The 70090-nt window shown below is 33.6% G+C and overlaps 9 protein-coding genes and 1 pseudogene across 10 annotated transcripts; 5 read left to right on the forward strand and 5 right to left on the reverse strand.

Moving 5' to 3' along the window:
• The first annotated feature begins 6472 nt into the window (after positions 1–6472).
• On the forward strand, positions 6473–10709 carry LOC129314828 (ornithine carbamoyltransferase, chloroplastic). Its single transcript, XM_054958262.1, has 6 exons — positions 6473–6654; positions 6859–7145; positions 8168–8502; positions 9061–9192; positions 9301–9576; positions 10230–10709. The coding sequence occupies exons 2-6, from the start codon at positions 6923–6925 to the stop codon at positions 10410–10412; spliced, it is 1149 nt and encodes a 382-aa protein (XP_054814237.1). The 5' UTR covers positions 6473–6654; positions 6859–6922; the 3' UTR covers positions 10413–10709.
• Positions 10710–13604: 2895 nt separating this feature from the next.
• On the forward strand, positions 13605–19499 carry LOC129316066 (protein gar2-like). The gene is made up of 9 exons (XM_054960316.1): positions 13605–14100; positions 15979–16079; positions 16191–16542; positions 16952–17785; positions 17911–17968; positions 18166–18227; positions 18329–18435; positions 18515–18602; positions 18747–19499. The coding sequence occupies exons 1-9, from the start codon at positions 13966–13968 to the stop codon at positions 19047–19049; spliced, it is 2040 nt and encodes a 679-aa protein (XP_054816291.1). The 5' UTR covers positions 13605–13965; the 3' UTR covers positions 19050–19499.
• Positions 19500–21209: 1710 nt separating this feature from the next.
• LOC129315069 (non-specific lipid transfer protein GPI-anchored 9-like) lies at positions 21210–22002 on the forward strand. Its single transcript, XM_054958585.1, has 2 exons — positions 21210–21551; positions 21742–22002. The coding sequence occupies exons 1-2, from the start codon at positions 21242–21244 to the stop codon at positions 21756–21758; spliced, it is 327 nt and encodes a 108-aa protein (XP_054814560.1). The 5' UTR covers positions 21210–21241; the 3' UTR covers positions 21759–22002.
• Positions 22003–23243: 1241 nt separating this feature from the next.
• On the reverse strand, positions 23244–29901 carry LOC129316361 (chaperone protein dnaJ GFA2, mitochondrial). Its single transcript, XM_054960744.1, is given in 19 exon segments — positions 23244–23750; positions 23909–23975; positions 24110–24158; positions 24233–24289; positions 24419–24490; positions 24605–24621; positions 24624–24695; positions 25105–25177; positions 25557–25631; positions 25726–25790; positions 25946–26033; positions 26120–26170; positions 26683–26772; positions 27543–27581; positions 27687–27770; positions 28290–28372; positions 28955–29041; positions 29344–29434; positions 29550–29901. Coding segments are annotated over 19 exon segments (1344 nt in total). The 5' UTR covers positions 29637–29901; the 3' UTR covers positions 23244–23653.
• A 1925-nt stretch (positions 29902–31826) lies between these two features.
• On the forward strand, positions 31827–35560 carry LOC129315933 (FT-interacting protein 1-like). Its single transcript, XM_054960107.1, is given in 2 exon segments — positions 31827–33129; positions 33132–35560. Coding segments are annotated over 2 exon segments (3159 nt in total). The 5' UTR covers positions 31827–32229; the 3' UTR covers positions 35391–35560.
• Positions 35561–35759: 199 nt separating this feature from the next.
• On the reverse strand, positions 35760–37915 carry LOC129315934 (60S ribosomal protein L6). Its single transcript, XM_054960108.1, has 4 exons — positions 37582–37915; positions 36856–36962; positions 36230–36411; positions 35760–36111 (listed from the first exon to the last, which is right to left on the reverse strand). The coding sequence occupies exons 1-4, from the start codon at positions 37836–37838 to the stop codon at positions 35956–35958; spliced, it is 702 nt and encodes a 233-aa protein (XP_054816083.1). The 5' UTR covers positions 37839–37915; the 3' UTR covers positions 35760–35955.
• Positions 37916–39080: 1165 nt separating this feature from the next.
• LOC129316710 (FT-interacting protein 3-like) lies at positions 39081–41544 on the reverse strand (annotated as a pseudogene).
• Positions 41545–46073: 4529 nt separating this feature from the next.
• On the reverse strand, positions 46074–47724 carry LOC129315332 (thioredoxin-like protein Clot). The gene is made up of 2 exons (XM_054958964.1): positions 47483–47724; positions 46074–46553 (listed from the first exon to the last, which is right to left on the reverse strand). The coding sequence occupies exons 1-2, from the start codon at positions 47703–47705 to the stop codon at positions 46306–46308; spliced, it is 471 nt and encodes a 156-aa protein (XP_054814939.1). The 5' UTR covers positions 47706–47724; the 3' UTR covers positions 46074–46305.
• Positions 47725–58963: 11239 nt separating this feature from the next.
• LOC129315606 (S-adenosyl-L-methionine-dependent uroporphyrinogen III methyltransferase, chloroplastic) lies at positions 58964–62003 on the forward strand. The gene is made up of 5 exons (XM_054959443.1): positions 58964–59649; positions 59936–60013; positions 60142–60211; positions 60885–61162; positions 61377–62003. Exons 1-5 carry the CDS (start codon positions 59110–59112, stop codon positions 61521–61523), a joined length of 1113 nt encoding a protein of 370 aa, XP_054815418.1. The 5' UTR covers positions 58964–59109; the 3' UTR covers positions 61524–62003.
• Positions 62004–62340: 337 nt separating this feature from the next.
• On the reverse strand, positions 62341–66332 carry LOC129315605 (O-fucosyltransferase 20-like). 2 transcript variants are annotated; one of them, XM_054959442.1, is made up of 6 exons: positions 65540–66332; positions 65087–65252; positions 63836–63925; positions 63335–63618; positions 62977–63235; positions 62341–62898 (listed from the first exon to the last, which is right to left on the reverse strand). In XM_054959442.1, exons 1-6 carry the CDS (start codon positions 66181–66183, stop codon positions 62662–62664), a joined length of 1680 nt encoding a protein of 559 aa, XP_054815417.1. In that variant the 5' UTR covers positions 66184–66332; the 3' UTR covers positions 62341–62661. The 2 variants fall into 2 exon arrangements, with proteins under 2 accessions (XP_054815417.1, XP_054815416.1); XM_054959441.1 differs by having other exon boundaries at positions 62341–62901.
• Between the last annotated feature and the right edge of the window lie 3758 nt (positions 66333–70090).

Raw genomic sequence — 70090 nt, forward strand, 5'->3', positions numbered from 1 at the left:
TTAACTTATTAAAAAACTTTCATTAGTTAAGTAATAAAGTAATAGTATAATTGAAAAAAAAGTTTATAATGCCCATTTAATGTCTCATATTTTGCACTAAGCAAAATTTTTTAAAAATGACTTATATTGTAATCATAAAAAAATAGTTAGAAATGACTTACATGCAAGACAAGGATTGTAGGGTTTTATCATTGTAAGATATTTTTTAACTAACTCCTGTTAAGTTACGAGCTAATGTAATTAGTTCATATCTTTAAAGTATTTTAATTGACAAGGGAACCTATATCTTTCATTTTCTCCTTTTCTTTTATAAAAAGATTGATATACAAATAAGTAATTAAAATTTATGAGGATAAACTCAAAAAAAAAAAATAGTATTAAGAAAGACTTATTTTGAGACCTCCTATTTTGAAATTCATAAAATAACACTTCGAAGACAAATTGAAGGGTCAATTGAAGACCGGTAACAATAAGTTACTATTGAGTAAGATAATTTCTTAGTAACATATGAAATTCTTTTTTTTTAATCCAAATAACTCATTTTTGAAGAGAAGAAACAAGAAAGTGATAAATAAAAGGGATAATCACATTCAACCTTCCTTAAAAAAATTAATCACAGGTAAGGATCAATGCAAAATGCATTGTTATTAAAATAAGAACATGACTTTTTTTTTCGAATGAAATTTATTGTTAGTTTTTATTTGTAATTAATTTTTTTAAAAAGTTAGATGTAATTCTTCCTAATACCACTCACTTAATCTAGTTACATATTTGTTTAATGAGAAGAAGTGGTTTTGAAATTATTTAACAACTTGCATTAAAAAAAGTTATTTTAACTACATAGTACCAATTTGGCCAAAAAAAAAAAAACTACATAGCACAACAAGATCGATTCATATAAAGGAGGGAGTATTAAATTCTGTGCAATTTTTTAACAAAATAAAGATGGCAACCCCATGAACACTTCTTTACAGCTCGACAATATTGCAAGAGGTTAATATGGCTGTACTCTGCTTCTATGATCGACTTTCAAGGAGGAAAATAAAAAATAAAAAGAGTCGAATTAATAATCTGAAACATGGGAACCCAACTAATTTTTTCATAGTGAATATTTTAAATTATCTGTTTTCGTGCTCAAACACACAAGGATTTTTCTGGCGGAAAAAAACAAAAACAAGGATCTGTAATATTCTAAACTCTGGACATATTGAAGATAGAAACTCTTAATAAACTATGTGATGGAATGAATAGAAATTAACGATGGAATTTGGAGTCTACCATAAACTAGGAACATCATACACTAGAAAAATCCTGCATTAATTTTTATCAGGGTCTTAATTATAATTTAAATAATGTTTTAAAATAAATAGTTTGGATTAGATTTAGACTTATTAAATTATTTCACACTTTTATAAGTTATTTTGCTCTGAAACTTAGCGTAGGTTTAGGTTATTTAGAACATTATAAATGAATTAAGTAAAGTTGGTATAAGTGTTAAAGGCTCTCAAACTCTAATCATTGTATATGTAATAATTTAATTATGATGGACCTACCAATTGCTCATCTCGGGAAGATATTTTTTGTTGACAGAGCCTACTCTTTATACTTAAAAAAAAAAGAACAGTGTTAATAGAATTAAGAATTCTTTTCATCATACTTGATAAATTGAATAAGATCAATTGAAGAAAAAGGGAAAGAAAAATAGAAATATAAGTTTTAATCAAATATTTCTAACAGTGCTAACAACTGAAATAAAGTGTTAGTTTTGAAACTAAAAATTTTATCAAAACAAAAGAGAGGCCAGTATTATTTTTTTTTTTTGGGTACAGGAAGTCATTGTATTTTACCTTGTAAACAAATCTTTGTCACTGTATTTTACCTTGTAAACAAATCTTTGTCTTCAGTCAGTCCAAGTGATTTGGATCCATACGCTCTTGTTTTCATCGAGTCAATATGTTTGTTCCCCAACTCTAGGTCTTATTGAGAACAAACTTTGTTACAAAGCGAAAGAAGGTATTATGTTATGTAGACATGGGATTTTACAACCCAGGTTACAACCTGTTTCAAGGTTGTCAAATCCCATGTCTAAAAAGCTGGTAGAAAAACGTGCCAACAAATACAAGTTTGTGCCATGGGTCTGGTTTGCAATGGAGGTCCTCAAGGCTATGAATTAATGTTCTCATCCAAGCCGTTTCTATCCTCCTTAAGTCCTCTCCTGTTATGGCTTGCAAGTAAGTTTGATTATATTAGTGGAGGACATAACTTCGTTGTTTTACCTATGATTCTATGGTGTGATATTAGAATGCCCTAATGTCACCAGGCCATCACTATCCTGTTATTATCAAGTTAGCATAATGGCCTATTTTGATGAGTCGCCAATTGACCTGTTTCACTTAAAATGCTAATAAATCATAGTAATTTTTCATGCACGTGATCCTGGTTTGTTGTTAGTTAATATGGGCAAACATTAATTTGATTAAATAGAACAAGTCAGGTAATTTAGTAATATAATGTACATTTGGGATTACTCTCTTCCATTTCTTAAGCTCAAGTTCCTCAAAAGACAATTCTTATCTTCCCATATTATACATTTTCAGATTCTGTCCAGAGTTATTTATCGGTGAGAAGGGACATTTAATTCAGACTTGCCATGGCTACAAGCATCATGGGGTTGCTGGTGGTTCACCTAAATAATATGTTCTAAGGTGTTATTAAGCACAACAAAATGTTTGACTTTGATCGCATTCTTGCTGCTGTTGAACTTTGTATGGTGATATTGTCAGCGGCAGTTTCCAGGGAAGCTAGTTGTTGTCACCAATGATCTCACCTTTGTAGCAAATAGAACATTTACAGCTTCGGAGACTTTTAGGTCTGGGGTCCAGAAGTTGCTGTTGGTTTATCCAGCAGAAGCGTGTAAATATTGCTCGGAGATTCATGTTGAATGAAATATGGTCCTGCGTTTTCTTGATTAGAATGAAATATGGCATGAAAATTGCATGCTTAAGCAAAAGCCTGAGATAAAAGTACTAGGACTTACAACCTAGATGGGCAATGCAAAATACCCCAAACAAAGATTAGGAAGCATATTGCTTATCTTTTAAGAAGTGGAATGGTGGATGACAGAACAGTCTCAATATGTTTCCCATGTCCTTCCTTCCTTGGCCTTGTAGTCGGCACAATATAATGGATGTTTTCCTGCCTTGTATAATGCAGTTCCAAGTCCCGGTCATGGTACAATATCTCTTGGGTTGCAGATGAAATACTCCTTGACGAATGATCAATCATACAGTCTTGCATTAACATGTTAATAGCATCAAGGGATTCAGCGTACACCCTTGTCTTGTGCAGGCCAAGTTGAGTGGCAACAATTGAACCTGTCCTGATCACAACAATTTCAGCATCTGTTATAGAACCATAATAATGGCCCAGGTCCATCTCTGCTCTTGCTAGCAATTGCCTTGGAATATTGTGTGTTTAAGCTTGTTGTTGATAGGGCATTCCATAAGCAAATAAGGGCACTTGTGCAGAATCTTCTTAGCGTTCATGGAGTTTTCTTTGAACACAAACTTGCATCTTGATGTCCACAATGTCCAGTAAATTAGAGAAGAGATTCTCGACTATGGCCATTGGGAGAAACTCTCTTGGGTAGGACTATACTTCAGATTCCAATTTAGCCAATCCTGCAAATTGCCGACGAAGAAAGTAGAAATAGTGTTAGTTTTCCACACATGGTTCCACACCTATTTTGCTCTCTGGCAGTCTCTCAATATACCTGATATGGTCTCTTCGTTGTCACATTCAAACAAGCAAAGATATGTGTTTGAAAAAAAAAACCCTTTTGACTTTGAGCAAGTTAGTAACTAGTCTCTCATGAGACATCTATCACATGAAATTACTTGACCTTTTTCAGTACTTTCCATTTCCAAAATTTGTTCCAAAATGGAGTCCCTTACTGTCGCCAGCTTTAGTTATGAAGTTATATGCACTCTTAATAGAAAATTTACTATTTGAACTAAATTTTCATATTTCATAGCGTCCTCCAAATTATTTTGAGGTTGCATGCTTAAAAATCTTTGAAGCCAATATATAGTAGGATGAATTGTAAGTATGATTTGGTTTTGGGCAGTCGAAATATCTTTAAAATTATGATATTTAAAATGATATATTTAGTTATTTTATTATTTTTGGGAAATAAGTTATAAGTTGCATCACAGTAAATTTGTGCACACTTGTTAAAATTTTAAATTATGTATTTCATATGCTCATATAGATCTTGTGATTTACGCTCTATTTTAAAAATGTGAGGCATTTTTTAAAAAGTTAAATATTAAAAAATGTAAAGTATTTTTAGTCTTTCGAGGTGTAATCATTGACTTTTTTTTTTTCAAAAGTGCCCTTATTGATAATGACTTTATATTTATTATAGGGTATTTAATAAGAATAAATATAAAAAGATAGGATTATGAAAAGTAGGTAATTACTTTATTGAGAGGTGAGATTCGGTTAAAAATGCCTTGCATTTTTAAACAGAGGGAGTATGTAATAATATCATCTGCCTTGATATGCTTGTTTGAATTTAATTAGATATACTTATCTAAATAATATTAAACAATAAAATACTAATGAGTTCAATGGAATTTATAATATTGTAAACATATGATATTTTTCGGAACATTTTTATTTATTAAAAGAGTAAGCTATACTCATCTTTCACATATTTATTTGAATTATTATAATTATTTCAAGTGAATAGTTTGTTTTTTTGACAAGTAGAAGTAGATGATCTCACACTCCTTCAAATACTAAAGTTTCATAGACGTAGTGTGTGAGCTTTGCTATTATACTTATTAGTTGAGTAGATGGGTTCAACTTGACAAGCCAATCTATCAGATCCTCAATTTTGTTGCCTCATTTTAAAAAATGAGTTGTGTTAACTTGAACCATGAAGATGTACATGTTAGACGAGTAGGTCCATATTTTTAAAATTTTGATTGCTAGTTATCTCGTAATGAGTTTTTTTTTTTAAGAAGAATTACACTTAAAGTCCTTTTTTTTTGAACAAAACACTTAAAAGTCCTTAGAAGCAAAATAATTGTCTCGGCCAAAGAGTCCTCTTTCCAATAAAATTTTTGTTAAAAAGATGAAAATATTCCTTGCACAAGTTCATGTTTGCATATATACTATTAAAAGTTCATTGATATACAAGCATGTGTTTACATATTTATGATAATAATTTTACATATTTATTAATTATGTATTTTGATTTGTGTGTAAATACGTAAAGTTATAATTATAAATTATAAATATATAAATGGATTGTTGTGAATATATAAACTTATATTTATAATTGTAAATATGTAAGCCTATTGTCACGGATGATATTTTCGTGACCGTGTAGAGACCAAGATAATGAACGATCCGCTGGTTAACCTCGCACAATATGGGTAAAGGGGGCGACATTAGTATTGGGGGTGTTCTGCCTCAGTCTTCGGGTTGAGTGCACAACTGATCGGGGGCTAGTGTTGCCTCTCTGATGAGCCCATGGCAGGGCGAAACCAGTGTGATACGTATGTGGTAAGGCTTGTCCTGAGGATTATGGGGTCCTTCAGGACGCCGCACGGGCGCCGTGTGCTACGCCAGACTCTCAGCCCGTGACAGAGTGGTATTAGAGCAGGACGTACTTTACTGCCGTGTGCCTGTAGGGTCCCACGTTGGACTGGTCGACCTCGACACCGCTCTAAAAAGGCCTCCGAGCAGGTGGGTCCAAAAGTGGGGACTCGGGTGGGAAGATTGGCCGTTGTCGACTCCACTCCTATTGGCTCGCGGGTGCGAGTGTGTCCGAAGAGTGCAGGACTCGGGTGGCCATTCAGCAGTAAGCTGATGTGTTTGTGGCAGTACTGTACGTACAATCATTGGGCAGAGTCGTTCTCCCTTAGCACGAGAGCGTGCTAGATTGGGTGTGGGAGAATGTCACGGATGATATTTCCGTGACCGTGTAGAGACCAAGATAATGAACGATCCGCTGGTTAACCTCGCACAATATGGGTAAAGGGGGAGACATTAGCATTGGGGGTGTTCTGCCTCAGTTTTCGGGCTGAGTGCACAACTGGTCGAGGGCTAGTGCCGTCTCCTGATGAGCCCATGGCAGGGCGAAACCAGTGTGATCTGTATGTGGTAAGGCTTGTCCTGAGGATTATGGGGTCCTCCAGGATGCCGCACGGGCGCCGTGTGCTGCGCTAGACTCTCAACCCGTGACACTATGCTCGCCAATTTGTCAACCGCTAATTGTAAATAAATGAACTCTACTAGTAAATAATGAATATGCGAATATATATTTAAAAATTAGAGGTATTTCTGTTTTTTTTAATAAAATTCTTATTTCCAAAGAGAGTCGCGTGGACAATTATTTTAAAATTGAAAGAAGTGGAGTGTAATCATCGTGCTTTTGTGCGATTCTCTCAGTTTTTTCCTTCCTGCCAAGTCACTCAAAGTTGAACCTAAACCCTACCGGGCTATACGCTATACTGCTCTGCCCCTCTGCTGTCGTTAGGTCCTATCGTTCTCCTAACCACACCCATAGCCACAGTCCGCAACGCGCTTGATCGAAGTCCTCTGTACAGTCCACTGCCACAGGAAGAGTGCAGCTTCTTACAGGTTTCTGATCAACTTCAAATTGTTACTGCTTGCCTGATATGCGTGTAATATTGTAATGTATCTTTAGCGCATCTTTAACATGTTTTAGTTTCTTCCTATTGCTTGTGAGGCCCGATTTCCAGTCTACAAGCATTTTCTTTTATTAAGTTTTGTCATAAAACTCATTTATGAAAATATCTTCTTTGATATTGATTTCCTACGCAGCCATATATATCGAACCCCAATCAGCAAAAATACGCAGTGTGTCCTGCTCAGTGTTCACCGCAAAATGGCTGCTAGTGCTACTTCATGTCACTGTGCATTACGATCTGATAAAAACGCGCTATCCTCGGCATTTCCCTCCCTCTCCGGTCAGAATCTCCGTCAATGCACTCGTTTCTCTGGCACCATGATTTTTTCTCCGGCGAGTTGTCCGGCATTTCGCCTCAAAATATCATGCCAGAGTCAGACCTCTTCCGCTGTTTCTGCTGAGTCATCGGTCAGGGGTAAAGGTACTCTTCTTCCTCAATTCCTCAATTGCTTTATGCCCATCTCAATTTCATGGGATGCATTGCTTCTTCTTTATCATTTATTTTATGATCTGAGTAAATATCGTTGTCCTAGGGTTTCAGGAACTACTTTAATTTATTTTGTTGGAACTTGTGCAATACTATCTGCAATAGCTAAAACAACTTTGCTAGATGTTCTGGACTTTCATTTATGTGCATGGATTTTCGATTGCTGCAATATGAGCGGAAATGCGTGTGATAATTGTCTAAAAGTTCTCCACTGCCGCAGGAAGGGTTCTGGTTGCGGTTTGAAGTTACCGTCCTTAACCAAATTCTCTGTCTGAGCTACAAGCTTGATACGAAGATATAGTACTAAATTCATTATTCATTATCAAGTGTGTCTCCTGGCGTGAGTATTTATGGACTCTTATGTCTATTACACTGGTTTGTGTTAGGTTAAAATTGCTAACCAGTAGGTCAAAACCTTATCAGATATAGTATAGCTCATAATAGCAGTAATCTTTTATGATCGTTTGGAATGTGGAAGTGCTAACATGATAAGTTGAGTTCGGTGGTAATCAGATGGCTTTATGTTTTGGAAATTATGTGTGACGCAAAAGTTTTGTCACCTACATCAGTACATGAATTAACAATTTTGTAAGAGGAAAAACTAATTTTTTGGCCGATAAAACTGTTTATTGCATGCAACTTTCATCATATCACACAATTTAAAGTAGTACACTATTACCATTCTAATGTTTCTAGTGAACTTTATTTCTATGTCTGCTATATGATTCACAATGTTCATAATTTCACTGAGTTGATGCTTGTTTGTCATGTTCAGAGAAGGGCACTTCTCTAAAAGTAGTTTTTTCTATACGATTTTGTTGCACTCTAGCAACAGATTTTCAACTCTTTCTGGAAATGAATAGCCATTGTGATATTTGAACAAAAATTGGCCACCAGCGCCATCTCCAGAGGTTCTTCTTCTTCTTATTTTTTTAAATGTTGTCTTGCTCTTGCAGAAAAAGCTGGCTTGAAGGATTTTCTCCATATAGATGATTTTGATAAGGATACTATTTTGAAGATCTTAGATCGAGCTATTGAGGTGAAGGCTCTGTTAAAATCAGGTGACAGGAGCTTCTTACCATTTAAGGGGAAGACAATGTCAATGATCTTCACTAAGCCATCCATGAGAACGCGGGTTTCGTTTGAGACTGGATTTACATTGTTAGGTGGGCATGCTTTATATTTAGGACCTGATGATATCCAAATGGGTAAGCGGGAGGAAACTTGTGACATTGCGCGTGTTTTGTCTTGCTATAATGACATAATTATGGCCCGAGTTTTTGCTCATCAGGTATGCTGGTGAGTTACTTATGTTGTTAATTTTGTGTGGCTTTTGGTCCAAGAGACTAGTGTTTTTTGTTCATTTAAATTTATTTGTTACATTTTCAGTTAAAAATCACGATACTTGGTTAGTTATTTTTTACATGCTGCATTGAATCAGGCTGCAATGGAGGTGTCCCTTTTTCTCTAATTTTGTTTCTTAGAGTGGGTCTGTTGCAGTTGGACAAATTTAAGTACTTAAATCAAGAAAGCAAATTATATAAATTCCTTGGTCTTTTGGTTGGCCAGGTCAGGTAGTTTTAATTGAAGTAAATTCGTATGTATTTTGCAGCAGTGATAAAGTTACCCTTGTCAGGTTTTAACTGTTGTGCTGTGTATGAAAAAAATAGCCATATGGAGTGTCAAAATATTAGGCAATTGGTCCTTTTTATTGTACTTCTAAATACTAGAAAAACCAGAGTTATGTTCTTAGAGCTCGTTAGTTCTAAAAAGGTGGAAAGAATAAACTATAATAGAGATTGAAGCTGATATTAATTACTTTTGCTTTACCTCTTCTTTTTCAACCCAGGATATACTTGATCTAGCTAAGTATGCAACTGTGCCAGTCATCAATGGCTTGACAGACTACAACCACCCTTGCCAGATAATGGCTGATGCCCTTACTATAATTGAACATGTTGGTCGGTTGGAAGGAACCAAGGTTAGGTTATATAGTTTGTCTTTGAGAGTTTTCTTTTTACGAATGTTTTGGAGCAATTCTAAACAAGTTATTCTCTGATTATGTTCTGCAATGCTCAATGAATGTCAGGTTGTCTATGTTGGAGATGGAAATAATATTGTTCATTCATGGTTGTTGCTGGCATCTGTCGTGCCTTTTCACTTCGTTTGTGCATGCCCCAAAGATTTTGAACCTGATGAGAAAACAGTCGAGAAAGCAAGGAAGGCTGGAATCAGCAAAATTGAGATAACTAATAATCCTAAAGAAGCAGTTAGAGGAGCTGATGTTGTTTATTCTGATGTCTGGGCCAGTATGGGCCAAAAGGAAGAAGCTGCCTACCGTCGCCAAGTGTTTCAAGGATTTCAGGTAGCTAACATATTATTTTTCACGAGTATGTTACTTTTGAATTATGATAGGCAATTATTTAAATTCTACATGCCCATTTCAGATGAATAATATGTAGCTTTTCATGAACAAGATGACAATCGTATGATAGAAATATAGTTCTATTTAGATTAGATTATAAAATTACTCTAGGATTCCGACCCTTTTCACTTAAATTAGGTGCCTAAAACTTCTCTGACATTGCCCAGCCAGAATTAAATGAAAGGGAGAAAATAATGGTTTGTAGAGCTGAGCTGGCAAGTGGGGAAGAAAAAGACAGAATAGCGTAACAAACTATGATGCAGAAGAGGAATATATATCGGCTTGGGATGGAGGAGAGAGAGGATTAAGCCGATGGTTGGGAGTGACCAAGTCTAGCTCTCTGGTAAAGCTAGAGGACCTGAGTGTTTTCCTTCCCTTATTTTTCATCTTTCACTTTAATTATTCAGCTGGGTGTCCTCAAATTCTTACACTGAATTACTGAAGAATCTCAGTGCATGTTTAGCACATGAAAAAGTGCTTCTTAGAAAAGCCCTGGTTGCAGTAAAGCGGTTTTGAGCTTGGCTTGTTAATAGTGTCACGTGCTTGAACAGTTAAATTGACAAGAAGATCTTATCTGCAATTTCATTTTACAGGTGGACCGAGGTCTGATGAACTTGGCAGGCCCGAAAGCATTTTTCATGCATTGCTTACCAGCGGAAAGAGGGGTGGAGGTTACGGATGAAGTCATTGAAGCTCCATATTCAATTGTCTTCCCTCAAGCAGAGAACCGTTTACACGCACAAAATGCAATAATGCTTCATGCGCTTGGAAAGTGAACTAGTGATCATATTGATTGATCTCCTTGGAAATAGGAGTTCAATACTCAATTTCAGTTCTTCTGAGTCTCTTTGTTTAAATTACAAATTGCATTGAGTTGCATCCCCAGCTTCAGTGGAAAAATACGAGTGTTTTAGCCCTTGGAGAGCCAAGTAACTGAGTACGTTATCTTATGCAGTGCTGAAGCTTTGAGCCTAGTTGTGTCATGAACTCTTTCCCTATCATATATGCCTTCTTGCTGTGTTTTGGGGTAAAAAGGTGGTTGATCAATGCATAATAAAAGTTCCATTAGATCATTAGAATTGTTTACTTTTATTCCGTGTTGAACTTGTTCCAGCCTTCCTGGAGATGAAATTAAGCAACAAAATTAATTACGTCCACTACTATATTGGTGTTTCACATGTTTTAATTATGTGCCACAAGCTAAATAAATGAAATCACTTGATTCACTGGATTTCATGCAACCAATGCCATACAAATCGATAATTTCTCATCTTTTATTGACCAGAGAGATCTGAATCATAGAACTAATAAAGTAATGAAAAGCTTCTAGGGATTATTTAAAAAATTATGGTTCAAATATTTATCAAGAGATTACTCAAAAATAAATAAAAAGTTACTGTCCACTTAATTACATTTCAAACAACGATTATGAGTGATTTGTTCTACTCCTTACGTAGCAGCACTAAACTTGTATTAATTACAATGGGAAACTGGATTATTGAAATGATAATGTCAATGTATGTATGTATGACTTGAACAAAGCTTGGAAAATAGAGGTTATTATAAAGATCTATAATGGTGAAATTTAGTCAACCTTGGTTAGTTTAAGCTTTTTAAGAAGATCCAACAGCCAACTGTGGAATTATGATCATTATGTTAATAAGCATCATTATTACTTGGTCTAGTTCGATTTTGAAATCATTGCATCTAACTTTATGAAATTTACTACTCATTTACATGAAGCGAAGAAAAATCAACTTTTATTTTTATCAATCTAACACCTTTAATAGTAGCTATCATATTATCATTCACAAAATTATAGACTTCACTTGAGCATGTTTTTACTTTTTAATGAAACGAATAAATGTATTGATTGGCTTGTTTGTTACGTAGCTAACTACATTTTAGATATTACAATATTTGTAAATCCACCCTTAATATGCAAAAGCATTTTCTCGTCTAACATGAAGTGAATATTTTCTTGCATAGTTTTTCAGTGATTTTGTATTAGAAAAAAACTTATAAGAATTCTTATGTTTATACTTAAATTATAACCCACCTATTGAAATTCCAAATTTACAGCTATGATTAAGTTTTAGATGGTTTAAAAATAAGTTCTTTATATGTAATATATTTTGTAAATTTAGAACAAAATATATTACCTTGTTCCAATAGGAGAACACAGTCACATCTCCAATGGAACGGTTTGGGCTCAGAGTTGATGATAAACCGCTTTCAATGATAGAAAGAAGATATAAATTGGACTTCATAATTTTTTATTTCATGTACTGCAATTTTTAATTTTTATCATGAAAATTTCAAAATTCGACTTTCTGGTTTATCCAAACTTTAATATGTATGTTATGGAAAGATTGGCACGGCTAAATAGCCTATGAATGTGTAACTTCTCTTTCCTTGCTAGAATGAATACTTTCGAACACCACGAACGAGGCAGTCGACGGGGAGAAAAGTAAATTGGCAAAGATTATTCACTATTGCTTGCTGAAATATACGAAAATTCTTATGCTCGAACGTTATAGTTTGACAAAGACACTCGAAAAAGCGACATGGCCTTCATTGGCACCCATCACATTATCGATGATATCAAGCTGCAAACAAGGTTGAACATTTTAGCCCTGAAATAAAGGGATTTGCTCTACAAATGGCATCTTCCTAAACCTACTTGGTTTAGACTAAATAAATGTATCTAATTTGAGTAACATGTGGCAGTTATAAATGGTAAATGGATAGGACATTTCATCAAATATTTTAGATACTATCTTAACATAGTAGTTGAATTTTTGACCATTCTTCATGATCTCAAGCTTTGTTGAGAAGAGAAGTTATTTAAGTTAATAGTTTATTGTGACTCAATTAGATTCTCATTATTGTCTTAGGCAAATATGACTAGAGTCATATTCTCTACTATATTAAGCAAATTGAGAATCTCATCATGTAAGATTGAGTTGTTATGTTGAATTATGTCTTTAAAAAAAGAAATTATTGGGTGAGGAGACTTGTTCATCAAGTATTTTATAGCTTAAATATGTATATTTTCAACAAGTCACCCTTAGAATGTAGTAATCTTTTATAATCCAACATGATATATGTTTGTTTTCTCCTACATTGTTGTAACCATGACCATGCTATTTTAAAAAAGAATGTGCAGGTTATTATAAATTTTGTGTTTAATATTTATTTTAATTATTAGAAGACCATTAATATAAAAATTGCATGAACTAAAAGAAGCCTTTTTGTTTTATAAAAGCCATATCTTGTGGTTGAAGATAACATGCTTGTCTGTTTTTGGTCGAATTACTCTCTTAAACAACGTCAAAGATGTCCATGAAAATAGTGAATAAAAAAAGTTACATTATGTAAAATTAAAAGTTTTATGATGAACATTTAAAGTCAAGAGTTTTGTAAAATTTTTTGATAAAAATTATATAAATTTTAAATGATAAATTCAACATTATAAAATTTATAATTTAATTTGAATTGCGAAAATTTCTAAATTAAAAATCACTTGAACATTGAAAGTCGTGTTCCGTCATAATCAGTGATATATGTTAATTTATTTCGGTACACTAATCGTTTTGTCTATATGAATAAGAAGTGTTAAAGTTGAGACTTTGAGAAGATAAATTGTGTAAACTTTTTCATTTACAATTACGATATTTGTTTTTTGTTTCCCTAATTAACACCCTCGTATCCCAATTTCGCACATTCTTTTTTTTTATTATTCAACTTGGATTGGATTCAATTTGCCTTTTCTTTTGGCCAACGTGATACCCTAATTTGATAATTCATAAGGGAAACCTTGCATGATTTTCGAGTTTTCCATATCAAGAACCTCATTTTCACAAACGGGCAAATCAAATGCGCTCTTATGTCTGCATATTAATACCCCCAGCAAGTCCCTCGTCACGAACACCATCTTGATGTCCCCCCCCCCCCCCCCCAAAAAAAAAAAAAAAATCTTGATGGTATTGATAGGGTACACAAACTGGCTCTATTAGCTTCAAATTTCCTTTTTAATTGACGATTCTCTTTAGTCCTCTCCCCATCTTACGGAGAACGCTGGGAGGGGTTTTCTCCCATGAATGCCCACCGTCTTCCTGACTTCGCAGCAAATTCCTATCACCCCATCAATCCTCTTATCTGCGGAGTGTTCGAAAGTTTTAGTCTTTTCGGGGAAGATTTTGATCAACCTTCGCGGGTGCATTAGGGTTCGGAGACCATCGCGATTTTGGTCGAGTTCTTTTTTGTTTTCTTTGGGTTTTTGGTTATTGTAGGTATAGGGGTTGGTTAGGGTTTTGTTAGGTGGAGATGGGGAGCGTGGATCGGGTCGACGATCGGACATTCAAGGCTAACTTCACGCTTGATGGCGTGTTGAAGCTGAGGGAAAAAGTGAACGAGAAGCTGAAGGAGTTCATGGGGGATTACACTGATGACACTCTTGTGGTACGAGCTTATTGTCACGATAGTCGTTTTTGTGCACTTGTTCACTTTATCAATCTGGGAGCAAAAGACTTGGATGTTTACCTGGGTTGGCTCTTTGTTCTTCTATAATGTATTGTATATAGTGTGATTAAAGGAAGTCTGGCTTGGTCATGCCTCCTGTGCCGTGAGGGGAGTGCCACTCTTTGTCTAAGTAGGACCTCTTAAAGGTCTCAAATCATCACATTAACTTCTTGTTACCCTTTTTTTACTCTAATGGAATTTGTCGAAATTGAACTTGGGAAACATCATTGCCAGATCGTCCCTACAATGATTTTTGGATTCACGTGTAATAGAATGTCTTGTGAATTATTATTGCTGTTGTGTTTACCGCACAAATTGCATCAGATGAAAAAGTCATTTTCGTAACAAATAAAGAGAGACATTTTCTGAATATTCTTGATGATAATGATGTAAGCTTACCTAGGAATTATGACTGAATGATTGAGAAGGACTTATGTGGAATAATTCCTAGAAGTGTAACGGGAATGTTTAGGAGTTCGACATGTTAAGGAATCCTATATGGTTCAAATAAGTACGAAGTGGAGATTATTTGGTTGTTGTAAAAGTGAAACTGAGGTTCAATTGGCTCAGATTTTTGTTCATAAGTAGCTTCTTCACAATGGTTTATGCCTCTTATGATAACCCATATGTGTCACTTTTCCGTCTAAGTTGTAGACGAAGGCTATTTATCACATAAAGAGGGAATGTTGAATGGATTAAAAATTATATGATGTTATCATATAGTTCGACATCAGGTTAGATGGGAACTATATGATGTTATTGTATGGAATTAGCAGGGGGAGCTTCTTGCAGTCATGCTGTAAATTATGTATATGACTTGAAACACAAGCACTTACACTCCCCTTATGAAATTCGTAACTTTTGTATGGATGATTTGTCCTGGATGTAGACTAATGTGAAAATACAGATTGATGAGTATATAATTTATTCTACAACATATTTATGTGGTAAATAGAGATTTGGTGCACGTACAAATATTGCAGTTCTGAGCAGATAAATCAGAAAATTTCTGTTGATGGTTCAAATTTCTGAGAGACAGTTAAAAGTACTAGTTTGTGCTTTGCTTTCAGTAGATGTTAATATTGTTTTCAGAAAATGAGTGGCTTTGGCCTTTGCTCGTAGCAGCACAGTGCTGATACTTTTTTTTTCTTTTCTTTTCTTTTCTGTTTTTAACTTTCAGATAATAGGAAGAGAGCAGCAAAATGATGCTTAATTCTTGACCCTCCCCCTCCAAAAAAAAAAAAACTTAATTCTTGACCCTCCCCCTCCAAAAAAAAAAGGATGCTTAATTGTAGCCTAGTTGAGAACTGTAATGATGTCATACTTGGAGTGAGCAAGTTGGATTCAACTTGTTTTGGACCACGATAAGGATTTGAATACATATGTTTGGCTTTGCAGTGTTGCTTCATCTAATGGGGTTTGGTTTTAAGTCTATGTATGATTTTGATTGAAGAAACTGATTGGAGGACACTGATTAAGTGTCTTGGTGGTTAGATGTTATAAGTACATGGGGATTTGGGTTCCTGATTCAAGTGAGGCCTCAAGTAGTCTGGTAGTGATATTGGATGCGGGAATGAGGGTTATAAGTGCATGGCTTAAATACCTTTAATTTAGTTTGTCTTTAAGTGGAAAAGCACGTATGATCAATGATGTGTATCTGGAGGAGGGTATCTGCCTTTTCCAATTGTCATATTGAGACTGTTTTTCAGCTACATATGTTAATGTTATAACATTGGCTTCATATGTTGGATTTGGGTTTTGGAGATTTTAAATTACCCACTGCAAATTTAATTTGAAATTCACTCTATGCTGTGGCAGGATTATGTTATTGTGCTATTGAGGAATGGCAGGCGCAAAGAACAAGCAAGGAATGAATTGAATGTTTTCCTGGGGGATGATAGTGATTCTTTTGTATCCTGGTAATTTTCATATTATATCTTATTGATGGAATTGATGTCATTGTCATTGCAATCAATGTAGTAGATGGATGCATAATGATATGTACTAATTCATGTATATATTGTTAACAGGCTGTGGGATCATCTGAATCTGAATATAGATTTGTATGTACAACCCAAAGAGGTGCAGGATGGGACTCCGAAAAGAATTTCATCAGAGGTCCAGGCTAGTGGTGATGATGCTCAACATTTAAATTCAGAGTCCAATAGAGGAAAGACTCATAAGTTATCTCAAAGACGGCATAATAAAGATTGGAAAGGATTAGTGAGGGAGGAAATTGAGCCACCTACACTGCGCAGCTCTGTGGTCGACAATTTTCATTCAGAGGAAAAAACCCAAACCAAAGTTGACCATCATCCAAAGTCACCACCTTCACCTCCAGTTCGGAGGAAGAGAGGCCATCCAGATGAACAAAAGACAAAGGTTTGAATTGTTCAAATATTTATATTGATGATTATGTGATGTTTATGATGAATTTCTGTAAACTGAATTTTGTTTAGAATATTTCAACGCTAATAAGTAGATTAGTGCCAAGGGGAATACAAATGACTTCAGTCATACAGCAGAGAAGGTATAATAGTTGCTTTAACGGTTTTGTAGTTGACGGCAACTGTGTAGGGAGGATTTTGGGATATTGCTTTTATTGGTTAAAAAAGTTAAGATGATGTTTTCATAACAGTTTCCAACTATTTCTATTTGTATTACTTATGAAACCTGTAGACGCCCTTCTGTGTCTTTTTCCCTGTCCATTTTATGTCTAATTTTATAGTAAACAAGACAATGACTTTTTATTTTTGAGCTTTGACTTCTAACCTTCAAGTAATTTTGACAGAGGGATGCAATTTCACAAGCAACTCTCAATGCACCTCGACGGCTACTTCAGTTTGCTGTACGAGATGCAGTGGCTACTTCAAGGCCATCTATTTCAGGCGCATCTGTGGAGCCCTCCTTGAAGCGTCTTCGTTCTGTAGTTTCTACATCTTCTGGTGATTCATCGTTGGCTGAACGGCATCAGAGGTTACAGCCTGTTTCTAGGTTGTCAAATCCCATGTCTACAGTGATTAAAGCTGTGGCAGAAGCTGCTGAAGATGTGATGAAATTTAAATCGTCAGGCAGTGTATTTGATCGACTTGGTCGTGGTATGAATCCATTGGTGGATGGTGGCAGCCAACTTGAAGATGATTATCAAAATCAGGAGCAAAACCAATCAATGCATCTTCAAGGAACTGATTACAGTGGTCAGTATGCCACTTGTAATACTATGTTAGAAGATGAAGCTGATTTTCCCTCTGATTATACTTCAGACAATGAAGGGTATAATGATGTGAATGTCATGGGTCATAGGGGGATCAGAGCTTTGGAGATTGCCTCCTCTGGTGGAAACAGGGGTGATAATTCATCGATGGTGCAGTATAGTGTAGCTAAAAATACTGATCATGTTATGCATCTTAAGCGGAATAGAGATCATGAGCAACCTGCTGCACCTAGCACGTCCCATAAGATAGTGAATATTTCTGTAAATGTGAATACTTGGAAGCCATCACAATATCAGGAACCAAGAGAATTTGCAGAAATAGATGGTCTTAAAACTGAGGCAGGGGCTCCCAGGTCTGGCCATCAACTGACGAAGGACAATATCAGCACTCCAAAAGTTAGTAATGGGAATGTGAGTTATTCATTCAATGCAAATATTCTGATTAAATTTGGAATTTCATTAAATAGTAAAGAAAATAATGTGCTTGAGGTTTTGGTTATTGCTCATTTTTTATACGGAATTATGACATTTAACAGGCCAACCCTGCTTTTAATGTTCAAAAAGAACCTCAGAAGACACCAGCATCCACTTCTGGTGAGTGCTAGATATCATTCGATGAAATTCTTCTTGCTTCCAAGAAAATATTGTGAATTTTATATTTCTGGTAGAATACTTGCTTAGTGAGTTATGCTTTTGTGGTTTGCATTTTTTTACTGTTTGGTTTCTGTTTCAGGCTTTGTCAACCTCGCTTCTATATTTTTAGTTTGACTTTTTACCTTTTGGGTTCTCAGGTTCAGGTGCTGCTGGTCGTCCTTTGGAGGATGCTGATTCCAGAACCATTTTTGTTAGCAATGTAATGATTTGTTCTCCTTTGATTTGTGTGGGGGTGCTTAGGCCCCTTGAATATGTTAAATCGGCCCATTTTCTAAAGTTTCCAAATATTAATTTTCTCAGGTTCATTTTGGTGCCACCAAAGACAGTTTATCTCGCCATTTTAATAAATTTGGGGACGTGCTAAAAGTGGTTATACTTGTTGACGCAGCAACAGGGCAACCCAAAGGGTAAGGTGTTTCACGTGCTGTTCGTTCATTATATGTCCAATGCATTCTTTTGCATTGTTGATCCACATTTCTTAAACAGGTCAGCTTATGTGGAGTTCATGCGAAAAGAATCAGCAGAGAACGCATTATCTCTGGATGGCACATCTTTCATGTCACGGATTCTTAAGGTACAACCTCAGATTTAATGGGATTTTCGGGGAGTGCATGATGTGGGAAGTGTGGGGGTTAAATCTCCTTAAGCATTGATCATCATTCTGAAATTCTCCTTTGCCCATTACCATAGTTTCTGATTTTTGATTTTTCCAATGCAGGTCGTGAAGAAAAGTGCTGCACCGCAAGAATCCACTCCAACAATGGCATGGCCACGTGTAGTTCGGGGATCTCACTTTCCTGCTGCTAGGTTTTCAAGAGCTCCCTTTCCGAGAGGCATTCCTGGTGCATTCTGGCCTCGGCCTCCGACTAGAATTGGGGCTAGGAGCATGCAATGGAAGCGGGATGCCCAAGGCACTGCTCAGCCTGACGGTGGTGCTTTTGTAAATACCAGCAGTATTGCTATGCCTGGTGCTCGCAGTCTCACATACGTAAGAACAGAGTCGAAACCAGAAGGCAGCTAGGCTACAACGAAAGATCAAATATTTGGAGTGACGGCTGAGTAATTTCACGTCTGAGAACGACCGTTGGGCAAAATTTTTTACGAGGAAAGGAGTTCCTATCAACCAACACACGAAGTCATCTGGCTTACATACATTTTGGAACGCTCTCCTAAATGAATTTTAATGATGCTTATAAATATCTCTGGTTGGTAAAATTATTCATTGCAAGGGCGTGAATTTTTGATGGAATGAAGATGAGAAGAATGTAATGGAAATTGTTGGGATCTTGGTATCCATTTTTCCTCCAAAATATCGTCCATAGAGTTGAATTAAAATTTGTGGGATAGGGTATGGCCTTGTATGGTCTATTTGTTTTGGGACAGCCTGTTTTTGTTGTCTACTTGAGAGATCTTAATTTTGAATGATAAATAAAAAAAGGTAGAAAATGAAGGGAAAAAAAGATTAAATGCATACGCGCTGTGCCATGCTCTGATTTATCTTCACTGCCTATATATTTATTCATATATTTATGTAGTTAATCAATTCTTTCTGTAATGTTTCTTTTGCTGCATGTGAATATGATTTTGCTTGTGTAATATGATGAGATCATGATAGGTCTCTTGTAGTTTGAGAGCTCGTACATGAGTTTGAGGTGATTGCAATTGCTGTGAAAGATAAATGTTCTTGCCAGAAAGGTAGAGAAAAATGGCAGAGTTGTGCTTGTGCCGATGACGAATGTAGTGTTTCTCGTGAAGAGATTTGTGGATAATCATCCTTTGGATTTTTTTTAATTAATTCATGAAGTGAACATAGAGGATGTATTTAGAGAGAGAGAGAGATGCAAGGAAATATTTTATTGTAGTGTTTATATTTCAATTATTTTGTGAATGTAGAAGATTTACTGAAACAAGTTTTGGGTTTTCCCGTCTCTAAAAGGAAGTTAAACTAATATCAATATATATGTCAATATTAATGTAAAATATAAAGTTCTTTGCAATTTGCACTGATTAAGTTATAAGTAGTATGATTCTTTAGATTTTCCATTATTTAGTGATTGGTTGTTGCTCTGGGTATTGAACAACCTAAGATGGGCGGCCTCATTTATAGTTTATAGTGTAACTTTTTATGGATTTTATATTATATATAAAGTGATGTTGGTTGCTAAAAGGATGAAAATGAAATGAATTAAAAAAATAAAATAAAAATAAATTAAATTATTTTTTTATGATAAATGTAATAAAATTTAATATTATATATCACGAATATTTTCTCTACAAACTATAAAAAATGACTCTCAATGCATGAACCAAACTACTATTTCCCATTATGAATATGATTTATTAGGTTTCTTTCATATTTTGATCATTTTATTTTTTTTATTTTTTTATCCATTTCATTCCTTTCTAGCAACCAAATGAGCCTTGAATATTTTATTTTTACAACTCATTTATTATTTTTGAAATTTTAGATATGTTGATAAAGCATGATTCAAAAATCAAAAGTGAGAATATTATTTATGTAATTCAAAAACATATAATTGTTATTATAATTACTTGCAATCTATCAAACCCATGAATTTAATGGATTCTAATATGAAATCAAACCTGTTATATTTTAAATAATACTTCTTCCGCCACAATTTATGAGAGACTTTTGAGAAAAATTTGATATTTCAAAATATAAAATATTTTAATAAAATTTTCATTAATGATACTTTTTCATATTACTATTCCCATTACATTCCCTCTCTCTTTTTCTAATATTTTTTTACAAATAGAATATTAAATTAATGACATTTCTTGAAGTTGATATTTCTACCTTGAAAATATAAGGTCATATGTATTGAATTTTATTAATGTGCGTAATTTTATTCAAAAATATCTTATAAATTATAACGTAGAACCATGGAAGTACTATTTGTTTTACATTCATAAAAACAAGTATGCAATACAAAGAATTATGAAGCGAAATTGTATTCCACCTCAAAAAAAAAAAAAAATGAGACATCATGTGATTTGAATCTAGTAACTGAAGTGATCAAGCACTAATAGCATTGATGGTGAAAGAAATCAGACTGATACCACAAACTTAAAAGTGGTTGAATGAGCATGACCCTGTGTTAGAGCACAAGCAGGTATGACATGACATGACACGAGTTTCATCCTCTATAAATTCAAATCCTCTCACTCTTAAGAAATCAAAAAGACTTGAGGATGAAGATGGTTGGATCAAAGGGTGTATCAGTATTGTTGGTGTTGTTGATAGTGGTGAGATCCTTTGGGGCAGAGGGACAAAACAGTCAATGTACAAGCACCTTCTTCTCTGCTCTTGTGCAGCTCATTCCTTGCAGGCTAGCAGTGGCTCCATTCAGCTCTGTTCCTCCAAGTGATGCCTGCTGCAATGCCCTCAAGGCCTTAGGGCAGCCCTGCTTGTGTGTCATTGCCAATGGCCCTCCGATCTCCGGCGTAGACCGGAATATGGCCTTGCAGCTCCCGGAGAGATGCACTGCAAACTTCGAGCCATGTATGTTGTCTATCTTTCTTTGTCTTTCTTTTTTTCTTTTTCTTTTTTTTTTTAACAAGCAAATCTGTAATATCATGGGAAGTTGGCTACGGTTTATCACTTTCAAACAGTAATTAAGGTATAGAGTATCTGCATGCATATGGATGATTATTAATTTTCTTTTTTTTTCCCCTCTTTTTTCTGTTTGCAGGTGATATCATGAAGTGAAGAGCAGCATGAAAGCTATTATTAATAATGTTTTTATCTTTGTTTTTTTTTTTTTGGGTGTACTTCACCGAAGAATTATCGCGATAAAGAGATAGATGTTGGCGAGGATTATTATGTGCTAAACTTTTAAGTTCCAGTCTATGTTGTACCCTGTAATTTCGTTCAACTATGATTTGCTGAATTATAATTATAACATAGAAATATAGAAATGGGACAGATTTATGCTGCTTTCGTTCGGATTAAATACTCCATCCAAGTGGTCTAAAATTGCACTTTCCAGGTTAAAAAATTAATAATTAATTTAAAAAAAACATAACTTTTCATTCTTACAATTTGCTCGTATTTTATTATAGATCTTGTAATTTTTTTAATAAAAACATACATATATAATCACCGCCAAGCACCAGAATAATATTGATATTTTATGTTGTTGGAAGAGAGAATAACATCCTGTTGGGTTCAGGCAAAGAAACAATATGCGGAAAGTTTATATTTTAAGTGCTTATTCGAGATTCCATTTAGTTAGTTTAAACTATAGTTTGTAAGCTTAAAAGTTAGTTAGGGGATAAAATATGTTTAAGTAATAGTAGTCGTAAGTTTTTCTTTCTCAACTATAATTAGGCCAAAAGCTAAATTTTGAAACTTTCACATTAGTTACATTGAAATTCAATTATTAGCAACATTTTATGCTTTTTAAATTTATTGAATAACTTATTATTCTTTCACATTACATTTTGAAATTAGATATTTGTATTATTTATAAATTTAACATTTCTATTATTTGTAATATATATATATATATATATTCTTTAAATAGATCTAATTAAATTTTTAGCATTTAAAAATATTTTCTACATTAATACATTAACTCTTTAATTTTTATTGATTTAATTTAATTTTAATATTTTTCTTAAATTTATCAAATTGCATACTGCAGCATATCATTTATAGTCTGTTTAATAAAAATATACATTTAATGATATTAAATGTAAATTAATTTTAATACTAATGATAGTAGAGAAAAAAATATAAAAAATTAAATTTATATTCTTTTATAAGAATAAAACCAATTAAAAAAATATCATGCACAATTCTATTTAAATTACTTTAAACATTTAATTAGACGTCACTACAACTGACGTGGTGCATGCTCATATACGTATATATGTGAGAGAAATACAACTCATCTTTTTTAGTTCTTTTTACTAGCCCATGCCTTTTTTAATTATTATATATTTAAACTTTTTTTTAATTATATCATCCAATCAAGTTTCAATCTGTCAAATTAACCTTTTACCCCAAAAAAAAAAAAAAGTCCAAACATAAGACACTAATAAGGAGAATAGAACATATAATCTAAAGCCCTATAAAGAAATGTTAAAAAAAAAAATGCACTTAGCTACTTGTAATTCTTAATAAGATTAAATTATTTCTTGACCTTCAATGTTAAGCATCTGCTCCCCTCACATAATTCTGTGCTATTCATTTTGTCAAACGTAAAGAATGTATTTTCCACAATTCACACTGAATAAATTTTAAATCATAATATTACATTCTATTATGGTTCTAAGCCTATCTAGCAACTAGCAAGGGCACCTTACACCGCAAAAAAGGACAGCCTGCGGGTAAACTTGGACCTTCCTTCTACCTCCAATGCATAAGATAATCAAAAGGAAAATATGTACATATCACTGAGTTCAGGAATTGCCCTCTCCATCAAATTAGACCGTAAACCATCATTTTATGAAAAATACACTCAAGGGACATCACAAAATTGCCAATCCTACAAAAATTCTACCCCAGGCGATTCCCTGCCTAGATTGATTGATATAAGTGTAGAAACCCCTTTTCTTCTTTTGTTGATCACGGTATGTATGATAATAAAAGAACCGTTTTCATCCAGAACCTGAAGCAGCCCTCTGTTTAACATCTTCCCCTTGCTCTTCCTTCGCAAACTCCTCGATTAACTCGCGCTGTCTCTGTGTTAGGTTTCTGCAACACATGGAAATAGCCAAACCATTTACGTTCTAAGCATTTAATCATACGTAAGTTTCTTTCCAGAAGAGGGAAAAATCAAAGCCCAGGGTGTCATTGTGTGAGAGAGTTGGGAGCTCATTAACCCCACAGAACATGATCTAGATGGCACTTACGTTGGGATGCTGACATTAAAATGAACATATTGATCCCCGAATGTCCATGAGTTTTTGGTTTTGATCCCTGTCAGAAAAACAATGATAATGAAAAAAGAGATTAGCTAAGATTACCAACTTACAAATCCAAGAATCACATTTCTCAAACAAGTTATAACAATAAAATCTTCATCTTGCGGAGGATTCCATCAATTTGCTCACCTTTCTTTTTCAAAACCACCTTCTGACCGGCTTGGGTGCCAGGACGAACCTGCCAAACAGGGCCTGTCATTCATACTTCAACGGGTGCCAAATTGTTAGGATATAAGATATTTCCATACAAACCTTGAGAACAACATCTCCTGTAAGAGTGGGGACCTGAATGGTTCCTCCCAAAATTGCCTGAAAAAGAAAATAGATATTTCAGACTTATCTCAATTATTATCATTCCATATAGGCCTCGATAGCCTAGAATATGAATAGCATTGAATTAGATTTCAAAGCGCACACAAGAACGAACAGGAAAACTACCTGAGTGATGCTTAAGACAGCTTCCACATGAATATCAGATCCTTCTCGTCGGAAAACAGGGTCTTCTCTGACCTGCCAAAGAAAAAAAGAAAAAAAAAAAAGGTTGAAAAGAAAGGTTCAACTTCTGAGATGCAAAGGGAAAAGAAAGATGAACCTTAGCTATTAAAGGGAGAAAAAAATTCATACCCTGACAATGACATAAGATCACCTGGGTGATCTCCGTCAGGGTCTGCTCCACCACTTCTATAAACTTTTATAGTCTCATTGTTGTCAATCCCTGTAAATATGGGGGGGGGGGAAGAATAAACCAATTAACATTTTTCATAGATGAAAGGAGAAAAAATGGCTATAGACGTCCATTACTAAAGCAAATATTTATGATTCTTGCCATTTAGCCATCTGAATTGGTTGAGCATAAATTGTTGACCAAAGATAGCTCCAAAGTTATCAATTTTAGCAGGCTAAAATATTCAAAAGTTGGGTTTCACTCCAATCAAGACGTTCTTGAATTCTTTCTTCTTCTCGTTTTGTTGTAACCGTTAGTATATAATATATAGTAAAATAGTGGATCAACACAACAAGAAAACCCATGAGGAAATTGCTCATTAAAATGCATTTCTTTAGTATATGCAGTCTCGATGAGGCCTACATAACATAATTCATCCAAAAATATCAAAAATGGTTACCAGGCACGAAATCCAACTTGACCGATTTTGTTCCTTTGATAACCTTTGCACCTCTGCAAGACTTGCAGAAGCTCTGGTAACAAGAAAAAGAAAATTATAAAAATTATAAAGAGGTTACTTGTACATGTTACCAAAAAGAAAGGATAGCTATAAAGCAGTTTCAGTTGTTCATCATATGATTTTATAAAAATCTACAGGGAAAGCAGCAGAAACAACCAGCCAGAGTCAATAAATAAATATGTATTTATCCACAAATTGAGTAGAATCAAATGAATCCTGTGTTCTGCACTCAACCTTTTAACAATGAGAGGATTGATTGTTTTCAAATATACACATTCACAAAAACATCAAACGTACCAAATTCTGGATAGAGGAGAACATTTTATAATCATAAACGACAATTAAATCATAAATTATATCCACAAAAAAGTAAAAGATACTTTGCACCATACCGATACAATTTTCCCAGTTCCCTTGCATGTGGTGCAGGTACTCTCCATCCTGAATATGCCAGCTTGTACAAAATTCTGAAATATATCAAAGAATATCAATTTGAAAACTAAAACTAAAACGTGTCACATGTTTACAAAAAATTAGCTTTCACCTCACTAAATTACTCACCACACCAGACCCTTTACAGCGTTTGCAAGTTTCAGGTCTTGTTCCAGGAGGAACGCCACTACCACCTGCAATAGCTCAGCAGAACAAACGATGGTGCTGAAAAGTTCACTTCTAAGTGCATTGCCTTTACTAACTAAACTGGACATCAAAGTAAAAGTTGACAAATAATAGGATAAGTGGACCAGAAATGTATAAACAATAGTTACATGATGGGGCATACCACAAGCATTACAAAGCACATCAGTTTGAAATGACACAGTTTTGGAGCATCCTTGAACAGCTTCCATAAATGATAGTTCAACAAAGGTCTGTACGAAATATAATATAATGAGATTCTTTATAAAAATACTTGTTAGCACACCTAAAGATGTCCAAATGGGAAGAAAGACAGAACCTTGACATCCTCTCCTCCAACATTTTGATGAAAGAAGTTCTTGACAAAATCCTGCTCACCATTGAGGGCCATGACAGATCATGAAAGACAACCATATCAGACTTCATACGTGGGATTTACATATCAAGCAAATTCAGAGAAACTTAAATTACAGAGAACATGGCCTCAAAAAACTACAACAGCACAAGCGAGGACAGATGAACAAGCAATTAGCTGATCCAAACTGTAATGCTGCCAAATATTAAATCCCAGATACAGTCATAAAGCCATAAACCGTGTAATTAAGTATGAGTAAAATCAAACGTGGACATGCATCATTAAGTTCATTTAGCTTCAGGTCTGAACTAGTAATCCTGGTGTTGTATAATTATTCAAGGTCTCCTACTTTGGTATTTGGAAAGCACATGGAGAAGATTCAAAAATAAATTAAGAATTACCACATAATAGTTTCATTGTACATACTTCTTTTAGATTTTCTAAAACAACACAGATTGACCTACAAAATAAAAAGAATAAAAGCTACAGACAGACAAGATTAGAGATGGAATGAGGCAAGTCATTACATGGTCACGGAATATCTGCTCAAACGGATTAAAGCCAGCATCACCTCCAAAACCATTGCTTTGTTGATTTACATAGGCATCATGGCCAACCTACAGAGTTGATTCACTCAACAAATTAACAAAGCAATCCACATCAACAGCCAAGAAACATGAACATGAAATGAGTTATACACACAAGCGCAACACACACATCAATGATCTACAAGCTTACTCTCACATTAAGAAAAGGTGTTTTAAAAAATTAACATGTCTATTATATTATCTAACTTCCAATCTCCCCTCTATACGTTTTCTTCATTCATCTAAAAAGAAAGGGAAAAGGTAAAAATGTCAAATAATTCTGGGTGCAACAACAAAAAGCATACAAGGAAAATTTTCTGGGCAGTGATGTTTCACAGCAACCAGAAATATAAAATATTTTTTAGTAACCATATGCCCCCAAAAAAAAATGTCTTCTATTTTAGCATGCCATTAGCAAAATGCAATATATGAAACTGATCACATTTCGCCTTCTTAGTAATAACATCATTTTAACTTCATTAACAAACATAGGTGATTAAAGACACTCATTTTATTGTCATGCAAGAAAATGTTCCACATTCTCTCGGGCCTTTCAATTCCTCCAACTCTTTCTATAAATAGCATTTCTATAGAACATAAGTCTATCACAATTCAAGAGGGTTACACTTAATCCTTCCATTTCCAGTCATTCACCTTAATAAAACTGTGACTTACTATCATTCTTCCATATGATAACTTTTCAAATACCAATTCTACATTCATGTTGTGACAGAATAGCATATAGCAACAGCAATAAAATGATAGATAAGGGAGGCAAGAAATATCTGAAGGTGTAAGACCTGATCATATTGTTGCCGCTTTTCCTCGTCCTTCAAAACCTACAGCAGAGTTGACCAAAGGAAAAAAAAATCAAATAATACGTAAGAGATGATATAAACTACTAGATTTCAGGGTAATAACAAGAACAATGAATATAATAATACCTCATATGCCATTGAAACTTCTTGAAATTTCTTTTCCGCTTCTGGATCATCTTTGTTTGTGTCTGGATGGAGCTTCTTTGCAAGCTGTAAAATATAGACAATAATTGAGGCAGTAGGAAAAGTGAAACGAAGAAAAACTTCAGGCAGTTATTCATATCATAGCCACCATTGCCTGAAGAATTCATGTCAAATAAGAAAGAAGGGCAGGGGCATAATATATCTAATAATAGTGAAGCAAAATACACACATATAGTGTACACATAGATACATTCTGAGAAGATGTATTCTGGCATAGATTTACCCATATGTAGCAGGCATAAACTGTTTGAGGAATAAAGGACTTCAAATTAAACCATGAGTAAGATTAACAAGATAAAGAATAAACTGTTCCTCATGTCACTCAAGCTAATACTTATAAGTTGGCTATTTGGGGAATAGAGACGTTTCATGTGTAAAAAAGAAGAAAAAAGAAAAGAAAACTTCTCAAAAGTCCACTAGCACTGTGTGGATGCAGAGATGGGAGGATGAGAAGGTGATACCCTATGTCCACGAAATGTACAAGACATTGCAAGGTTAGCCAGGAAACAGTTGGGAAAAACTTACCCCATAGTATGCTTTCTTTATTTCAGACGCGCTTGCATTCTTACTCACACCAAGAACATCATAATAATCTCTTGCCAATGAAGCTGTGAAGGAGTTTTGGGGCAGAAAAAGTCATTAATGTGCCAGGGCCAATAAACATTTATGCATAGAAAAGGTCAGTAATAAAATAGGGACAAAATTGAATGAAAGGTTGAACAGGGAATTAATAAAATCTCATCCTACTTGGTCAGAAGACATAATGAGAAAGGGATCAGCTAAGCGGAGGATAACAATATTATACCCAGTCCTTACTAAAACCATAAACTGGTAAACCAAACGCAAAACATGAAGAGCAGAGTCTTTTTCTTTCAAATGCTCTTCACAGAAAGTTAGGAAAGAGAGAGAGGAAAAGAGACGAGAGAGAATAGAGTAATAGACAACAGAGAACGAGAGAGAGAGAGAGAGGAGAGAGGAAAGAAACTAAATTTATTATCCAAGTGTTCAAGCCCAATCACAACAAACCAAAGCCACCCATATAGAGCCAAGGGTCATTAAAAATACTAACGGCTAATTATCCCAAATTCCTACCAACCCTCACGAACTCATGGAAATTATTATTACGTATCAGTATGGTTCCAGGAAGAACAGAAACGAAGTGTGCACAGATTCAAACGGATGATTTATACCTGTGCCATGAATGAATCTAGCTGTGCCCCAATACGAATTCATTGCTCCCAACAGTAACCGGTTCTTCATATGAACAATATCTCCAACTGCAAATATGTAAGTCGCAATAAGGTTAGCACTAAGTAATGATGCGAATCAATATCCCAAAGGAAACTTGTGTAACCAGACCAGTGGCCCAGGTGAAGAAGAAATGGACCTTTGTCCAACAGCCAAGAAGAAAAGCATCGGACCGTCCAACAAATTCTAATTTGTCTAAGAACTATGTCCATAATTAAATTACAAGAACCCCAATTCAAAAACAGAAATATGGGGGAAAAAATCAACGCTTCCCTTAGTCATTCAGGCAACTATACAAAGAGTTTGCAAAAGATGTTATTTTAACAAATACCATTTGAAGTGTAACTTCCAATGATTCTAGATGGCTTGCAAACCCCCGAATTCAATGTCTTATAACCTCTTTGGGACACAGCCTCGTGCACCTACAATTCGCCACCAAAAGAAAAATTCCCACATTACCAGATCACAATCAGCAAAAATGACTGTAACAAACCATATAACAATAAAAAAGGGGGGGCGCGAAAGGAGGCCGCGTACGTCATGCGCTGTGTCCCGGGGGTAGTTTGAGGCGAGAGATCGACGAGCAGCCCATCGAATCAGCCTGATGCCATTGGAGCGAACCATATTGGAGCTTAAGGATTCTAATGTACGTGTTAAGGATCAAAGGTGGTGTTTAGGAAAGACGATGGATACGAGTGGTGGTAATTGAGAGCGCTAAACCCCGGAAAAACCCTAATCGGAAGAAGTGGAAGGTTCTAGTAGGGACTGAGGCAAGGGGACAGCGAAAGAGAGAGAAAGAAAGGCTGAATCCTTTATTCGTATGAGAGAGAGAGAGAGTACTGACGATGGCCCAATCTTGTGGGAGACAACTTGATCGGCGCCAAGTACAGAAATAGTTATGTGTGGTTAGCAATTACTAGCATTCTTGTATGTGACGTCTTGTGCTTTCTCAAACCGGTATTCGGGTAAGAAAAAAAGCCGGTCCGGTTCGGCATGAGTACAAAACATTTTTTTATCACACGTGACATGAGCACGAAACATTTTACACCAAAATTTTAAATCATAAGTATGACAATAAAATATAACACCTCCCCTATATTTTATTTTATAAATATATTTTTTATTTTTAAATCTATACAAACTTTTCCTAACATTAATAATTATTAAACACAAACCTCCTTCTTGTCAGTTAACTGTTAAATAATATATGTTTAATTAAAATACGTCTCTTTAAATGTAAATATTATTTAAAAACTTATTTAAGTTAGCCAACAAAGTAATAGATATATTTTTACCTTTTTAATTGTTTTAGTTATGAAAAATTATTTATTTAGTATTTTGAGAAAATTTAAAAAAATAAGTAGCTAAAATAATATTTCAAACTAACACGTAAAAAATTCAATAAAATAAGAATCTAATATAATATGAGATAAATTAGTTAATATATATTTTTCTGTAAATTTTATATTTTTAATAATATATTTTAAAATTTTTATTTAAATATTGTTATACTTAATTATTTAAAGTTGGAGAAATAGATAATTAGATTATAAGGAAAAATCAATAATTTTTAATTTTTGCTACATAATTTTAAATAAAAAATTAAGTATTTTAAAATTTTAATGGAACGTTTTTAACAGTGTTAAAAATTGAATTAAAATATATGTTTTAAAAAAAATGAGGTGTTTGTAATTTAAACAAAATAAAAAGAAAGTTTGTGTATTTTACTCTAAATATAACGATATTATTCTTGCAAAAAAAAAACAAAAAGTAAACAACATTATGATATCCCATGATTTGTTGGCGAAGATAATAGAGATTAAAGTGTATTAATTATATAAAATATTTTTTAATCTTCTAATCTTAATACAAATAGTTTCAGATTATTATTTTTTGTCATTATTTTAAAAAACTAAATTTAATATTCAATATTTAAAAATATTTTGTTAATATTTAAAGGTTTAATGTAAAAAAAAATTATTAAAGAAACCACTAGTATTAAATTAAAAAATTGATAAAATACTTTATAAAATTAAAAAACTAAACAAATAAATTGTGTAAAATAAAATGATTAAATGTGCATTTTAGAAGGGGGAACCTGTAGAAGTCAATAGTTTAAACTCTTCCAACATACTTTAACCAAAAAATTGTTTTTTTGGTTATATATATTGTTTTGTATTTCATTAAGAATTCTATTCTTATTTCACATAAACTCACATGTAATTTGTTCTTAACTTTACCTCTTGCTCTTCTCTTCTCTGCGCTTTTATTTGATTTTCCTTTTCTAAACTTCATCGATTCTCATATTAAATTTATCTATCTAAATATCAACATCAATATCTATATAAAATATAAACTTTACATTAAGTTACACACAATTAAAATTATGAATAATAATGTGATCCATCTTAAACCTTACAAAGTGCATAAAAGAAACATTAAGTATAAGAGTTTACAAAACTCACGCGGGACCAAAATTTTCGGTATTTAGAAATTACATTACAATTACAATTACAAATATTTAAAAAATATGTACAGCATTCAAGAAATGAGAGGGATTATATATATACACACTCTCTGTGCGTGTGCGTTTGCGTATGTGAAGCTCAAATATTTTTATAAACAAGGTTTGAAAGACTAAAAAATCCACACACCAAGCGTCAAAAGAAGAATAAAGCACAAGGAAGGCATCGTTGGCCAAGTCCAGAAAAACTGAAGCTGCCTTCGATTTCTTTCTTGCCGCTTCCACTGTATCTTTCAAGCTCTGCTCTCTCACTTTTTCTTCACTTTTGCATTGCTCAACATAGAAGAAAGAACTGATCCCCAAGCACAAATATGCAAAAACCCATGACTTTTTTTTTGCCCCTTTGATTCAGCTACTGTCATTGAGGTCTTGAGGCAGCTTCCACGTTGTCAATAGAGAGCAAGGATGGCTCGTTTGTTCATATCCTATTTTAAACCAAAAGAATGGGTCAGCTTTACGTTAGATCATTGCGAAGCTTTCCTCAAGCAGCTTCTCCATCAAATTATTCTTTGCTTAACCAAAGTGGCTGTATCAGTCACTAGTGAAAACTGAAATCTTTAACTGTTCTTTCTGTCATGTTTTTGTCTTCTTAAGCTAAACAACCTTTGTTCTTCCAATGCTATTTTTCGGTTCACTTGTGAATGGTTAATTTAGATTTAGCTTCTTGTGACAGTGAGGGGACAAGACAAGGAAATGAAGCTGGTGGTGGAGGTCATTGATGCTCATGATCTCATGCCTAAAGATGGAGAAGGATCAGCGAGTCCATTTGTGGAGGTTGAGTTTGAAAACCAGTTGAGCAGAACCAGAGCTGTTCCAAAGAATCTCAACCCCACTTGGAATCACAAACTGATCTTTCATTTAGATGCAACCAAACCTTACGATCGCCAGAGCATTGACGTCTCAGTCTACAACGAGAGAAGGCCTATCAGTGGGCGGAACTTTCTTGGGAGGGTGAGAATTCCTTGCTCCAATATTGTGAAGGAAGGGGAAGAAGTCTATCAAGTTTTCCCACTGGAAAAAAAATGGATTTTCTCACCTGTGAAGGGTGAGATTGGCTTGAAACTGTACTTTGCATCAGAATCCAAACCCAATAAAGCTGTTTCTCCATCATGTACTGCCCAGCTGGAAGAAATCTCATCCTCTCTACGACAAGTACAGGATTCCACTGCAGCTACATCTACTGCTAATCTTCTAGAAAATGAAGACTCCGCTGAGAAAGAAATAGCTGAAGGTCCTGAAGTTGATGCTCCAAAAGTTACCACTGAGGAAGTAAACGGTGATGCTGCTGGAAATTCTTCAGTTGAAGCAGAGGCTAAGTTTGGTGGGATTGCAGATATGGTCGAAGTGCCAAAGGAGGAGAGCAGAGAACCTATACAAGAGGCAGCTCAACAGTTACACAAACATCAAGTTATGCAGCAGCAAGTGATTTCCATAAAGCAACGACCAAGAGTTACTTCATTGACAAATATTCACCCAGCGAGTTCTCAAGTCCATTCTCGCCAAAACGATGAGGATTACAAAGTGAAGGACACCAGCACACGGCTTGGAGAGAGGTGGTCAAATGGTGGAATTGTAAGAGAGTGGAAGCGTGGTGGTGCACGTGGGAAAAGTTCAAAAGCACGTGTGATCTAGTTGAGCAGATGTTTTATTTGTATGTTCGGGTCATGAAAGCCAAGGATCTTACTCCTAGCTTCATGACAGGAAGCCGTGATCCTCTCGTGGAAGTGAAGCTGGGAAATTACAGAGGAAGAACAAAACACATTGAGAAAAAATTGAACCCGGAATGGAACCAAGTTTTTGCTTTCTCGAAAGATCGGATTCAGACCTCTGTGCTGGAAGTTTTCGTGAAGGATAAGGAAATGGTGGGGAAGGATGACTATCTTGGGAGGGTGGTTTTCGACCTGAACGAGGTGCCAACTAGAGTTCCACCTGATAGCCCATTGGCTCCTCAATGGTACAGACTTGAGGATTGGAGAGGAGAAGGTGAAGTCAAGGGTGACGTCATGCTTGCAGTGTGGATGGGAACTCAATCTGATGAAGTTTTTTCAGATGCTTGGCATTCTGATGCAGCCACAGTTTATGGAGAAGGTATTTTCAATGTCAGGTCCAAGGTTTATGTCTCACCAAAACTATGGTATCTCAGGGTCAACATCATTGAAGCTCATGACGTGATTCCTAGCGACAGAAATCGCCTGCCAGATGCTTTCGTGAAAGCCCAGGTTGGTAACCAAGTACTAAGGACCAAGATATGCGCACATCCCACAACAACTCCATTTTGGAATGAAGATTTGATTTTTGTTGTAGCAGAACCTTTTGAGGAGCACCTGGTGATTACTGTGGAGGATCATGTTCACCCCACTAAAGATGAGGTTCTAGGGAAGATAAACTTGCCATTGATGCATTTTGACAAACGGCTAGACCACAGGCCAGTTCATTCTCGCTGGTTCCCTCTTGAGAAACATGGCTTTGGACTAATGGAAGGTGATAGGAGGAACAACCTCAAGTTTGCAAGCAGAATTCACATGAGAGTTTGTCTTGATGGTGGATATCATGTGCTGGATGAATCAGCTCTGTACACAAGTGATCAAAGACCAACATCAAGACAACTATGGAAGCCTCCCGTTGGGATACTTGAAGTGGGAATATTAGGAGGACATGGCCTTCTTCCAATGAAGATGAAGGATGGGCATGGCAGCACTGATGCTTATTGTGTTGCTAAGTACGGCCAGAAATGGGTCAGAACCAGAACAATTCTCAATACTTTCAATCCTAAATGGAATGAGCAATACACATGGGAGGTTTATGATCCTTGCACTGTAATAACATTGGGAGTTTTTGACAATTGCCACCTGAAAGATGGAAATTCAACCCCTGATTCACAAATAGGGAAGGTAAGGGTTCGGCTTTCTACACTAGAAGGTAGCAGGACCTATATCCATTCTTATCCACTTTTTGTTTTGCATCCACATGGGGTGAAGAAGATGGGTGAGCTTAAACTAGCAATCAGGTTCACTACCTTCTCACTTGTCAATATGGTTCAAGTTTATGCCCAACCCTTGCTACCCAAGATGCATTATTTACACCCATTTACAGTGAACCAGTTAGAGAATTTAAGACACCAAGCCATGAATATGGTAGCCATTAGGCTTGGCCGAGCTGAACCCCCTTTGAGAAAGGAAGTGGTGGAGTACATGTTAGATGTGGATTCTCATTTGTGGAGCATGAGAAGAAGCAAAGCAAACTTTTTCCGAATTTTGTCTCTCTCCTCTAATTTGACTGCAATACAAAGATGGTTGAATGATGTTTGCCAATGGAAGAACCCCGTCACATCCATTCTAGTTCACATTCTGTTTCTGATACTAATCTTCCACCCAGAGCTGATACTTCCAACTATGTTTCTATATACATTCTTCATTGGAGTATGGAACTACAGGTTCCGTCCCAGACACCCTCCTCATATGGATCCTCAGCTATCTTATGCAGAAACAGTACAACCAGATGAACTTGATGAGGAGTTTGATACATTCCCAACTTCAAGATCCAATGATGTAGTAAGAATGAGGTATGACAGGCTTAGAAGTATTGCAGGGAGGATTCAGACTGTGGTTGGGGACTTGGCTGCACAAGGTGAGAGGATTCAGTCTCTGTTGAGCTGGAGAGACCCCAGAGCAACCACTATCTTCGTCTTGTTCAGCTTTTCTACGGCTGTGGTTCTCTATGCAACACCGTTCAGATTGGTGGCTATGGCCACCGGTTTATATTGCTTGCGCCACCCAAGGTTTCGGAGTAAGCTACCATCTGTTCCAAGTAATTTCTTTAAGCGGCTGCCTTCTAAAACAGATAGTTTGCTGTAATATTTGTTTTTCTGCATGTAATTAAGACATAACGTGTTGACTTCCTTCTTCAATGTGAGTGAAATCAATATATGTACTAATTTTCTCCAAAGTACATCATTGCAGAACGAATTGCATGGATTTTATGACGGAGATCGAAGACTTTGATGAACGTATTTCTCTATAATAATTACTAATTTGATTTGTCACGTGAGAAACCTTCAATGAGTTTTCAGATTTTGACGGATCTGTATGCTTATTACACACACATTCGTGTTACCACTTAAAATGATTACAAACGCCAAAAAATAACCAATTAATGTAACGATTAATTAAAGATGCTCGGCCACAGAAAGAAACACCCATTTGACAAACACAGAAAGACTCAAATATATAACAAATTTGTAGATTTAATCAAGAGCTAACAAAAGCAAAATTGAAGGGAGGGAAAATTCTTGCACAGCGCATTATCTAAAATGACAATCACATCCTTTCGAAGTCTATAACCAATAAAGACAGAGCACAACTACTGGGACAAACGTCAAGATCAAATAGAAGAAACAAAAGTTAACACTCTTGTATTCTCTTAGAAGACTAGTTCATGAGGCTTCATGCCAGCCTTGAGAGAAAACCTTGCGCCCAAATAAGCCTTCAAGTCTGGAACGCTCTCAATAGCTTGTAACAAAGCAGAATCCACAATTTTCTGGTCATCCTTTTTCTCCTGGGGGATCACATTTTTCTCCTGCATTTGGAAAGAATAAAACAAAAATAAAGTGGAACAAGGGAACCGCGATCAGAAGACCAAAACAATTGGAGATGACAAAGAAAAACAACAAAGCACAGTAATTTGAAAAGCCAACCTCCTTTTCTGCCTCAAAGAACTCCCCTTCTCCCTTTTTCTTCTTCTTCTCGGCTTTCTTGGCAAAGTATTTGTCATCAAATTTCTCAACATTAACTCCCGAAATGTCAACCTTCGTGGAGGTGCCAATGACATAAGACTGGCAAACACGTCTCAAAGGAACTCCATTAATTTTAAATGGACCTGAAGTGGCAAGAGCAAAGTATTAAAAAAAAACAGAGAGACCATATCTAGTCAACAGGATGTACCACAAAAGTATAAGAGTCCAAGCCCAGAGAGTGCAAAAGAGTAAAGGCTGGCATGAAGAAATTACCATTGACAGAATTAAGAGGAGCTAGATTGAACTAATTACAAGCACAACCATGATAAACATAACCATCATCACTTGTACAAAAACGGCCAATGGCCAGTAATAGAAAAGGGAGTGACTATGAGGGTGATTAACAGTACAACTAAAACAAAATGACAGTAAGAGAAAGCAATTCTAAAAACAAACGAAATTGCACAACAATAATGTGAGTATATAAAACCAAGTGTACTCAATGATCATATAGCAAATGAAGCAACGCCAATTAAAAATGCTCATCACTCAACAACTCATTCCACAGAAGGTATCAGATCATATACCAGTGACAAGGAGCAGCCCAGAGGGAAGCTGCTTCAGAAAAACGACTCTCTTTCCCTTGAATCTCCCAGCAAGAAGAATCAGCACAGTACCGGGAGTAATGCTAGCCCTGCAGAGCGAAGACACAAGCAGATAAATATCAACAATAAATCTATATGCCGGAAAAACCCATACAAATCATAAACATGTAATTGTTAATTATGAGATTGAAGTACATTAAACACAAGAGGACTCCTCTTATTTATATTTATTAACATGCCTCGCCCAAATCCAGCCTTTCTCAATATCCCTCACTAAGAGAGCTCCCACATTCCAAATAACCCACCAGCCATCAACATTTTCTAACCTCGACAGAATTAATAATAATCAACAAACACCCATAGACAGCCACTCAACAAAATGACGTAAATAAACCCATAATAAACTCACGGCAACAAAAACAAGGGGATCAAAGAAGGGAAGAGGCAACAAATTTAGAGTTCGTCTCGTTATTTATCATACGGAACTGACACCTAATCCCAATCAACACCTTAAAAGACGTCCCAGTAGAAAACCAACATTCAAAAACCCCCACTTGTCATATACAATTTCCCACATTCAAACTTTTTTTTTTTTTGAAAAAAAGAATACAGCACTAGAAAGAAAATCAAATCAAAATATCGTTGACCACTTCCACAATCAAACACAGTCAAACCAAACATCTTAACAAACAGATAAAAGAAAAGCACCTGAGCTTAGTAGGCTTCGGCTTGTGCTTGTTGACCAAAGGCTTCTTGACATCGTCGGCAGGGTAAAACTTGGGTGGCTTCTCCGCCGGAGCTTCAAGCTTTGGCTTGGGATCGTGACGGGGGAAAACGCCGCCATTTTTGGCCTTGATAGCCCAGAGACCTCTTTTGTGGTACATCTTCGACCTCGAGTACTTTCCAATCCCTCTAATCAATTCAGGATTTCTGCTCACCTTTGGTGTTCTCTGCTTGGGAGCCATTGCTGCCGCTTCAGCCGCTACCTCCTTCCGCTGGTTGGTTCTGCAGTAACCTTCAATACTGCGAAAATGAGAGAAGTTTTAGTGGTTGTGTTTACCATATATATCGCCCATACATCGCTAGGGTTTCGTGCGAACGGAATAGTCCGGGTTGGGCTTCCTGAAACATACCCATATGAATTTATACTGGACGCACATTTCCCGAGTCCGATAATGCTTATCAGCTGTTTGTCAGTCTGAGCCCAGCCCATCTATTCTGACTCTTGTGAGTGTCTGTAGATGCCATGCGAATCAATTTTATAGTTTAGAGAGATTTTGTTAATACTAATACTGATGCTAATGCTAATGCTAACCCCTAATAATTGATTTCTTGACTGATTTCTAGCCTCATATAATGAAATGTTTATTTGTGGATAAGTTATAACATATTTCATGTTCGGATTTTTTTCCCTTAATTTTTGTGCCTGCCCGAAGAATGAAATTGAAAAATAAAAAGGAAATTTTTTTCTTTCTTCTCTAAAACGGTATATTTGACATTTAAAAAAATAAAATTATTTTTAATTGAAGACATGACAATTGACAATTATTTTTATTCTAAAAAATGTGCTAATTGATGTGCTTCCGCAAAGGGAAATTTAGTCAATTTTAGAATAATATTTTAGAATAAAGCACAAGTGTAATTTACAGGCAACAAATGATATGCCATCTTTTATCAATCTTATTAAAACATCAACAAGCTTCTTATTTAAAATTAATAGATTTTCATTGATCATGTTTTTAAAAAAGTAAATTGTTGCACTAATCAGCTGGCTCATCAAGCCAATAAAAATAATTTTAATATTAGAATTCTTAATAATTCAATATTAGGATGTAAGAATTTTTGACATTAGGTATCTCCTAATTTATTTGTAATTACATGATTTTCATCATGGCCTTGTCAACATAAAAATGATATGCCAAAAAATAACACAATCTGTCAGGCATTCATATCACACACCATCATTTATGGAGAGAAATAAGTTGTATTTTTTTGTTCATAAAACATCAAAAACTACCATGGGCAGCTCTGTCCTTATTGTTTGTCCCTCAAAACGTGGTCCGAGAATGTGTGTGTGTATAGTGTGTGTGTGTATGTGTGTGTGTGTGGGTGAAACAACCCAGTGCAAGTAAAGAAAAGCTTCTTGATGCTCTTGAAGAAACAGAAGTTCAGCATTGCTGTAACAGTCAACGCCGATTGCTTTTCATTATTCATCTTCTTCAATTCAACCCACCATGACGAAGAAGAAGAAGACGACGTCAAAATGGGTTTTCTAAAGAACATAAGAATCAATCAAAACAAATATTAAAGCAAGCCATCTGATTTTGCAGGCATCCTCCTGAGGAAATTCTGTGGCACAGCTGGTATGTCAAATCGAAACCTTTGAGGTCTCAACAAGTAAGTCACCAGAACAAAGATGACAACCTTAAAAGAAAAGAACCAACTTAGAATCCCACCAGCCAAACAGAAAATCACAAACAGAGCCGTCGCTCTCGGATCTCTCCAACTCAACAGTGATTGAATCCTCTCTCCTTGAGTTGCCAAATCACCCATCACAGCAATCAACCTCCCTGCAATCCCTCTCAACCGATCATACCTTTTCCTCAAGTTCTCACCATTGAATCTTGATGGGAATGGATCAAACTCTTCTTCCAGTTCTTCAACCGTCGCTGTGTCAGCATGAGACAGCTTAAGATCCATATGGGTCGGAAGTCTCGGCCGCGATGGATACCTCCAGATTCCGATTCCGACGAGGAAGGAAAACACCATGGGAAGGATTGTTTCTGGGAAGAAGATCACCAAGAGGAAGATGAATAAGTAGTGATTGTTTTTACTGAGCTTTTCCAGTTACGGACTCATGTAATTGCTTGCAGACATAAACTATACCACTCAGAAGGCTAAAGATTCTCTGAATTTGAGCTCTTCCTTTTCTCATGCTCCAAACATTTGCTCTCACATCAAGCGTGTACTCCACAACCTCTCTCTTCAAGGGTGGTTCAGCCCTGCTTAGTCTCAATGAGGTAATAATAGCTGCTTGATTTCTTAAACTATCTAGCTGAAATATTGATAATGGGCTAATGTAATGCATTTTAGGAAGCAAAGGTTGTGTATATGTTTGCAAGACATTGAGCAAAGATGGGCAAGAGAATCTCACAGCCAACTGGATTTCTCCCATTTTTATGGCTCCTTGAGGCTGTAAGTTTATGAGTGGGTAAAAGTGAGTGTATACTCTGTCTGTCTCGAGTGTTGAGAGTCTAATTCTTACCTTTCCAATTCTCTTATCTATTGTTGCCTCAGCATTTTTTTCTGTTTGTAGATGGCCATTATCAAATACTGCTATTGTTATGACTGTGCAAGGATCATAAACTTCCCAAGTATATTGCTCATTCCACTTGGGAGAGAGACTATCAACTATAGTTCTTGTTCTAACCCATTTAGGGCCATACTTGGCAACACAATAAGCATCAGTTCTATTGTCCTTTTTCATTGGTGATAGCCCAATAGCATTCAGAATACCCAATTCCAAAACTCCAATTCCTGGTTTGCTCAGTTTTTTAGATGTTGGCCTGAGATCACTACTGTATTGCGTGGCCTCATCAAGAACATGGTATCCACCATCCAAGGAGATCCTCATGTTAAGCTTAGTTGAAAACTTAACTTGCTCTTTTTGTTCTTCTTCAACTTCATTGACCTTGTTAGTTTTCTCACATCCCTCTTGAACCTTCTTGGTCTGTTCAAGGTTGTACCATTTGCTAGAAGGTGGTGCAGCATCTATTCTTTGCTCTACATTCTTCAATGGAACCACACAAATTCCCATTTTTTCATGCTTACTTGAACTTGAATTCCCTTGCTCCAAGCTCAGAACCAAAGATTCTTCAAAAGGTTCTGCTGCAACAAACATCAGATCCTCATTCCAAACGGGGTTTGAGCTAATCTTCAAGGGACGGCTTCTGAGAGCAACATTCCCAAGAGCAGCTTGAATGAAGATTTCTAAGCTATCATTCTTTTTGTTGACTGGCAAATCCTGAGCTTGAATCACATTCACTCTTAAATACCATAGCCTGGGAGAGATATACACTTTTGATCGCGTGTAAGCAATATTGTCACTGATATTGCATATTGCTACATCTGAGTGATAAGCATCTGGGAAAGCTTCATCTGCTTGAGTTCCCATCCAAATAGATAACATCAACTCTTCTTTAAGCTTAATCCCTTTTTTATCTTCAAGTCTATACCATTGTGGGGCCAATGGACTATCTGGTGGAACTCTCATGGGAATATCAGATACACTGAATAAAACTCGGCCCTGATTTTATTGGTACCATTTACCTTGTCATTCACCAAAATTTCTAAAACCGGTTCCTGAATTCGATCTTTTGCAAAAGCAAAGACTTGGTTCCATTCTGGACTTGAAGCTTTGTGGAAAAACAGAGTTGTTCCTATGAAACTTCCAAGCTTCACTTCAACATAGGGATTGCAAGTGTTACATTTAGTGGTACTTTGCAAGTTTCTAGCTTTCACGACCCTCACAAAGAGAAAATGCATTTTCTCTACGAGGTCAAAGGCAGTGGGAAGCCTGTCTCCACTTATGATTCTTCCAGCAGCAATGTTTGGAGTTGTCTCCTTAAGAGAGTAATCTTCATGTGGCTTCTTTTGATTTTGATTAGCCATTGTTTATTCTGCAATAATGGGCTGAAGCATCCATGAATAAAAGGAAGATTCATCTTATACATAAATATTTCAACATTAAAAACACCACATGTTGAAGCATACATCTAACATATCACAGATGAAACAAGCCATTGTCATAAATCAAATACATACATTCTCTTCATTCTCTCAAACAGTAAATAAGGAGAGATCAGAATTTCACTAAAATCAGCAAAAAAGTAAGCATATCAGTCCGGCAGAAATAACATGAATAAACTATGTTTGATAATTACAGATGCTTTGAAAAAATCACGTAACTAAGTTTATTATCTTTTCTTTTATTTACCTTTCTATTTAACGTTCTGATTTTTTGTATCATAGTTTTCAGCATTATTCAGCCAAAGGAAAAAGGCAGAGCACATGGAAATTTTGAAATGGTTACAATGTATGAAAGTATCTGGAGATTATCACATGCCAATCATCACCAAGCTTCAAAGTTCACAGACACAGATGAAACCTCGCAAACAATAGCTTTCTTTCATTTCGTGAAGTTTCATGGAAAACAGATTAGAAATAAAAAATAGCAGCACTAGTCATTACCTGAAACGCAATGTGAATAGCAAGAAGCCTGAAACAGGGAAACAGAGTAAAATCTTTCTATGTGAGACTGGGATTTTCTTTTAGACCTATTTCAACGGAAAATAAATATTGGCTCTGCTCAAAATCCTTCAAGTAAAACCCATTCCTGGTAACAATCAATTCAGAAAATTGAGAAGGGTTCTTCTGTGTGTATCATCATAATAGGTTACAGGAGGATGATACGAGAAGTTAATTCGCTGGCCCACGTCTCGTTTACCGTTAGCCTTCTCAATTTCTCAGTGGTAACTGTCGCCGTTAATGCGCAGGTATGATATGAAAACTTCAATTTTGTTTACAAATTTCATGTTATTTGTATGAACGAAAAGTAAATTTATGACGCGAAAATTAATTATATGTTTGGTTTAAGATTTGAGAGAGACTATATAAAGAAGAGGTCCAAGGGGAGAAGTTTAAATTTTTAAGACGAACATAAATTTTTTTTTTTTTAATAACCGATACCATCATAAACTTTTATGAAGGATTATTCTGCTTTATAGATATGCAACTGATGATTATCATGCACTGGTCTTGCATTATGTTTGGATGTTAGAGAAAATAAACATGCTGACGTTTCTCTTGATTCAGTTGAGGGAAGAGATTCTACGCATCATTTGAAAATAGAAAGTTAGAAACCAAGCTCATTAACTAGTTCTAGCAGAATAAGGTTCTAAGTTATGACATTTAAAATAATGGCTCACAATGCTCTTTTGGTACAAGCATCTTATTCGTCCCAGGCATTTTTATCTTGGGTTTATTTTATCGGATGTCCCTGGATGGACATTATGTCTTGCCCAAACGTAGTGTGCGGTCCGAATTACTGACGAATTCTAATTGAATTAATCAAAACTGGTTACCTGTCACGTTAGCTAAATCAGTTTTTAGTGATTGCTTTTGTTAATGTGGTTTTGGATGCTTGAAGATTTGATTTGAATTTAAATCAAATGCATAGAAGTCTTTGGATTTTAAATCCATGTTTTTATTATAATTTCATTTGAAATTTCAATTACTCTAACATTCTTGTTTTCTTTACGTTTCACTCTCAATATCTCTGTTATTTTTGCAATTTATTTTAATACTAGGGTGTTAATAGGTGATTAAGAATTAATCACTTAGTGTTGGTGGCCCTAAAATCTATACAAAGAACATCACATTGTAAGTTGAGTTAGGAAAATTGAATGTAATCCCTTGAGATTAATCCCCATAATTCGGGGTTTGTATTTCACCCTTTAAATGAACTGTTGTTGCAAATCCTTCAAGTGAAGGATCCTGATATTGTAATATTCAATCTTTCATGTTCTTCTCTTTTTTCGATTTCTACAAGTCTTAACGCAATTCTTTTTATCTTTTGTTCTTGTCTTGCCAATTAAAAAATAAAGGTGAATTCATCACTTTCAATCATTCATTTCTACTTCAGATTTCAGTTCTTTTTTTTTTTGTAACATTAAAATTTTTTACATTATTCAAACAGAAGATTTTAAATATAATATTTTAAATTCAAGATTTAAATTTTAAATTTAAATTTAAATCTATCAATTCAAATATTACCGTATTAATTCATAGCACATATAAAAAAAAAAAAAAAAAGTGTTGATTCTGTGTTCAAATCTTCATTGACAGATCTAGGCGAATTTGCGCATGCATTGGCTCCAATGCATTAATGCTAAATTATTACATGCCTCCTCTGGTTGAGGAATCCAGATAAAGAAACTGACAACCTTTTGAAAGCTTTTTCCTTGAAGGGCATCCATTTTATCAAGGGAGAATGATAGGTACGTTTCAAAATATTAAATTAATATTAATTAAATTTTTAATAATTTTTTTAAAATAAGTTAAAAATATTGATCTAAATTATTATAAATTTAAAAATTTTAATTATAAATAAACATTTAATTATTAAATATAATTTTTAAATTGTAACGGAAATTTTTATTTATAACTATTTAAACTAATATTTAAAATTTATTTTGTAAAATTTTTTATTAAAAACTTAATTGTTATTAATTTATTTTTTTAAGATCTAATTGTTATTGTTCCTCTTATTTACTTTTTTTTTTTTGGGCCAACAGTCTTGTTTAGGATTCCTTAGTAAATGTCCCCTTGTGTCCTCATCTGCAAGTTTCCTGTAAAAGTAAATATTATTACTTGTTTAACTTTAATTTGTCAATGATAAAAGAATGTTATTGAATAAAAAAGTAATTTTTGAAATAAAACATGAAGCACGTCAAACTTTTTTAAAAAGTTGTTTAATATTATATAAATCTTCTTATGTTTAAAATATGATTTCTATTCATATCAAAAAGAAATATAATTTCTATTCAATTACATTTTAAATGTGTTAACTAAATTTTTTTATCAGTTTAAACGTCAACTATACAAATATATATCATATTCAAATATGCATGAATAAAATAAAAGAATAAATCATATTTCCATATATACATTTTTAAAAAATTTAGCAAAAAAAATATTTGGCTGGACTTATGTTTTTAATCTTATATACTTAATATACTTATATCTAATAAAATTATGACATGTGGATCTTAATATATTAGTTTAATCAATAATAAGAATTTATTATAAAATGAATAATCTATAAAAAATTCACATATCTTAATTTAATTAGATACAAACATCTTGAGTATATAAATTTTCACCAAAACATTTGTTTGACTCAATTGAGAGCATTTCATTTGATAATTTTGAAATTAGACTAAAACATGATACAACTTTTTATTAAAAAATAAATAAATATTTTGAAAATGTAATATATATATATATATATATAATCAATTAAAATATTAATTAATACTTCCTCCATCCCAAATTATAAGACACTTTTGAGATAAATTTGACATTTCATAATATGAGACACTTTAAAAAAATTAAAATTTCATTAAATAAACTTATTTCAATATTACCCCTTTTCTTTATATAATTAATTTTCACCATTTCTCTTTTTAATATATTAAATGATAGGTGTTTTTAAAAATTTATATTTTCATTTTGAAAAGATAAAGTTGTTAAGTATATTTAATGAGGTTTATTAGTATATAAAATTTTATCAAAAAGTGTCTTATAATTTGAAACAAAATGAATATCATCTAACAAACAAAAGAGGGCATTTCACATTGCACCTGAACATGACATAATATAGACCCTATTTGGTATGCGGCATTAGAAGGTAAGGATTGAGATTGGGATTGAAATTGATAAATCTCATGTTAAAATGATTGGTAGGATTGATTGGCTAAAACTTAGCACTAGCGAAGCCCACCAACATGAGATTGGTGAGACCCATGAGGGTAGGTGGTATTGAAATTTTATTTTTGAAATTCAAATTTCACTGATCGAAACACCCCTCCACTGTCAAGCCAGTCCTCTCACTCAACTTTTCCCTCCCATGTCTCTCCCATCATTTCTCCCTCCACCCTCCTGCATCTCCAGTCATCTTCATCTCCATCACAACAAAGCCCTCCATCACCATTCTTCTCATAGTCACAGATAGAATCCTCCTGCTTGCAAAGATGAGGGTGAGTTGTCTTTTGCGACCTGTCTTCCTCAGATCTATTGATCTCCATAAATGAATCATCTTCCTCTCGTCCTCCCCTTTCTTCCCTAACGTGCCTAACATCATTTAATAAGAAGAAGAGAGTGAGTGTGGAAGATGAAGAGGGAAATTGCAGATCTGGTTGGGTTTGACAGCGACAGAGAGGAAGAGATGTTTTAGGGTTTTTTTTATTAATTATAAAAGGTATTGTAGTCTTTTCATAATTTATATTTAATTGTAAAATAAAATAAAAATAAATATTCTTGCAATTATTACTCCATACCAAACGCATTTTTAAAGTTTCAATCCTAATCCTAACTCTAACTCCAACCACAATCCCAATCCCACCAAATTCATGCATGCATACTACCAAAGAGAGCCATAGTGTCATATCTTGCAATGTCTAGTTCATGTCCCAAGATGATGCTACAAGGATATTGGGGGTTCATTGACTAGTACTCAATATTTTGTTTCATTGTAGGATCCACCAGCAAAGCTCTAGACGCAGAATAATAAGATGGATGAATTGCTGGGAAGATTACACCATAACTAGTAGTTCTTACATGATACAGAAGTGAGCTACACCGGCAATCATTTCAGGCAACAAGAGCTTCAATCTTGTGTTCAATGTGGGCTTCATTGTCCTCCAGGCGACCTTTGACTGTGTCATTCTCCCAACGGACCAACGATGGTACCCCTGTGACCTTGAACCTTGAGTCCAACCTCCATGGATGCTGAGGATTCTTCCATGTTGGTCTGTCTCCAACATAAGCCCTCAGTAGTGCAATATCATCTGATGCAGCTTCCAGCTGTTTGTAGATCACAGGTTCAGCCCTCACACAATCTATGAACAGAAAAAGAGCCAAACAGAAACTATTCATTTCAGGGTTTTGGTACATGAGTTCTTACCACTGCAGGACTGGTTTGGCAGGATGGAAACAATTGCTCAAACTACTGCTGAATGATTGCAGATAACAAGTAATGGAGTGGGAGGGTTAAGATGGATTCTCAAACCAATCCTCTTACATTTCACACTCCAATTTCAAAGCTTCAATTCTAACGACTAGTTTTTCTTTCATCACCCACAATTCACTCTGATTTTCTTCCGTGACTAGAAGTCTATACTTCACAGTTACTATTCTTTGTCATAAAATTTGTAAACAGTAAAATTTTAAATCAACTCATTAAAACTCCCAAACAAGCCCTTGGTATCCAGCTTATTCATCTTTAGTATGATATCGTCATCAGTAAAATAATCACCAACGTACAATGAAAATTATGAATCAGTCAAGTCTGCAGGCCAAATATCAGAAACAGAGCAGTCCAACAGACAGTCTTGCAACCATATCCTTCAAAAATCAATTCGTCAACAAGTTCTTCCACTTTTTTGGTCGAATGGCGATGAAGGTTGGGTAATTTAATTACGAGTTTCACCTCTCAAAGTGGAGCTTTCTCACTGCATGTTGTATTTTGCAATTCTCGCTCAATTTTCTCTTTACAGATGCGAAAATTTCAAATTAATAATAGAATTATCCCTCAAAAGTTTACAATTAGGCTACACAAACAAAAATTAATTAATTGTGCCCCAATGCTCCAAACAAACAGGTATATTATCAATACAATCTTGCAGAATTCCAGGTTTTCTCCAAAATTCACCATATCTGAGAATTAAGAGTAAGATTCTATGAAAAACCGAAAAATGGGAAACGATAACACAGAGAAACAAATATAATCTATGGAGACTCGAGAGCAGTCAGAGAAACTCGAGATTACCAGGGCACCAGCTGAGAGAGGTAGCAGGGTCTTTGTCGGCGAGGAATAGGATGAGATTGGCCTTGTTCTTCGGCGCCTCTGATCGAAACTTCTCGAAGACTCCGTCGAAGCTTGAAACCGTGGCATCATAGAGCTTCAGCGGCATTTTTCCAATTCTCTGCAAGCAACAATGGGGTAACTTTTCTGGCGGAGATGAGGGTAATTTGCACGCCATTTTATGCATGGATAATTCGCCTTGACCGAATCCGGGTCGGATCGTCACGACCTACCGGACCCAGTTTCATGTTTGTTCTGGATTAAATAAAAAACTGTTTTTTTGAATTTAAAGGCCACACAATTTTAATATCATAAATTATTATTCTATACATATGAAATTTTTAAAGAAAATCACACACTACATTTTTATAGGATGCAAGTGAACCTAACTCAACTTCTCTATAAAGCATCCACGTCTGGTTAACATTATGTTGTTAAAAAAAATAAAATCTGGCTAATATTCTTGTCATCAATATCAATAGAAGACGAAAAAACTGGCGTGAATCATGCAACGGTCCTCTCAGATTACATGTGATATCTTCGTTTGATGTGATATCATCTAAAAATAAAAAGGATTGATGCATCTAATAAATATTGATTTAGTTTATAAAAATTTAATTAATAATTTATAAAATTACATAATCAACTTTGATTGTTCGTATGAATATCTTATTGTTAAATAATTTATAAATAATTTTATAACTATTTTTTGACTTATTTAGTAAGCCCATGAGCGCATCATGAGATGCGATGAGGAGACCTAGAATCTTATCAAGGGTGGTGAGAAAACCCAAGCTCGCATGAAACCAAAGCCGCATAGAGAGAATGAGAAAATTATAGAGTGAAGTTTGAGTGGACCTAAAAATATAATTCAAATATCACTGAAGGTATTTAATATCAAATAAAGATTAAAAAAATTTAAAATATTATTATAGGATTCAGAGATTGATTTGAAAAAAAATTATAATACCATTACTTTTATTTTTTTTAATTGATAAGTAGTTATTTATTAATTCACAAATATCCATTCTTATTTAACAAGAAACAACTTGCTAATTGATAAATTCAAAAATATAAAAAAAGCTTGGTTATAGGAAGGGATAAGTATAGATCATGTTTTAATAAATAAGAACTTGTTAATTAACAAGTGTCCATTTGTATTTAATAAAAAATTAGTTGCTAATTGATAAGTTCAATAATCAAAAAGACCTTAATTGTACAAGAAAATAAGTATATGTTATGTCTCAATAAATAATCATTCGTTAATTAATAAATACAAATTCATATTTAATAAAAAATCATTTATTAATTGATAAATTCAAGAATCTGAAGAGAGCTTAGTTGTAAAAAAGCACAAACATTGATCATATTTTAACAAATACTCATTTGTATTTAACAAAATATTATTTATTAATTGAAAAGTTAAAAAAAAAAGAAAATCAAGAGTGTTTGCACCTAAATTGTGAACACGAAGACTCTGGCCCAACTCAACTTAATTGGCTTTAAAATAATTATATGAAAAAAAAGAATATTTATGAAGTCTTAGCCATTAAATCAAGACTATCACTTGTGATGAGTGAACATGATGGAGAAAGTGCTTTCTAAATTCAAAAAAATTGATGATCATAGGGCTTGGGCACCAAGCTATGATCATCTATAAATAGAGGAACTCTCTCTCAACAATCAGGATCAATATCAATAAATTATCAGTCTCAGACTCAACATCTGTTACTTTATTTTTCTTTTTATCATGTAACTTTAGTCTTTATTTTTCGTTATATGACTGGTATAACCCGCCATTCTTTTTCTTTAATTAATGCATCTCTACTTTTCTACATCTCCATTAGTGTTCTTTACTTTGCATTCTCACATTCAGGTGAATTGTGGTAAGGAAACTCAAGTTCCCTGCGTTTGATTAGAAGTTAGGTTTTTCCATCCTCTTAAGACCCCGCATCGTTGGCATGCCTCGCAACACCACGCCTTAATTATTTATTTTTTTACGAACAATTTTTAGCACAACCGGTGAGACTCATGTGAAAAAAATGCTTATGACACATAAGAATCAATATGTTGTTGGAAAGAATAGACTCGAGTCTTATGACTCAAAGAACGTGGCTACACACGCAGAACATGAAGTATGAGCTAACGAGAGGCAAAAAGCTCTATTGCAAACTTTGAAGGAAGGGTTAAGGAACATCACTGCTATGCTGTCTAGATCATCACAAAAGCAAGCTCTGATTAGCTTGTACCTTTAAGGAACAGATGGACTCGGGGGGCAGTCTCCCAAAGTGCCCTTCGACCGAAAGATCAATAATGATAACTACTATAACATCCCTCAAAAAATAAATGGCAGGTCTATTTCAATAACAGACCCGTTCAACCACAAGGGCTAAAGCCATTAGGGCCAGCACTAGAGGAGCTGAAGCCACAAGGGCTAGAGCCATTAGGGTCGGCGCCATCGGGGCCGGAGGCACAAGAGCCAAAGTCATTGGGGCTGACACCGTTGGGGCTAGCACCAGAGGGGCAGGAGCCACAAGGGCTGAAGCCATTGGGGTCAACACCAGAGGGGCTAAAGTCATAAGGGCCAAAGTCATGGGGACCGTAACTAAGGAGCTAACACTACAAGGGCCAGGATCAGAGGGGCTGAAGTCACAGGGGCCACAACCATAAGGCCCGATATCGCAGGGGCCAAAGTCAGAAAGGTAAGTTTTGCAAGAGCCCTTTCCACGAGAACTTTCTCCTAAAAGGTTCTCTCCACAGGGGCCTCACAATAGCTAGATTTTACAGAATCTGTCCTTAAGGTCTAAAAACTTGAAAGGTCAATTCCAAAACTAGCTCTTAAGGTCCTAAACCTTGAGAAACTTGATCCTAAGTTAGACCACATGGTCCTTAATCCTCAATCACAAGGGTATCCTTCAAGAAAGTATCAAATCAAATATTAATCAGAACAAGAATGAGCCGGTCCTTCAAGATATATTCATACAAAATTAGCCTACGAAAACTCTGGCCAATTTGTATACGGGAGGCAGTGTTTGCACTTAAATTGTGAATATGGAGGCCCTGGCCCAACTCAACTTAATTGATTTTAAAATAATTATATAAAAAAGAATATTTATGAAGTTTTAGCCATTAAGTCAAAACCATCACCCATGATAAGTGAATATGATGGAGGAAGTGCTTCCTAAATTTAAAAAAACTGATGATTATGGGGCTTGGGTACCAAGTCAAGATCATCTATAAATAGAGGAGCTCTCTCTCAACAATCAAGACCAGCATTAACAAATTATCAGTCTCAGACTTTACGTCTATTACTTTATTTTTCTTTTTATCATGTAGTTTTAGTCTATATTTTTTATCGTATGGCTAGCATGGTCCGCCGCCCTTTTTTTTTAATTAATGCATCTCTGCTTTTCTGCATCTCCATTGTAACATCCTGATTTTTAGATAAAAATTAAATTTAAAATTTTGAAATTTAGGTTTTATTGAGGATAAAAAATGATGATAATAATAGAAATTTATATTATTTGAGATTATTTAAAAATAGGCATTTAATTATAAATTAAAAACTTAGGTTTAAAATTATATAAAAAATGTTTAGTTAAAATATAATTTTAAGATTCAGAATAAAAAAATTATGTGTGTGTGAGGGAAAAAAAATAGAAGGGGAATTGTTGAAGTCCCACATCAAACTGATGTGGGAAGGCAAAAACGTTCCTCATGTATAAGGAGCGACGCGCATTAGGGAGGAGGCAGGAAGAAACCTTTATGCAATTTGTAAAAATTATAACTAATGACCCAAAATGTAATTTAGAAAAAATTGCAAGTAATGGTCTAAAGGTTTGAATAATTAAATTTAAACATATAGTTTTTTTAAATATAATTGTGGGACCCACAATCTCATTTTTATATATATTTTTTCTTCTCTTACTCTTACGTCGCTCAACGCTTTTGAGGGTTTATTTTCTTTTTTTCAGGTATGCTCTAATTTTTCTATTTAGATTAACATTTAAAAAATTATTTAATTAAAAAATTAATTCTATAGTTATTTCCTAAATAATATTAGCTTTCTAGTGATATGATTATTTTGTAGAATAGAGCAAATATTTTGACTGAAATTTTTCTATAGAATAATTAAAATGATGATATGATGAATTAAAAATATAGATTGAAGTTTTTAGGGATGAACTTATAATTTTTGAGGTTATTAGTAGTATAATAAGTGTTTTAGAATATAAATTTATTAATTTATTGATGTTTAAATGATTATTTAGGATAAAAATAAATTATTATGGCTATAGGATAATGATTCTAAGCTTGAGACTCAATTTCTAATTTTTGGGTATTTTATGTGCGAATTTATTAAATAAAAAGAAAAATTTTGATAATAGAAATTAGTTTAGAAGTTGATTTTAGGTTATTAATATTTATTAATAACTAAAAGAGGAGTTCGAAATTTTACTTAATAGTATTAACTCTAGATTTATATTAAGATTGAGATTAGAAATTATGTTATTCTCTAATTCTATTATTAGAGTTATTTTATTAGTTTCAATAATTGAAACTAATATTTATAAATAATATATTATTTGTAGATTGTGTTGTTGGTAAATATTGTGATGGGAGAGAAATTGTAAGGAATAATTTATTGAAAAAGCCATAAAGTAATCATGCTTTTAATTTGTGCTTAATGTTGCTTCATGTTAATTGGGTGATTATTGAAAAAATTATGAATTGTTGTCGAGAAATTACCTTATTCTGTTTATGAAAAAATTGTGAAATTGTGAATTTGCATTTTGAAGTATTTTTGCCAAGTGGGATGTCATATTATAATATTGTTAAAAATGAAAAAAATTATGAAGATTGTAATGTTGTATAATTGTACAATATTGTTATGAATTTATTTGATTAGTGCGAGAGGTACTGAGAGACTTGTTTTTGTTATTGTATTTATATGCCACGTGGTACGCCCCTATTGGAGGTCAATAGGTGGCTTGTAAGGGCTCGGGCTAATTTATCTTTGGCCGAATAATTTAGCACCGAGTGAGGGTTACGGCTCGAGATTAATGGAGGAAGATAAGGATGGTTGTTTGTTTTGTATTGTAATATTTCTTGAATTTTTGTTGGAATTATATGACTGTTATTTCCCCACTTAGCAAGCACACATTTAATTGTTTGTATACACTATCATAAATTGGCATTGGTGATTGGGACTTTTGAGTCTCATTACGTGGTTAACAATTTTCAGGAGAAGAGCCACGAGTGACTCGTGGAGGGGTCTCTGAGGCTTAGTGGCATAGGTCTACTGTCTCCTTTGGGTATTTGACTTATGATTTTTAATGTGTTACATTGCCAATACTAGCACTTTTGTTTATTGACAATTATATCAATGCAATGATGCAATCATATCCTTCAAACTATTTCTACTTTTAGTACACTTTGGATGACTGTAACTTTGATCTCTAATTTATTTTGGATGGTTTGAAATGACATGATTATGAGGCCAAATAATTGGCTTGTTTTGGAAATTGATTAAGTTGTTAGTTATTGGTTTATGGTTTGCACTTGTTGGGAGTATAAAGGTGAAAAATGTGGTTTTAGCCTAATGATATGTGGAAAGTAAAAATTTATCTGAGATGTTATATTGTGCAAGCTTAAACCAATTATAAAATGTTTTATATTGAATTTATTGATATAAAATGTGTTTGGTGGCTGTAACTCAATTATGGTTGTAAATGTATATTAGTTGTATAAAATTGTTTTGTATTATTTAAAAAGGGATTTAATTTTTTCTACCATGGTAGTGTTTTAAATTATGAAATTGTTTCAAAAAAATATAGGATAAGTTAACTTCTGTTTATCATGATAGATACTTTTCTACCATGGTTGAGTTAAATTGTTTTTGAAAAAAAATTAGGGTGTTATCTATTAGTGTTCTTCACTTTACATTCTCACAATCAGGTGAATTGTGGTAAGGGAGCCCATGTTCCCTGCATTTAATTAGAAGTTAGGTTTTTTCATTTTCTTAAGACCCCGCATCTTTAGCACGCTTTGCGATACCACGCCTTAATTGTTTGTTTTTTTGACAGACAAAGAGTATTATAACTTTTTTTATTTAGAATTATTTTCAAATCAACGACATTTCAAAAAAAAATATTTGATATTAAATTATCTCAGCACTGTTCATGGAACGATATTTTCCCTTAAGCACACTGCAACATGGACTCAATGTTTTCTGTAGCACGAGATTTGAAAACCGACCACGTGAGACAAATTTGGGAAAAGGGTTTTGGAAAAATGGGTGCATGTATGGGATGTTTTCGGCCGGTTGGGCAAGATGTTGACCATGACAGTTTTAAACTAATACTCCGTTTGAACGAGAAAACAAATACTCTTCCAATTTTCTTTATAAATTATTTTTATTAATTTTATCAATATTAATATAAAAAATATAAAAAATAAAAGTGTATAGAATTTTAAATATATATATATATAATAAATTTAAAAAGTAATATCATATTTTCTCTCTCTCTTCTAAAGGATAATTTTAAAAATATTATCTAAAAAAATAACATTATGACTTATAAATAGAATCAAATAAATTTTTTAAATTATGCCTTATAAATAAAATCAGAGGAAGTATAGGAAAGGAAGGATTTTAATTAATAGGATAAAATCTGTAAAAAGAATAAAAAAAAGTGACTAGTTTCTCTATCACAATAATACTGAAATGAAAAGGATAAAGAACTTATGTTTCTTTATCTGTCACTGGAAACAATTTAATTCAAAAAACACATTTAATTTATTTTCAAATCTCTCCATTTTTAAAGATAAAATATGAAGGGGGAAAAACACGTGAGACCCATCTCTCGTTTCTCATTGGCTCCCCCCCCCCCCCCCAAAAAAAAAAAAATCACTGCCTCTTTTTATGTAATATATAAAATATTCCGTTTATGTTTCCTGTAACTTCCTCTTCTCCCCCCCCCACCTTTTTTTTGGGCCCATCGAAACAAGCCTGAGGTAAAGAATAAAGATGAGCACAGTATATACGACCAAACTCGTTTTGAACTCATAATACAAGGAATCAAGCAATGTAAGCGAGTTGGGTCTGTGTCCATCTTCATCTTCCAAATAAACATTTTTTTTAAGGGAAATCAGAGCCCAATGACAAAGACATATAAACTATATGTAAAACTATTTCAACACGTAAATTAAGGGAGCTAGCATCCCTAGCATTACCAAAAGTACATGTAATTATATGTGATATATACTTTTTTTATTGTGCAAGTGTATGTTTCATTATTATTGAAAATAATATATGGAGAGGCACTTGGTTTAATTGGTCGAGGGATTTATTGAATCAGCTTATTTTTAAAGTTTTGAATTTAAATTTTAAATATGTAGCCACATTAAAAAATATGTCAAATGCATTATCAAGATATTTGTAAGGCCCGCTAATGATAATAATAATTTTGGATGGTGAGAGTTTGGATTAGTTAGGTGGTGGTAATATCTACAAGTTTCTCAAAATACTGAATGTTGAAATAAAACAAATATTAAAAATAATCTCATTTGATGAATGATTGGGCAATGAATGTAGACACTTTTCTTTATGGAGGTTTGAAAATTAGTTCCCCAGGTTAAGTGACTACAAATTTTTTACTGGACTGGACTCTTACGGGCGATTAATGACATATATTTCCTAAAATTTCCTTATTTTTAAATTTCACTTTCGGCAGACAACAGTGAGTTTAGTTTGACTAAGGGTAATAATTTTGAAATGTTTAAAAAAAAATTGACAATTAACCAATTTTCTTAATCTTAAGGAAATAACTAATACAACCTAACTAAATGGAGGAATGTCATGACGAGAATGAGAAGAACATGTCCTTTTTTATTTTAGTTTGACTAATCAATACAAAGGAAAGAGGCACTCACCTTCCTCCTTCGAGGAAAAAACAGACTACAAACTACACGGAAAGATATATATATATTATGGGAGATTGAAGAGGATAGGTTGGGAAGTCGTTTTTATAAACGAAGTCAAAGTCAAGCAGTAGGTCTGGACATATAAAAATTTAACTTGGTGAGCAAGCGAAAACTGAAAAAAGAAAAGTGAAATACCAATTATATCCTGTTTCCTTTTGTCTTCCTTATTATATATAGGTGCGTCTTTCCTCTCTTGTTTAGTTGACGCACTATAGCTTCGGAGTCTCCTCTATATCGGCCACCATGTTTTGCTGCTGCTTCAAGTCCAGATCATCACCAGCTTCGTCTTCGTCGAAGCCCAGAAAAGAGAAGGGGCATGCAGTGGAAGCAGGTTCTTTAACTCAGAGACCCAAAGAGATTCACAAATCTGAAGCTCCCATTGTCGTTTCTTACTTTCCTGTTAATTCTCAGCCTTCTCGCTTATAGCTTCTCTATATATAATAGCCCTCTTCGCTTCTTCGTCTTCTTGAGGAAGACGGTGACGATCTGAATGTATATGTATATATAATAATATATCTGACGATCTTCCTTTTTTTTTGCTGCTCTCTCTCTCGCAGTTTTTTTTTTTTTTTGTGAATTAAACTGATGCAACGCTTCTCTTCGTTTCTGTGATTTTCTTTCTTATTGTTCTCTAGAGTGAGGAATTATTTTAGGACAAATGATAGTTAGATCCTAAAGAACTAAATTAACAATGGCAAGGTCTCACAATTTTGTTTTTTAGATAAGTTGTGATACCAATTCAAACCGTTTGTTTGGGCCAAAATGAGGCAACTCCACTTTTTTATTCATTCGGTTTTGGTGTTCATAAAATTTTAATAAATTTATTTTATTATCAATTCAAATAATATAAATTTAATTTAAATAATTTAATTTAATATTATTTTTATACAAAATTTATAAATTAATCATTTAAATATACTTTAAATTTAATCTGTTTAGAATATATTTAAATAGTTAATTTATAATTTTTTAAAAAATAATATTAAATTGAATTATTCAGAATAAGTTTGTATTATCTAGATTGATAATAAAGCAAATTTATTAATATTTTATAATTTTTTATAATAAATATAAAATAAAATTAAAAAAAAAATTTATAAAATCTCGATCGTGCTCATCACTTAATGAGCACCAAAACTGAACTCCTTTTTTATACTTCTACAGTCTTGTATAAATTTACATCATTAATCAAATTATTTTTCTTTAAATACTTGCTATATCTTCACATTCAAGTAATTTATGGTAAAAAAAATCTCAAAAAATTTTATTTATATTGAGACCTGCATTTCTAGCACACCTAGAATTATACAAGTATGAATATTGTTACAAACAAAAAATTTTATTACAAACTAAAGTAAATTTGATACTTAAATACTTACTTACAATTAAAATTTTAAATTTTACAATTATTTATATTAATGTTTTCAATTTATTTTTTCAAAAATTTTGTCAGGATTTAACTATAATTAATTTAATATTTTGAAACTTTATTGTCATTCTTTCATTGTTTTACTTATAGTTCTATAAAAAAAAAATTATTATGTTTATGATTTTTGATCTCAAACTCTACTTGTATTATACCATTGGCCTTAAACCCGATAAAAGATGAAGGTTGTGTTAAACCTTTAATACTCATTATAAAAATTTATTAAATTAAATTTTAAAATATAAATTGACTCTCTTTTCATTAATCTATATAACTTCTATCATTATTCTATTATCCATCTTGAAAAATTTTAATAATATTAATTCTATTTTAAACAATAAGAATCAAATTAATAATAGAAGAAAATTTAAGAAACTAAATTAATAAAAATTAAAATTTAAGTATTGAGTTAATAATTGAAGCAAATTTAACAAACTGAAAATTATATTATTTCTAAAAATTAACGACTTTTTAATCTAGTGACATGATACATCAATCTTCCGTGTCCATACAATACAAGACCAAGAGCATGGCTTGTCTTCTATGGTCTCTATATAGCACGGTCCCGCAAAGCTCAACCCTCCAAAACCATCCCAAGTCCCACCCAACCATCCTATTTTGTTTGGAGTTGTTCTATTTGTAGGCGGCCTAGTCAAGGTAAAATATATACTTTGTATATTTAAAAATGTAATATTTTTAATTAAATCTTATTTCTTAATAAAATAATTACTTATTTTTAAATTAATCCTATCTTTTTATATTTATTTTTATTAAATATCTTGTAATAAATATAAAGTTATTACCGTTAGAGATATTTTTTTTAAAAGAAAATAATTACACCTCAAAAAGTTAAATATCTTATATTTTTTAACATTTAAGTTCTTAAAAAATACTTTATATTTTTAAATAGAAAGAATATATTATATATGTGATAGAAACAGTCGTGATTATTTGAGTACCAGATTTGAATTCAAGTCCATATAAATAATTTTTTTTGAGAAAATTACTTTTAACTAAGTTCCACAATACTTAAATATAATATATTGATATAGATATATATATATATATATAAATAAAGTTTATTATTCTTAATTATGTTGTGTTCTTAATTTGTTTTTCATTTTAGGAAAAATTCTTTACTTAATCTTTATAATTTTAACTAAATTAAAATTTAATTTTTTAAATTTTGACACGGTGCAACTTAACTTTTATAATTTTGAATTAGTTAAAACTTAGATCTTAAATTTTTAATTTTTTCACTCAATTCCTATAATTTTATCTATTTAAAATGTTTGTCCCTATATTTAAAAAAATAAAATTATTTTTAAAATTTAAGAACTAACAATTTAAATGACAAAAACTATAAAGATTAAGTTATACTATAAATATAAAATTAACTAAGTCATATTGTTGAATTACACCACACTAACATTTCCAAACTGAATTACATTACAACTTAGTTATAAAAAGCAAACCATTAATTTTCTCTTAATTTTAATATAATTCTATATATCCGACTCCCTTCACCCTGATTTATTTGACATTTTTGATAATTTTTTTATTTGAAAATATAAAATATTTTTAATAAATTAAAATTTTATTAAATACATCAATTCTAAATTATTATTATTATTTCTTATAATTAATTCTTATTTTTTTATAAATTAAATGATAGATATTTTTTAAAATTTATATTTTTATTTTAAAAAATAATTTTATTAAATATATTTAATAAAATTTATAAATAGGTGATATTGTGCTTAAAAGTGTCTTAAATACGATCAAAAAGACCCAAAGGCTGTTGCAGCTGCGGCCTTGCACTGCGCCGGCCAGTTCTTTTAAGGTCATGCTTTCAAAATCCTCCCAATTTTGCCACCTGTCATATACGAGGGACACATCAGTAAATTTTTATGACAAGTGGCGCGTGACAATTGGTTATTACACGAACAAAGCAACGTCTCCCCCCCCCCCCCCAAAAACCCGACCCGATCATCAAAATGGGAAAAGCGGAGCGTCCCTCCATAGTCCCCAAAGGCAACTTTGCCTTCTCCGTCCCTCCAAATTCCATCCATACTCGAGCTTCATTGATACCGTTTGTCGTTGTCCCCTCCTTTTCTATAAGCTCATATATGAGAATCCAATTCCCAGACTCTTCCTAATCCCTCTACATCTCTACATTATGTCTCTTGTTCCCAAGCTTGCATCTTTCTCTTCTTCTCTCTACAATTCACCTCATTCCAGAAACCTCCATGCTTCGACCACACAGCCCATTTGTTCATTCAACTGCAATCTCTCTACTTCGGCCTTCACTGAGAAGCACTCTATCGAGAGGTACCAAAGGGACCGATGGGTTTACGAGAACCAATTGGGGCAAACTCTGTCCTGCCCTCTCCCATCCTCTTCGGGATCCATTAGGGAGGACGAGATCGCCCTGCAGCTCCCGGAGCTGAAGAAGTTGCTTCAGGTGCTGAGAGAGAAGAGGGAGAGTGAAGGGAAGTGTGGCGGCGGAGGTGAAGGTTCGCCGCCGGGGAATGTGTTCTTGGTCGGAACTGGACCTGGGGATCCTGAGCTTTTGACGTTGAAAGCTGTTAGGATTATAAAGAATGCTGATTTGTTGTTATATGATAGATTGGTGTCGAATGATGTGTTGGATTTGGTTGGTCCGGATGCTAAGCTCCTCTATGTGGGCAAAACTGCGGGGTACCACAGCAGAACCCAGGTAAAATAAAATGAAAAAAAGATTTTTTTTGGTAACAAATGGAAAAAAAAAAGATTTTAGTTGTTGTAAATCTAGTGGGATATTGGGTTTTATAGTTGGTCATGTTGTGGGCTTGGTACTATGTTTCTGTTTTATACCTGTCTTGGTGTCTATACTTCTTAGCGTTTGAATCCTCTCCTGGAAATTCTATATGGATTTGGGTGTTTTGGCATTTTCTGTATTGCTATAGAATCATTCGATACCCTGATGAAAGTTAATCTGTTTTCTTCTGGTCAACTTTTGGCAGGAGGAAATACATGAGCTTCTTCTGAGTTTTGCAGAAGCTGGAGCAACTGTTGTGAGACTTAAAGGAGGTGATCCATTGGTGAGTATTCGCTCGGGAGGGTCTTGAGTGACTTTTTTTTTTCTTACACTAGTTTGATGAATTACCCTTTCGTGATTTCTGTTGTGAACTGTGGAATCGTTTAAATGCTTACTATTGGGCATTTTTAGGTGTTTGGGAGAGGTGGGGAAGAAATGGATTTTCTGCAAAAGCAAGGTATTCATGTGAAAGTCATCCCAGGTATGCAACAGTTGCAATTGATATCATTATAGAGCTGAAACCCGTTACTAAAAGATTTGGATTCTCAATTTCTTCTAAGGTGTTGGTTAGCTCCTCCATTGTTGCATGCATAGTAGCTTACACAAAGAATGATATAGATACATTGTAGAAAATGATTAGTAATTGTGACTAGAAACCTATATATTCCCATCAATCACAGGCCTTTATTAGATTCTTTTTTTGGTTTAACAAGCATGGATTATGTTCTGCTTTAAATGACTATCTTCTTTTGTATATGTTCATTTTGTATGTTCATCTGAGTCTTATGTACCCATAGAGGATTATATTTGTAGAATCTAAAATGCTTTGGAAAGATGACAGTTCCCATGGTTTTATGTCTTTGCTACAGTACACTTCTTTGCTTTTTAATAGTGAACAAGAAAGTGTTACTTTTTTGCCATTGTATACAATTTAAACTTGTGAATGTCTTAAAGTAACTTAGGACATGTATGTAAAATATATATGTGCGCACACACTTAGTCATTGAAAAAGTACAGCACAAAAGCATGGAGCATGACTTCGGTTATGCTCATTCATGTTGTAGAAGATATGTGTGGTTCTGTAAGTTCTACGATTGCTTTCAAAAAGTGAAGATATGGTGATCCTGCAATAATCAATGTTTTCATTGCTTCAGGTATAACTGCAGCGTCTGGAATTGCAGCAGAGCTGGGGATTCCATTAACACACCGTGGTATTTCAATGAGTGTGAGATTTCTCACAGGACATTCAAGGAAAGGTGGAACAGATCCTCTGTTTGTGGCAGAAAATGCAGCTGATCCTGATTCGACATTGGTTGTTTATATGGGCTTATCAACCCTCCCTTCATTGGCCAAAAAGTTAATGGATCATGGTCTATCCCCCCAAACCCCAGCTGCAGCCATTGAGCGAGGGACCACACCTCAACAACGCACAGTGAGTATAATCAATATTATTGTTTTGTTCATCACCAATTGTTGCTTCTACTTTGATTGTATAATCACTTATTGATTCAATTCTGTAATCACGATTGGACTTGCTTCAGATGATCAATTTGTTTCTATATCTAATTTATGCATGATGTATGCTTTAAGGTTCAGCTTTTCTGGCAATCAGTTTTAACCACTGATTGCACCATGCAATAATGCAGGTTTTTTCAGTACTGAAGGACCTTGCTGAGAAAATTTCATCTGCTCAATTAGAGTCGCCAACACTGATCATAATTGGAAAAGTTGTGGCATTATCACCATATTGGTCAGTTTCTTCAAAAGAAGAATCGTGCTTGCTGGAAGCATGATGGGCGTTATTGATGTATTCTGAGCAACTATTGAAAAAGCAACTCCTCATTTTGAAGCATGATGGGCATTATTAATGTAATCGGAGCAACTTGTGAGAAGGCGACTCCTCATTGTGAAGATATTGGTATATTCATGGAAAACGAAAATGTAGGCAGGCAAGTGCTCCGATGCTTTGGAAATGCAGAACCTCCAGGCAAGTGCTTCGGTGATGATATTTATTGGTGTAATTGCTGCGTCAGAACAGCAAAATTTGATATTACAAGTTGGACGTTGGGATGGATCCCCCCCCCCCCAAAAAAAAAAAAAAAAACAGAATCTCAAGCTCAGAGGAGAAACTTTTTATCTCATTTCTCATTCATGGCAAATTACAACAGAAGAATCAAACAGGTTCTTTGGTCGCTAAATCATGTCATTAGCCTCATTGTTTTATGACTTGTATCTGAACGTGATTTGATTTATTAAACTTTTCTTTGTTGCTATGTTGAGTCATTTGGTTCATAACCATGCTTATATTCTTGCTAATTAAGCAATTTTGGCCTAAGGTTTAATCGTGTTGCCAAAATCAGTTGATCCGGCAATCTTTTGCCAATTGGAATAGTTTAGTCTTCCTCCCTCCCCATTCCTGATTGGCGAATGTTCCAATATATACTAGCAACCGGACTCATTTTCCTATATACTGGTTAGAAAATTGAGTAATGTTATTCATGACTTATAAATAATGTGGGTTGTTATTATTTTACTATATATCTATATTGATATATTAATTATTAGTCATGGCTGGTAATGTGTATATGAACTTAATTTTCCGCTGCTCAATTCTAGATTACAGACTTGAAACTACACTTTTTAATTCTGAGAAATTTTCTTTACATAGCGTGCCTAGAGTTGAAAACATGATTGTTTTTGTGGCCAGACTTTCTAGTTCGTCATGTTCTCTTGCAACCTTTACAAGCTTTTAGCATAACGAATTAAAGAATGATAATTTAGTATGTTTAAAAAATGACGTGGCTGCACCTGCCATGAGAGTTGCCCTAAAGATACCCTAAGTTGCTTTCCAAAAATCATAGGACCCACCAAAACTAGAGCCGACTCCCTTGTCAGGACTCAGGAGCATTCACTGGAGGCTATGGTCACGGATTATATGAAGGAAGGAGCATTTGAATCATTGCACATGCACTCCGGGACAGGATATTTGGTGACATCCCTTTGAGCCTTGCTTGTTCTGAGTTCAGGCTGCCCTAATGAGTCTTTGTGCAATTCCTTGATGATCCTGTTAAACTCTGCTTCTGGGAGAGAAGAATTCATAAAGTAAGAGAGCATTTGTCTTTTGTTTGGGGTTATGTATTTCTTGTGCCCTGCATACGCTCGGTGGCCCTGCTAATTATTGTTTCACTTGGATTATGTATATGAAATAACTCTATTAGATGGTGAATAAATTACTATGAAGCATACCTGAATTGCATGGCCCATATTTCCTCCGTGAGAAGGCATGAAAACATCACTCTTGTCAGAAACTATGTAATCTATAGCAGCCATTAGAGAAGCCTTGTTTCTGAAAGGCTCTAGTTCTCCTGGCAAGGCAAGATTTTCTTTATTGTAAAAATATGGAAACTCTTCGATTATAGGAACTAATGCTTCTTTCCCACCCAATGGTTGCCCACCAGCCCAGTAGATTCTCGCACTTGTTGAAGCTCCTAGAGCTTTAAGCAGCCTATAAATTAAACACAATAGTTCATTATAAAAATTAGAGCAAGTTATATGGACTTCTCTTTTAATTTGAACATACGTCTCCCTCTCTGCACACACCGACCTGGAAACCTCCATGGCATTCAAGGGGCAGAGGCCAGCCAGCTTCCGTTGATGATAAGTCATGTTTGATCTTGCAGTTAGGAGCTCTGGGCGTTGTATTCTTTCATTGTAGACAATTTCATCATACCGTGGGCTTAGACCTGGTAGGCATCCTGTTCTGACCCACACATCCTTTTCCATTCTCAGATGCAGAGCTATATATGGCCCTTTTCTCCTCATTCTCTCAGCAATCTTGTTCCCAACTTCCTCCACTGGTTTTGCAAACCTTAGTGCATGAAAAGCAACCTGACCCCAAAAGAATGAAGTTTCACCAACAATAGGTTAACATAATTATGCCACTGTTAGTGTATGTATTCAACGCAGTTTGCGTTGGAAAGAGCTTGATTCATCATCTGTTGTACCTTCGTCATATGTTATCCTGACTACTGAGTGGAATGATGCCGTTTTGAAAGTTGAACCAAATGACATAATTTAAGGGCAGACTGATGGATAAAGCAAATACCTTGCATCGAAGTTTCTGAAGATCGGGAGGAAGATCCTTGGACAGCCTTGAATCCAATCCGCGTAAGAGCAAAACACCTTCTCTGTTGAGCTATTGGCAGAGGACAACAAAATCATATTATAACTCTATACCAGGAGAAACCGAAGCTTTCCCTAGTTAATAGTGGACGAAGCTTATGAATCATCCACAAACGGAATTGTGGCCATTAAGTAGACATGAGGACTGAAAGTTGATCAAGTTCTTGTCTAAAACGTTAGATCTCTGACTAAGCCATTGTTTGACAAATGATCCCACGTATGAGATACAAGATAGCCTCACATGGCAAAGTCTTTTCTGCTTGATTATTATTATTATTATTATTATTATTATTATTATTATAGAAAAGAAGTTATTGATGTACAATTGACATTACCTCTTCATTAATCTAATCTTATCCTATGTTGGCTTCTTTCCACTTTCATTCACACTTAATCGATGTAAATTTATGCTAGTGGTTGGGATTGCATTGGCGCACATATTTTGAAAGGAAAATTACATCCAGATCTCACACAAATAAAAAAAAAATTATTGTCAATAGTCTTAGTTCAATTGTTAATAAATTTTATAGTAATTAATTTGTTTATGTGAGACTTAATGTAAATCTCCCTATTTTAAAAGTGAAAATGACTTCATTGACTTTGCAAAATTTTATGGTCCTCATGGAGGTTTCAAAACCGAATTAATTTTCTTTTGATACTCTTCTGACTCAGTTGTAAACTATTCAAATTAAAAAAAAAAAAACTAAAGAGCATGTGACAGTCAAAATAGAAAGAAACTAGAATTTATGCTGTCTCCAAGTCAAATAGTTCTGTTGCCTCCTGCTTTGTGTGTATTTGGAAGAGAAAAGAGCAAAAGATCAAATCTATTAATTGGAGCATGATAGGGAACATTTAAAGAACAAGATATTGAAAACTAAATTAATTATTAAATCAATGAAGACACTGATTCAAGAATTAATGATTAAAATTATAGTTAAATCGTGATTAAATCAGTCATAAATAAAGTATTTTATTAAATTGATTAAGACAATAGTTTAATGGTTAGTCAAAGAATCATATTCTTTTTTTAGTTTAGATTTTTTCTGAGTTTTTATTAGAACCTTTATGACATAGAATATATTTTTTTATTACATATAACATATAAGCATATCAGGTGGGTTGACGTAGATTTTTACATTATGTTAAAAGAACAAAAGCTTAGCATATTTGATACCCTTTTGAGATAGCGAGAACGGATCCAAGCAGGAGTGACATGGGGAGGAGGGCTTCCCTCCACTGGCCTTGTCATGAGGTGCGTTGAAGGCAATGCAGATACCACTCTCACTTCGCCCCCAAGAACTCTCTTGAAGTGCTCCAAATCAAATATTTCCCCAAATTCACTGCAACCAAATCAATATTAAACTTTTCATTAAAACATTCGTTAATCTTCGAACCATCTCCAACTTCCATTTTCCTGCACAAAAAACTTGAGCTTAAAGATGGCTAAGTGGTTGAAAGTTTGATTACCATTTGACCATTTTTAGAAACTTAACTTTATTTCACTTCCAACTTGTAACTTTCCCTGTCAAGCTCTGATACTTACATGTACTATGATATTAATTAATCTGGTGTTTCTCAAGAGAATTTTTGAAAGTTACTTGTGTGTCCGTCATATACTCATGTTTACCTTTCGTCGCCCCAAATGACGTTGACCTGCAAAATGGGGACAACCAAAGCAGCCCCAAGAATCCTAGCAATCACAGCAGCATCCACAATCTGATTCCTTTGTTGATTCAATCCTCCAGCAACCACAACCATCAAATACTTCTTCCTTTCCTTCACAATCCTTTCACTTTCTCTTCTGAACCCCCTGCTGAAATCCAGACATGGCCTATACCCCAGTCCATCCGGTTGCTTCCAAAACTCCGAATCTCCTGTTTCATTTTCTTCTCTTCCTTTCTCAGAGGAAAAAGCCTCAAGCTCGGATTTTGAAACATACCCATTTGAGGAAATAACCCCAAGTTTGGATTTTAAATGATACCCACTAGAGATTGGAACATTGGGCAGTGTTGTAGCACATGGGTAGGGAGAAAAAGGGAGGAAATTGAGAATGCCGAGGAAGGAAAGGAGGAAGAGAGTGAAAAAACAGAGCAGTTTTGGGTGTTTAGCAGGGAAGCCATTAATGAAGACGACGTTGGTGTTCCTTGAAGATTTCTTGGGAGAGTCAAGCAGAGATTGGAGAGATGAAGAGGAAATGGGGTTGATTATCTGAGAGGGGACTGAGATGTAGGACAGTTTCTTGGGGTTGTTCTTCTTCTTCCACTTGGCCATTAATGCTGTGAGGCCAGTGATGGAAATGGAATGAGTTTAAGAGGAGGGACAGAACTCGTGGAGATTGTTGCATTTACTTTGTCTTTTATAGGAGCTGCTTCAGAGAAAGAAAGAGAGAAGATGACATCTCTTCTGGCAATGGAAATGAGAGCTGGAGTTTCCTTTTTTTTTTTTTTTTTTTTTTTTGAGCTTTGAGCTTGCTAGATACGCTTTGCTTGCTTCACTTCAGCAGCTAGCATGACTAATTTTTTGATTACCCAATATATCTCGACAGGGCGCACAGGCTGAGACAAATTTTTTAAATAATTTGAGTATTATTTAAGGAATTATTTTTTTTAAATATTTTTTTCATACACACTTTAAAAAATTGAATTCTAGAATGTTATCTAAGAGACCTAGACTATTATCATATGTATCACAACTCACAACCACTTGGTAACTAACAAGAGTAATTGGATATCCTTAAATAAAATACCAATTCAAAAATTTACTTCATTGGCCAAAAAAATAGACATGCTTTGTTTTATACATTATAAAGAATCTAATGTAGTATCCTATATGTTTTATTATTTACATTGATTTATATTTTATAATGGTAATAGAAAATAGAGAAAATGATAATAAAATCTCTTTAAAATATAAAAATGATAATTTAGTATCTCGAAATACCATAATTTTCTTAAAATCTCTAGAAACTTTTTTTATCATTAATAAATTTATATGAATTATCAAATTGCCCTTAAAAATAAATAATTTATAACTTTTTTTTATATTCACAACAATATAATAATAAATAAGAAATTTAACATGTGAAGTTGTGATTTGTTGTTACATTATTGTGAATTTAAGAAAAAAAATTGTGAATCATTTATTTTCAACAAGAATAATTTGGTAATTTATATAAATTTATTAATGATAAAAAAGTTTTTAAAAATTTTAAAAAAATTATAACATTTAAAGGAATTAAATTATCATTTATATATTTTAAAAAATTTTTGTTATCAGTTTTCCTAGAAAATATGATTTATTTGGTAGGATGATAGATCTAATTTCTAATTAAACTCAAAGTTTAGTTAAAAATTGAGACTTCACAAGTATGCATGCAATATTATAAGTCCAGTATTAAGCTCAGGATGAAATTTTTTTATTTATTTTTTATTTTTGACCAGCAGCTCAGGATGAGATTGAATGATAGTGAAATCAAGTGGTACTCTCCAACCCTTAAGAAGTCAAGATATGCTGGTCTGAGGCTCGCAAAAAATGCTTATGCCATTGACCAACATTTTTGTATTTTCTTTATTCTGCCTCTTCAAAATTTAAGAAGTTGACTGATTTTTTTTTTTTTAAGAAAACTGACCACTTAATTGTCTCCGATTGTTCTTTCCTTTTGTATGGCTTAGTTTTCATTTTTATTCAAAAAAAAAAAAAACAAAAGCAATGGAATTGAATGATAGCAGTAGCAGACATATAAATAAGTTACATTATTTATAATAAAAAAAGAAATATTATTAAAAACATCCTTGATAAAATTTTACTTTTAATAAAATATTTTATATTTTGAAGTACTCAATCTCACTTACCTTAGGGGTTCGTCTTCGATGAGCATCACATTTGGATGCTCCAGATTTTAAAATAAAATTTTATAAAATTATAAAATAATTTTAATAATTCTTTATTTTAAATTTGATCTATATTTAATTTTGACAGTTAAATTTAATATTAAAATTTTTATATTACTGCATATCGACTATCTAAATATACTCTACACAGTTTGAGTTAATTTAAACTTTGCAAAATACATCAGGATAGTAAATATATAATAATTATAAAAATTTAATATGAAATTAGAATTTTTGAATTAAAATTAGATCAAATTAAAGATAAAAAATTATTAAAATTATTTTTATAAATTTTTTATTTTAATAAATATAAAATAAAATAATACTTTAAATTCATGTGATACAAAATACAAATCCCATCCAATGATGCACCACTGAAGTGAGTGAGGTCCCTGCTCCCTCGCCTAAAGTGTCGTACGAGAGAGTATTATATAATTTGTGTTTTACACGCATAAACAGTGATGTACGTTATGATAGTGACGTAAATAGCAAATGCCTCGGACCCGAAATCTCGAGAGAAAGGCGTGTCGTTTTGTGGTGAAAGCCAGCTGCCGGCAACTGTAAAACGGCACGTAAAGGGCTTTTCCACTTGAAATGAACACACGCAAGGGGAGGATAATTTAGCATTATAATATTATTGTGTAGACTTGAATATAAGATTAAGAGTTTTATAACAAGAAAGACTATTTTTTAGTTAAAAAAAAAACAACTCTTTATGAGTAAGAAATATAGATAATGAGTGTCATATGATATGATATGATGTATTTGCATGAAATATAAAATTAGCCGCATTATTTATAATTTAATAATTTAATTTAAGTTGCGTTTTTTTATTTTATATTGATATTGATTTTACTACTAAAGTAATGTTTTCTCAAAATACGAATAATTGAATATTAATTTTATGCTATTTGTTTTATTCATCACGCAAGTATTTGCAAGATTAATTCACATTGTTTTGTAAAATACTTGATGACATGTGCTGAAAAGTGATTCATGCTGTTGACCACTTATAAGTGTAATGGTATAAATATGTGGATTGAGAAGGCTATAATTTTAATATAAAATAAGTATCAGGCTAAACAAAATATAAAACAAGTAATTTTTAATTTAAATAACAAAATCTTGAAGTGAATGCCGAAGGAAACGAGATTAATATTTACCATTGAAGAAATTTGAAAATTTTTCACGCCTGACAACGGGTCAAGGATGTGGGGCCCAGTCCCCACGGGAGCTGTAACATTTTGGAAGGACAATTAAGTTCAGTCTCGACAGAGTACGGTGCGAATGAAAATTTGGATCTCAAATATTTATTTATCATCAACTATAATCTTAATGTTTGTTTAGTTTTTAATTTGTTAAAAATTTATTTAATAAAAATTAATTGTTATAATAAAATTTATATTTAAATATATTTTTTTAAAATTTATTTTGGCATACCGAAAATTATTTGATTTATAATAGTAAAATGTTCATAATTTTTAAGCATATAATTATTAAAAAAGACAATAATTTATAATAATTTATAATTTTTATAATATAAATGTAATATATTTAAAATATTTAAAAAGTGTGATAAAAATTTTAGATAATATAAAATTTAATCTATAGTGTTAAAAACTTAATCTCTAATTATTTACACTTTTTTAATTTATAACTTTAAAAAATGTGATAAAGTTTCATAATTTTTATTATATATTAATGCTAAAAATTAATATAATTAATTATTTAATTTATAATGATAAAAACTTGGTACCTAATTATTATTATTGAAATAATAATTATATTTTTAATAAATTAATTATTTTTTAAATAAAAGAATTAGAAATTAAATTTAGGATCACATGGTAAAATAATATCACACTTTTCAAATTCAATTTTTAAAAGTTTCATTATTTTAGATTGACAAAAAGCAAATTCAACAACATTTGAAAAGGAATTTTAAAATAAATTTTTTAAAAAAGATTAAAAATCAAACAACAATTAACTTTTAAAAAGTAAAAATATACTTTCCAATGTTAAAAACTATAAAACCAAATAGACCTTTAAATAGTTTTAGAAACGTGGACTAATTTCTTCTTATTCTTTTTTTTACCCCTATCTATAAGCTTTTGCCTTTAAAAAAATCTTGACAGAGAAAATTAAAGAAAATTAAACTTTTGAGACTTTTTAAAATAAATTATGAATATTTTTTGAATAATTAAAATGTTAAAAATTAAATAGTGTTTGAATTGATGAATTTAAATTTAAATTTAAAATTTAAAATCTCACATTTAAAATTTAAAATT

The sequence above is a fragment of the Prosopis cineraria genome, unplaced genomic scaffold, assembly GCF_029017545.1.
Source record: "Prosopis cineraria cultivar Desert tree isolate PC_DT_omini unplaced genomic scaffold, ASM2901754v1 PC7, whole genome shotgun sequence".
Taxonomy (NCBI): Eukaryota; Viridiplantae; Streptophyta; class Magnoliopsida; order Fabales; family Fabaceae; genus Prosopis; species Prosopis cineraria.

What these genes read in the sequence shown, in the direction of transcription:
- LOC129315069 (XM_054958585.1), top strand. Translation starts at nt 21,242, where the DNA reads ATGAAGATGGTTGGATCAAAGGGTGTATCAGTATTGTTGGTGTTGTTG.
- LOC129315605 (XM_054959441.1), bottom strand. Translation starts at nt 66,183, where the DNA reads ATGGCCAAGTGGAAGAAGAAGAACAACCCCAAGAAACTGTCCTACATC. An exon ending in GTCATTTGGGGCGACGAAAG is followed by an intron (nt 65,253 to 65,539) that starts GTAAACATGAGT and finishes ATTTGGTTGCAG; the next exon opens with TGAATTTGGGGAAATATTTG. An exon ending in GTTCTCGCTATCTCAAAAGG is followed by an intron (nt 63,926 to 65,086) that starts GTATCAAATATG and finishes CTCTGCCAATAG; the next exon opens with CTCAACAGAGAAGGTGTTTT.
- LOC129314828 (XM_054958262.1), top strand. Translation starts at nt 6,923, where the DNA reads ATGGCTGCTAGTGCTACTTCATGTCACTGTGCATTACGATCTGATAAA. An exon ending in GTCATCGGTCAGGGGTAAAG is followed by an intron (nt 7,146 to 8,167) that starts GTACTCTTCTTC and finishes TTGCTCTTGCAG; the next exon opens with AAAAAGCTGGCTTGAAGGAT. An exon ending in AAGTGTTTCAAGGATTTCAG is followed by an intron (nt 9,577 to 10,229) that starts GTAGCTAACATA and finishes TTCATTTTACAG; the next exon opens with GTGGACCGAGGTCTGATGAA.
- LOC129315934 (XM_054960108.1), bottom strand. Translation starts at nt 37,838, where the DNA reads ATGGCTCCCAAGCAGAGAACACCAAAGGTGAGCAGAAATCCTGAATTG. An exon ending in TGGGCTGCTCCTTGTCACTG is followed by an intron (nt 36,412 to 36,855) that starts GTATATGATCTG and finishes TTGCCACTTCAG; the next exon opens with GTCCATTTAAAATTAATGGA. An exon ending in TCTTTGAGGCAGAAAAGGAG is followed by an intron (nt 36,112 to 36,229) that starts GTTGGCTTTTCA and finishes TTCCAAATGCAG; the next exon opens with GAGAAAAATGTGATCCCCCA.
- LOC129315606 (XM_054959443.1), top strand. Translation starts at nt 59,110, where the DNA reads ATGTCTCTTGTTCCCAAGCTTGCATCTTTCTCTTCTTCTCTCTACAAT. An exon ending in TCATGTGAAAGTCATCCCAG is followed by an intron (nt 60,212 to 60,884) that starts GTATGCAACAGT and finishes TCATTGCTTCAG; the next exon opens with GTATAACTGCAGCGTCTGGA. An exon ending in CCACACCTCAACAACGCACA is followed by an intron (nt 61,163 to 61,376) that starts GTGAGTATAATC and finishes GCAATAATGCAG; the next exon opens with GTTTTTTCAGTACTGAAGGA.
- LOC129316066 (XM_054960316.1), top strand. Translation starts at nt 13,966, where the DNA reads ATGGGGAGCGTGGATCGGGTCGACGATCGGACATTCAAGGCTAACTTC. An exon ending in CAGATGAACAAAAGACAAAG is followed by an intron (nt 16,543 to 16,951) that starts GTTTGAATTGTT and finishes TAATTTTGACAG; the next exon opens with AGGGATGCAATTTCACAAGC. An exon ending in CAAAAGTTAGTAATGGGAAT is followed by an intron (nt 17,786 to 17,910) that starts GTGAGTTATTCA and finishes GACATTTAACAG; the next exon opens with GCCAACCCTGCTTTTAATGT.
- LOC129315332 (XM_054958964.1), bottom strand. Translation starts at nt 47,705, where the DNA reads ATGCATAAAATGGCGTGCAAATTACCCTCATCTCCGCCAGAAAAGTTA. An exon ending in CTCTCTCAGCTGGTGCCCTG is followed by an intron (nt 46,554 to 47,482) that starts GTAATCTCGAGT and finishes TTCTGTTCATAG; the next exon opens with ATTGTGTGAGGGCTGAACCT.